Source organism: Hippopotamus amphibius, chromosome 4 (genome assembly GCF_030028045.1).
Source record: "Hippopotamus amphibius kiboko isolate mHipAmp2 chromosome 4, mHipAmp2.hap2, whole genome shotgun sequence".
In the NCBI taxonomy this organism is placed as follows: domain Eukaryota; kingdom Metazoa; phylum Chordata; class Mammalia; order Artiodactyla; family Hippopotamidae; genus Hippopotamus; species Hippopotamus amphibius.
Genome location: NC_080189.1, coordinates 162047069 through 162119157, shown reverse-complemented (window position 1 = coordinate 162119157; position 72089 = coordinate 162047069).

Genomic DNA, 72089 nt, shown 5'->3' with positions numbered 1-72089 from the left:
TACAGTTTTCTTAGCCTTGAATTCTCTAACTGTGGTGATAAGGATACTTTCTATCCTCCTGGCGTAGGGAGGATACTTTCTATCCTCCTGGCGTAGGGAGGATACTTTCACAGGGGAGATTTATTTCCAACTTTCAGGGGGAAAGATGGGATGTCACAGTGTTTTTTATATCATTTTTCCCAATGGCTCTCTCTTAAGTAACTTTAATTCAAAATAAGCAGTGTGGCATACCTTGGGGCAGCCTGCTCTGAGTCCCAGCAAGTCCAGTGTCTGGGCCGATGGTATGCAGGGCAATAGCAACGTGAATGGAACGGCCAGATGATTCCAAAAGTCAAATAATGCAGCTGAAGCAGCTCGGAGCTGGGAGTGACCACAAGAACCTGGGATGGAACAACATTATCCAAATCTTGGGTGGCTCAGTTTGGCAAATAAACGTAGACCATTGTAGGGAGGCATAATTTTATCTCTATACTTTTAGGGTCTCTGCTGGTCCTGAGAATTAAATTGACATAAGACAGACTAACAGGAGAAAAGCATACAGATTTTTGCATGTACTTGGGAGCCCCCAGAGGAAAAGGAAGACCCCAAAAAGCTCATAGGCCCAAGTGCTCATATGCTAGGTTGAATAAAAAGTAGTGATTGTGGAAAAGTTACTAAAATATATGGGGAGACTAAAGGGAGATAAGATTAATCTTAACAGGTCTGTTTGTCTCTCTGGCTCCACTTCCCATCTCTGGTGATAATGTTTCTTTCTTCCCTGTATAGGGAGTCTTACCGAGTCCAATCTTATACTGCTCACTGCATGACAGCCCAATAAATTGAGAGACGAGTTGTTGGGGCAAAGGGTAGTGACTTTATTCAGAAAGCCAGCAGACTGAGAAGATGGTGGACTAGTGTCCCAAAGAACTTGTCTTACTCGAGTTAGAATTCAGGCTTCTTTTATACAAAAGGGGGAGGGGGTGTGGTTGGTTGTTGCAAACGTCTTGGTTCCAGAATCCTTTGTTCTTGCAGCTGTCCACATAGGTCTGGTCACAGTGTTCCTATAAACCTCCAATAAGACAAACGTTATTTTCTCTTCTGCAACTTTTTATCTCTATGTGAATGGAAAAGTGTTATACTTTTAAGGGTCAGAGCCTTGAGAATGGGCTGTCCTATACATTTCAGGCTAAGGTAACATTCTTTTACAAAAGGTGCAGAGCCAGCATGACTAAGCACAGGCAACAGAGCACAAAGGTTAGAGCTAAAGGAATAAATCCAATACGGAGGCAGGTTTATTCTTCTCTGTTACCGAAGGCATCTTTTACATGGGAGTATTAACTCCTGCCTTCAAGGAGAAAAGGGGAGGTCAGAAGGACATTCTTGCATCTGCTATTCTTTAGCTTAAAATAGCCAGGACTTCCCTGGTGGCACAGTGGTTAAGAATCCACCTGCCAATGCAGGGGACATGGATTCGATCCCTGGGCCGGGAAGATCCCACATACCTCAGAGCAGCTAAGCCCGTGTGCCACAACCACAGAGCCTTCATGCCACAACTACTGAAGCTCCCAAGCCTAGAGCCCATGCTGCTTAACAAGAGACGCCACCACAATGAGAGCCTGCGCATGGCAATGAAGAGTATCACCTGCTCTCTGCAACTAGACAAAGCCTATGCACATCAATGAAGACCCAACACAGCCAATAAATAAATAAATAAATAAATAAAGTAAATTTATTTGAAAAAAATATAGCCTGTATGCCAAGGTGGCATTTTTCTTTCAGTTTCATTTAGTTTTAATTTTTATTTATTTTGTCTTTTTTTGACAGACAACAAACTGCATATATTTGAAGTGTACAATTTGATTTTTTTTCTTATTAGTAATGTATATATGGCAATCCCAATATCCCAGTTCTTCCCACCCCAACCCCCCCACTTTCCCCCCTTGGTGTCCATATGTTTGTTCTCTACATCTGTGTCTCTATTTCTGCCTTGCAAACCAGTCAATCTATACCATTTTTCTATATTCTGCATATATGCGTTAGCATACAGTATTTGTTTTTCTCTTTCTGATTTACTTCACTCTGTATGACAGTTTCTAGGTCCATCTATGCCTCTACAAATGTCCCAATTTTGTTTCCTTTTTATGGCTGAGTAATATTCCATTGTGTATATGTACCACATCTTCTTTATCCATTCATCTGTCGACGGACATTTAGGTTGCTTCCATGACCTGGCTATTGTAAATAGTGTTGCAATGAACATTGGGGTGCATGTGTCTTTTTGAATTATGGTTTCCTCTGGGTATATGCCCAGTAGTGGGATTGCTGGGTCATATGGTAATTCTATTTTTAGTTTTTCAAGGAACCTCCATACTGTTCTCCATAGTGGCTGTATCAATTAACATTCCTACCAACAGTGCAAGAGGGTTCCCTTTTCTCCACACCCTCTCCAGCATTTATTGTTTGTAGATTTTCTGATGATGCCCATTCTGACCAGTGTGATACCTCATTGTAGTTTTGATTTGCATTTGTCTAATAATTAGTGATGTTGAGTAGCTTTTCATGTGCCTCTTGGCCATCTGTATGTCTTCTTTGGAGAAATGCCCATTTAGGTCTTCTGCCCATGTTTTTGATTGGGTTGTTTGTTTTTTGTTTTTTGTTATTGAGCTGCATGAACTGTTTATATATTTTGGAGATTAACAAAGTGGCATATTTTGAGGTGACACATTCTTCGCCATCTTTTCCTGTACTCAAATGTTAAATGCAATTACAATTTTTTAACACTGTTCTAGTCTAAGAAATGACGGAATGATGCATATTTTGCTAGAATATACTGGGAAACAGAAAAAGGATCAAACTCAGGAATTAAGCTGTGCCGCTGACAGCATCAGAGTCACACCAAGTTACTATAAGCCTATCAGAATATCACAGAGTTTATTTTTACTTTTTAAAATTTTCCTGTTTTTATTTTTATGTTCCTTTTCTGCTTTTATTTTGTGTTTATTTTATTTATTTTCTTTATTTTTTTGGCTGCATTGGGTCTTAGTTGCTGCATATGGGATCTTCGTTGAGGCATGCAGGATCTCTCATTGTGGTGTATGGGCTTCAGGGCACGTGGGCTCTGTAGTTTTATGGCACACAGCCTCTCTTGTTGAGGTGCTCAAGCTCAGTAGTTGTGGCCTGCAGGCTTAGTTGCCCCATGGCATGTGGAATCTTAGTTCCCAGACCAGGGATGGAACTTGCGTCCCCTGCATTGGAAGGTGGATTCTTTACCGTCGGACCACCAGGGAAGTCCCCAGAATATCACAGAGTTTAAACTGATAACACTATTTATGATTTGAAAGTATTTTAGAAATTGAGAGAGCCTTTGATGCATTTGGGCCTCTAAGAAATACAAATGGTTTTGGTGTGAATTAGGTTTCTGTATTATATACAGAGTGTTAAATCAGACTTTTCAAATAATTGCTAGGCAAAACTTAAAGGGCCTGAAACCATTTCCTAGAAGTTATTCACACTGCCTGAACTACATACTCTGTCTATACCATGTATAATACAAAAAGTTTTGTTTAGAGCTATTTTCCATAATGCCAAATACTTACAGTTCAATGTTTTGTTTCAATATACATCCTATCATTGGGGTGGGTGAGATATATGACAAATATTCTACAGCTTATAGAACTGGACAGAACCATTTCAGAACCTGTCTGTGAAACCATATACAATCCCATGTCCCTGTCTTTTGAAGTAAAATGCTTTAGTCTCCCAGGCCTCCTGTGAGTCTCAAAAGGGTGGCTCAAGTGTTAATAATTAGGAAATGTGAAGGTGTAGAAACAAAGAATAGCTCTTGGGCTGGGAAACTGGTAGCAATTTAGACCATAAATCTGCCACATAACAGAATCACCAGAACTCCCAGTTCCCTGAATGATATAGATAAAGGCCTGACACACATTCCTAAGTTGGTTTTCAGGAAGCAGACCCCCACCACATGAAAACTGCTGACCGCAAGCACAAAGACCCTAGACCAGTTGAAACCAGTAGGTGAATGATACTTGAAACCACACTGATGCCAACCAATTGGAAAATTGTTCACAAGCTGATCACGCCCCCCTGCAGTCCATCCCTCACACTGCCTTTAAAATCCCTTCCCTGAAAGCTATTGGGGAGTTCAGGTCTTTTGAGCATGAGCTGCCCATTCTCCTTATTTGGAGCCCTGCAATAAATGCAATAAATGCTCTACTTTTCTTCACCACCACCTGGTGTCAGTAAATTGGCTTTACTGCATGTAGGTGAGCAGACCCAAGATTGGGTCTTTAGTGCCCCCAAGTAGGGAGCTGGTTCTTTAAAGCCATAGACTGTGTCTGTTACTGTGGATTTTCTTTGGTATTCTCAACCTCCCTCCTCATATACCATATTGTTCTGAATATTGTTGGTAGATTTGGTAAAGCTGTCCACTGTGTTCTATTAGCATGTATAGACTTACTATATATATAATCAGTCTCATTTCTAAAAATTCTTAGTGGAGTTATTATAAAATAAATACATGTTTATTGCAACAAATGCTAAAAGTACAGAAAGGCATAAAGAAAATAAAAATCAATCATAATTGCACCATATAATAATAAACACTGTTAACAGCTTCACATTTAACCTAGACTCAGTTTTTCTGTACAAGAGTGGATTTACTTAATGTACTGTTTTTTTTACCCAGTTATTGTCTAGAGAATTCCTGTAATTAGGTATAGATCAACATCATCATCTTTAACGGTATTTTGTATGGGCTATAATTTCAACCCCTTTGTTGAACATTTAGGGTACGTCCACATTTTCTCTATTATATGTTAAAGTTCAGTGGGTATCTTTGAATATACTTTTGGGGGAAAAATTCCTGGGAGTGGAATTGCTGTGACTTCAGTTTAAAATTTGACTATATTCTGGACTTCCTAGGTGGTGCAGTGGTTGAGAATCTGCCTGCCAATGCAGCGGACACGGGTTCGATCCCTGCGCTAGGAAGATACCACATACCACAGAGCACCTAAGCCCGTGTGCCACAACTATTGAGCCTGCACTCTAGAGACCATGAGCCATTACTATTGAGCCCCTGTGCCACAACTACTGAAGCCCATGAGCCTAGAGCCCATGCTCCACAACAGGAGAAGCCACCACAATGAGGAGCCTGCACACCACAATGAAGAGTAGCCCCCACTCGCCGCAACTAGAGAAAGCCCGTGTGTAGCAACAAAGACCCAATGCAGCCAATAAATAAATAAATAAATAAATAAATAAAAAACTTGATTATATTCTAAATTGTTTAATTTTTTAGGATATTGAACACATGTATGCATGTCTAGTTTCCCCACCTTGACCATAAACTTCTAGAATAAAAGGAAGAGACTGAGGCTTGGATGTGTCCTTTACAAATCCTAGCACAGCCCTGGTGGTTGGCAATGCTTTTGGCTGCAAGTTACAGAACAGCAGCATTAAGAGTAGCTTAAATCAAAAAGTTGCTTAGTTATCTCACATAATTAGAAGTCTGGGTGTAGACAGCTAGGGGTTGGTGCAAAAGCTCAGCCATGTCACCAAGGACCCAGGCTCCTTTTCTCCTACATCTTCATCACATTCCAAGGACACTACATCCTTGGGCTTGCATCTCGTGATGGGGGATGCTTGTCTCAGCACCAGGCGTGTTATCATCCCACCCCTTCATCCAGAGAGGAAAATATTTCCTAAAACCCACTCAGGAGAGTTTCCCTTCCCCCCTTTTGCCCAGAACTGGGATACAAGGCTCTTTCTAGCTGCCAGGGAGGCTGGGAACGTGAGTCTTTGGTGTTTTCGGCTCCTCCCACAAGAGGAGGGAGTCAGGGAAAGGCTGTTGGGTGGGTCACCAACAAATGGGGCACAGTGCCAGGCTCAAACCTTCCCTGAGTTAGTATTCAGATCATCTCCTTTCTCCCCTCCTCTTAGTCTCTTATGAAGAACTAATTCGTGCGGTCACAATAGCTGTGGGACCCTCTGGGATAAAGTAGCTGTGACTGACAAAGACTCTCTCTCTGACCAAGCTTGAGTCAGATTCCTCTGAGCCCACTTCACGACTATTCCTTGACCTCGGCCGGTCCTTGCTGGGCCCAGTTGCAGTAGCAAGAATCCTGCTAAGTTGGTTTAGAAAGAATCCCCCACCCCTGATGTCTCCTCAGTAATTCTCCATCCACTGATACCCCCTCCCCCTCCTGGCTGCCTTGGCTATAAATCCCCACTTGTTCTTGTATTCAGAGTTGAGCCCGATCTCTCTTCCCTATTGCAATGGTCTTGACATCTACTGTGATTGTCCTAAATAAAATCTTCCTTGCCGTTTTAACAAGTGTCAGGATAATTTTTTCTTTAACAGTTATGGTGCCCTGACTGCTTCCTTCCCGAGCACTTGGTGGTGCTTTCCTTGTTCTTGTGGGCATCCTTCAGGGGAAACTCAGGCCCCGTAGAGGCTTGGGGCTGTGGGAGGTGGCACCAAAGCCTCTCAAGGATTGAAGGAGATTTGGATCACTTCCGGTTTTAAAGGGTCCCTATAAATTTAAAAACGAAGAAGAGAACCCTAACAGCATTATAAAATTTGTGATTTATTTTAAATGTTTTCCTTCAACAGGTTAGTCCATTAAATACAAAGAAAACATTGCAGTGAAAGGGGACAGGATTATCATTGAATTGGTGAGTAATACTGACGCAGGGCGTGCTGCATCTGGGGTGGCCAGGATGAAGACAAGCTTCAAGTTGAAGGTTGAGCATCATCTTCTTAAAATGCAGGTTTGTGCTTCTCAGTATTTCATTTAGAGGTCTTTGCAAATCTATATTTGAGCTACTACATGAATGAGAGACCCCAGAAACAGGCCTCCTGAGCCCCTTGTGGTAGGAACCTGGGCAAGAGTTGACCAAAAGGGCCTGAGGCCTCAGGTGCCACAATTTCGCAATTAGTTACTCATTTTGTTTCCTCCCGTCTGATTTTCCCTTCCCTACCAGTCTCCACCTCCCCCAGCTCCTAAATCCTCCATTCTCTTATGATCCCGTCTTCCCCTCCCCTTCTTTCCTTCCTTCCTTCCCCCCTTTGAAAGTTTGGTCCTCTTGGGCATTGGAAAGGACTGGAATCTGGGATCTGGCCGGAGGCTGGCAGGGGAGAGGGGAGCATCTGTGGGGTCACACCAGGGTCGCATCCGCTGCTGCCTGGGAAGAGAGGAAGTGAGGCTGTTTGTGCTTCCCTGCCCCCCCCCCCCATCCCTTCTGGTCCCAATTCCTGGCTGTGGTAACACTCAGCAAACGCTGACATGATAAAAGCATCAAGTGTCCACCATCCCAGCATCGTTTTGCCCAGGATTGCTCCTTGTCAAGAAGTTCCTTACAACCTCAGTGCAGGAAGCATTTTTTGATTTCTCCTATGACCAGAGCATGTTGGAGGGTGGGTGTCCCCCATTTCTGGAGTGGTCACCCCCAGTGCTGGTCCGGAGTTTGATTAGTCTGGGCCGAGAGTGAGGGGGCACTGTCCTCTTGACCTCCATTTGGGGAGAAATCCTGGAGCCTCCTGGGCTCTGAGTGTCCGTCCCTCTGTCTAAAGCACCAACTCCCCCTCCCCCCATTTTTTGTTTTTAATTTTGGAGTCAATGCAACCAAGACCCTAATGCGGCCAGGGCATCCGGTCCTGGTTATTGGTCCCCCAGGTCACTCCTGAGCTGTCCCTCAGTCTTGTCCACATGGCTCTGGGAAGGGTGGGGCTCTCCACTGCTTTGTGTTCCAGAGACTCGGAGACCCCTGGGGCCCTGTCCACACAGACACTCCCTCCCAGGGCTCTGCTGTGGGCATCCCAGGGGCTTTGCCCCCGACCAGGGCACAGCCGCCCCTTTCCTCTCCCCTCCGACACCAACCCTGGGAAAGCCTTTCCTGGACTTTTCCGTCATTACCTGTAGGTGTCTCTGTTCCTGCCAACTGTTCAGACTTCGGGGATTGGAAGCTGAAGTTCTCACAGGCAGTTTTCAGCTTCCTCCCCTGTCACTACTTTCTTGAGAAAAGGAACATGGAGTCCCAGATTTGCCTAGAAGGGGCAGAGGGCAAAGGGGCAAATATCTCAAAAATGTGACCCCACTTCTGAGCACTCATCAGATGGCACAGTGCCCAGCCTGTAGGAAATGGTTGTTGAAAAACGAATGAGTGAGAGAATGAATGAATGCAGCGCACCTGGCCTGGAGTTGCAGGGTGGAATTCACATCCCAGCCCCTGGCTGACCTATTTCTGTGGGTCCCAGTGACCTCATCCATAAAGGAAGGAAGGGATTAGATCATCCCCTGGGTTCCTCCCAGCCCCCTAAACTCTAGATTTTGTATCCACATAGGAAAAAAAATGCCATCATCCCACTGAACTTGACCAGGGCAGAAACCGTCCTGAGTAACTCAGGCTCACATACACAATTGCCTCCAAATATTTTTCCCTTCTCTCAAATGCCATCTCCCCCAAATCACTGAAACAAGCTGTTGGGGGACAAGGTGATGGGGAGAACCACATCTATAGTGGGAGGACCAAGTCATGGGATTTACTGAGACTTTGAGACTGACTTTAGGTGGCTCTTTCAATGTGGCGGTCACATGTTTGATCAGGAGTGGTAAGAACTGTGATATAACATTAGTAAATTTTCAAAATATGATAATTTTCAAATAAAGCTAAAAATCATGACACGCATACAAATATAAATGAACACGTTAAAGTCTTCACTTAGCTCATTATTAACGAGAGCTGGTGAGATGTTACAACCCGTTCAAGTGAGAAGTCAAAGAAGTATAAAGGTATGTGGAGTAAAGGAGTATTGAAATACACATACAAATAGATGGAAACTGGCTTTTCCCTTGGGGGATTGGGAGGGAAGTCAATTGAATTTCCATAGGACAGAATTTATTTGTATGTCTATAAACAAGAATTATTTGCATTGCTATCAGTTATCTACAATTTACAGAGTTGTAAAATAGCTCAAAGACAGTGAAAGGGTCCCTATAGCATCACAATCAGGTAACCTGGAAGAACATGCTTTAAATGATGCATTCCTACACAATGTTTATAAAGCACTTAATATTTGCAAGGAGTGACTGAATACATTGAAACTGATAGTCTACTTGGGGATTTAAGGCACAAAGACCTGAGCAATTTCCCTTCAACGTTCTGATCTGTGACATATTGACTATAGTTCCTCTGAGTGACATCGGGTATTTACACATTGGGTTCCATCATAAAGTTTTCCTCAGGGGAAAAACAAAAGGTTCTACTGCTTTAAAAACGTTTGAAAACACAGACCCTTTTCTGACTGCTGCATTTTTTTTAAATTTATTTTTTTGGCTGCATTGGGTCTTCGTTGCTGTGTGTGGGCTTTCTCTAGTGCTGAGCCAGGGCTACTCTTTGTTGTGGAGCACAGGTTCTAGGCGCGTGGGCTTCAATAGTTGTGGCGCGTGGGCTCAGTAGTTGTGGTGCACGGGCTTTAGGGTACTCGGGCTTCAGTCGTTGTGGCTCACAGGCCTAGTTGCTCTGAGACATGTGAGAACTTCCGCGACCAGGGATCGAACCTGTGTCCCCTGCAGTGGCAGCGGGATTCTTAACCACGGCACCACCAGGGAAGTCCCCCCACAGCCACATTTTTGTAGAAGAGAAAATTAAGGCTCGAAGGGGGGAAGTGACCTGCTCTAGGGCACACAACTTGTTAACGGACCTCTAGTTGGAAGATGGGGTTTGAGGGCCAATAAACGTTTCTTTTGGCGTTATTAGGTGACACAAAGAACTCTCCTAGAAGGAAGGACTTAGGAAGCAGGCTGTGACATATGGTTTTCATCTTCTGTGCTCTGGGAAATCTGCTACCATCCCGCTAATTGGATGTAGGGAGTGTTAAGCAAACTTGCAGTCTATGTTAGATCATTGTTTAGAATCCCTAATTATACCTTGGAATTTGGCTGAAGTGCAGCTTAGAGGATGTTCATTAATAGTGTTGACAGGGACGCTCAGCATTTATAAAATTCCGTACAGTAATCTAAGTCCCAGCATTGTTCGGGCACGTTACGGAAGCATGTTTGCTCCCAGCTGAAAGATGACTGAGATTCAGAGGATGGAGACTGGCTGACTGTGAGCTGTTTTTTTCCCTAACGTCCCAGTTTGAATTCAAAGCTTTACAATCCTTGCTTTCATCAGCCCAAGGAAACTCCTAGCTGAATTACATCCAGGGCTTAATTCACCACAGTTGGAGGGATCTGCCCTTGGCATTTCATAACCAATCTCCGTTTCCTATCTCTTGGCCATCGTGTTGTCAAAAACCTCATATTCTTGTTTGCACGACCAGTTTATAGAGAACCTTTGTCTCCACAGACAGACCGTGGTTCCATCTGGCCCTGCCACCAAGAGCCTTGTGATTCCAGATGGAAAATTCCCCATCCCTCCCCCTATTTCCAAAGCAGCCCCCACCGTGATTGTTTTATCTACAGCCAGCAGCACAAATCCTCCACAAACAGTCTCTGTAGGGGTGGAAAGAGCCATTAATGAGGGAAACAGCTCATCCCATCTTCCACCCTTAAACCCAGTGCTGTGTGAATGGAAAAATTCGTATATCTGGCTGGATTGGTTGAAATGAGGGGCTTTAAGACAAAGAAGCTGGGGAGGGCTTGCCTTTATCAAAGAAGATATTAGGAAAAGAGCTATTTGTAAGAATAGCAGTAATGCCAAGGAAAGTTATAACTTTCCATCCTGACTGTAGCTATTCAAACATGTAAACTTTTTTTTTTCTCTTCAAAAGACATCCTTAAGGAACCCTAAGAATTTAGCTGGAATCTTCTGCTGGTGGCCAGTTTTTCTCCATGTGTATGTGTTTGGGAGAATAAAAGGAAATGAACTGGTTTTCTTTCAACACTGTCCTCACTCACCTGCCAACTGAGAAAGAAAGAGGGGGAGAGGAATAGGAGGGGAGAAGGAGAAGCTTTCTGAATTTCAGGAGCAAAATTTCAGCTGCCTGGAGAATGCCTGGGGGTGTCTGCTCCTCCTGCCCTTCCTTCTCTCCCCTCCCCACCTCCCCTGAAGGCATCTGGGACCTCACTCTCACCACTTATTTCCTCCCCTCTCTGCTACAAGGGAGTCCAGATTTTTGGTAATCTGTTGACCATGCTGAAGTTTATCTGAGCCCTGTGCTCCCAAAGAGCCGGGGAGCTCGACAGTAGAGAAACTTCAAAGGACAACATTGCCTTCACATACTCAGCTTATTCCCACCCAACCCTTTAGATGAGACCCATCCTGTCCTTCAGATCAGACCTGTTGTCCACTCTCCTCCCTACTCTCTTGCCTCTATAAAACCCCAGGCCCTCCTGCCTTTTCTCTGAGATGTTCTTCTGCATTAACGAATGACCGCCCTATTGCAAGAGCCTGAATAAGATCATCTCCTTAGTTATCTGGTGCATTTCTTTCACACTGGCTGCCCGTCCTGGGAGTCTGAAATAGAACGATAAGCACACGTGGAGTGAAGAAGGGGAATGACCCCAGCTGGTCTTGGGAAAGAGGTGAACAGCGTCCAGTTAATGGACTGGAGGTAAGGGTTCCTTGAAGCATGCGTTCTCCTTCTGGCTGTGTTTTTTCACTTTAAAACCTCAGAAGCAGTTGGCTTAAGAGGGAGTTTATAAATATGCTTCTGAAGTGAAACATAAATTCATACTGTGAGTGTGGGGGGCGGGGTGGCAGTGCAGGAGAGGAGGGGTGCCGGAGACCCTCTTGGTGAGAGGCACATGCAGTTTTGTTCCCTTCACAATGACCCCTGGTTCGTCACTGACCCGCTGAGCGCCGGACCACTTCCCATTCAGTACTGGTTCTCTTCAGTGTTGCTACGGCCGGGGCGGTTGTGTGTTTGTACAGATTTGCCATTCCTCAGAGGTTGTTCCTAGAGGCCTGTGAGACAGGCCTGTGAGACTTTTATTGGGGTCTGCTGGAGGAAGTTGGCTTTTCAAAATCAGGAAACTTTTTGCCTTGTTAAATGGAAGAAGGCAATGGCCTCTTTGGCCCTAAAAAATATGCTGTGAAATGCTAATAGCTGAGAGTTTAATTAAAGAAAAACAGCACCCATAGTCTCAATATCCAAACATAATATAATAAGTGTTTAGTGTTTTCATTTTGTATATTAGATTCCAATCTCATATTTTTATACTTAGTGGCAGTACCAATTTAGGTCTTTACACTCTTATTATGTCATATAATCATTTTATTATCATGTAATACTATATGATAGGACTTCCCTGGTAGCGCAGTGGTTAAGAATCTGCCTGCCAATGCAGGGGACACAGGTTCGAGCCCTGGTCTGGGAAGATTCCACATGTGGCGGAGCAGCTGAGCCTGTGTGCCACAACTACTGAGCCTGCGCTCTAGAGCCTATGAGCCACAACTGCTGAAACCCCCATGCCTAGAGCCCGTGCTCTGCAACAAGAGAAGCCACCACAATGAGAAGCCAGCACACCACAATGAAGAGTAGCCTACATTCACTGCAACTAGAGAAAGTCCACGCTCAGCAACAAAGCCCCAATGCAGCCAATAAATAAATAAATAGAAAAAAATACTATATGATATAATTTCATTGGGTTAATGGAGCATATTTTATCATCATTAAACCTTTCCCCTCATATTAGACATTCAGCTTGCCGTTTTTTTTTTTTTTTCTTTTTCTTTGCTAGGGTTGATAATGCTGAAATTAACATTGTTGGATATAAACCTTTCTGCTTCTGAAGAATGAAAGATAAATAACAGGGAGGTAATAAAGGGATTATTAAGCTCCTTCAACAGGAGTTCTCAAACCTTCTGGTCTCAGGACTCCTTTATACTCTTAAAAGCAATTGAGAATCCCAAACAGCATTTGTTTATATATTTTGATATTTTCCATACTATATTATAAATTGTGACTGAGAAAAATCTAAATATTTATTAATGTATTTAAAAATAACAATAAAACTCCATTGCATGTTAATATAAATTACATATTTTTTATGAACAATAACTATATTTTTCCAAAGTAAAGAAATTTATGGAAATGGCATTGTTTTACATTTTTGCAAATGTCTTTAATGTTTAGTTTATACATTCTCATATCCGCTTCTGCATTGAATCTCTTGTGATATATTTTTTTTTCTTTATTTGGTTGTGCTGGGTCTTAGTTGTGGCAGGCATACTCTTTAGTTGCAGCTTGCTGGCTCCTTAGTTGTGGCATGTGAACTCTTAGTTGCAGCATGCACGTGGGATCTTGTTCCCTGATCAGGGATTGAACCTGGGCCCCCTGCATTGGGACTGTGGAGTCTTACCCACTGCACCACCAGGGAAGTCCCTTGTGATATATTGTTTTGATGGAAGTATATGAAAAAAACCATCCTCCCACTGATATGGGGTTGGAAAAGGGAAGGGAAACCCTTAGTGGTCCTTGGACCACACTTTGGGAGACACTGTCCTACAACATTTGTGGCACTCTACTAGGTATTTCTTTGATACATTTTGCACTCAGAGATTAGATGATAGTGTAATTCAACATTGACTTTTTTGAAATTGAGGTCCTGAGGAGCAAGTCCCTTGGCTAAAGTCACCCAGCTGCTTGCAGTCACTTTAATTTATTCCAAGCAACTCGAATGCCTCATCTGTCCTTTTGTCAGTTGTTGCATAAGGCTTGTGAGAGCACAGAGCTGCAGAAAGAATCCCAGACTTCAAGTTGCTCACCAGCCAGGGGCTAGCCAAGCTCACAAATAAGCAAGACCAAATCTAGGCAAACATCCCACTCCATTTGTGGAAGAGTTATTCTCTCTCTTTCTGTGAGTATTACATACTCACAAAAAAGTGCACAAATCGTAACATGGCTCTACAGATTTTTCAGAAACTGAGCATACCTGTATCACAGATCTTTTTAAGTCAATTTTTGGATGGCTTTTGTCAAGAGGCAGGGTGGAATAATACAAAAGTGAGCTGGCCTGGGAGAATTTGTAAACCTGGGATCTATTGATCTCTTGGGCTGTCTCTTTCTTCTTCTGTAAATGTAAGGTTCGGCCAAAAAAAAGCCTCACCAAATTCTTGTCCACCCTTAATATTCTGTGAGTCTACACGTGGATACTTTGGAGGACTGGTTTGTGGGAGGGCTGGTTGGGGATCATTCCTCTATTTAAAATTGGACTAGCTCGGGAATAAAGCAGGAAGCCTGCCATCTAGTGCTGAATATATATATTGCGCTTTGGCTCAACTCCAGGGCTGAGCTTTCAGAACCAGAGTCCTTTTTTCCTTCTCACCCCCACCTTCCTTAATTACATGAGTTTTAATTGTGCTGCAGTCACAATACTTAATTGTCTTAGCTACATTCTAATGAGCAAAGGAAATACACTTGTGGTTCGGCTGACCACATGAGAGGGGAGGCCTCTTGCGTTCATAGTTAATTGCTCCAAAACTCCGCCTGCAGGCTCTGCCGTGCTCTCCACGTGCACTTTGGGCAGAACAACAGGAAGGCTGAAATTTTAAGGATCCATGAGAGCCCGTCTCTGTCTCAAGATTTCAGTGCCCAGGGAGGGATGCCTACTGGAGTTCTTTCCTAGAGCATCTCCTTAAAAGGAGGATTGTTGGAGCTCTCCCACAGCCCGCTGACTCTGGGGTGTTTACTCAGGAGATGGGCTGTAGTAAAGAATAAAACTCTGGGCAGAGGCCCCAGGCACAGAAGAGGTCTGAGTCGTGGCGCAGCCCTGAGGGCTGGGCTTCAGCTGAAGACGGGGCCAGCTGCTGGGGGTGAGTGTGTGCCGTGACTGGGGAACCAGCATTCTGTGGTTCTTGAGAGTTATAGCTTCTCATGTGTCCCCACTCAGAGCCTTGTGGTGGTGAATCAGGGAGGGATGAAATCTCAGATAATCCATTCCTGGCTGGTAAAGAAACTGCATGGCACGACCAAGGTTTCACAGGGGAAACTTGAGTTGTGGCGCTCAGTCTTGAGACCAGAAAGATCTATATAATACCATGTGCCTGGCCAAAACCTTTTTTTTTTTTTTTAAATTTAAATTTTCTGGCTGCACTGCATGGCTTGCAGGATGTTAATTCCCAGACCAGGTATTGAACCTGGGGTACAGTAGTGAAAGCACTGAGTCCTAGCCACTGGACCACCAGGGAATTCCCAAAAACTATTTTTTAAAATAAGGATAAAAGATACTTTTATGTCTACCTACCTCTTAAGGGGGATGAAACAGGAATTGGTGGGTTATAAAATATAAAAGGTTGATAACCACTGGTCTAATAACTATTAATTTGAAATAATTATTGGACATTTCCTAGCGGCCTGTACTGGGTGCTGGGGTTAAGGGTGGCAGAAATGCAGTCCCTACCCTGGTGGAATTTATAGTCTAGGTATGAAGACATTGCATGAATAATTGTATAGTATACACCTGGGAAGTTGATGACACTCGTGATACGTGTGAGTTTGGGAGTGTGTGTGTGTGTGTGTGTGTGTGTGTGTGTGTTACAGGCAGTAATAAAAGCAGACGCAAGATGGTGAGACAGGAAGGGGCAGGGTGTATTCAGGGAACTGAAAGACGATGGGTTCTTCTTGAGAGGGCAGGAGAGTGGAGGAGATGAACGGGGAGGTGGGGGTGGCGTGGTGCTCACATGGGCTTGTACCACCTTTATCCTCAGAAGAATGGGATAAAGAAGAGAGGCATGATCAGATTTGCATTTTGAAAGCTCACGCTGGCTGCAGTGTGCTGGACAGACTGTACGAGGGCACAGGAGGGGACAGCAGGAGAGGAAGGAGGGCAGTTGGGAGGCCACTGTAATAACTTGGGAGCAAGGTGTTGGGGGCCTGAGCTAGGGACATAGAAGAGAAAGCAACGAAGAGAGGACTGGGGTTGCCGGCCCTCCCCAGGGACTGCAGCTCCGGACTATTGTAGTGGAGGGAGGACTGGCGTGAAGGGCTGCGATGGCCAGTGTTGCCCAGTCCGCGCCCGTATTGCTCGCCGCGTGATGGGCCAATGAACCGAGAGAAGAGTTGTTGGGGCAAGAAATAGTGGCTTTACTGGATGGCCAGCAGACTGAGAAGATGGTGGACTAGTGTCCCAAAGAACCATCTTACCCCAGTTAAGAATTCAGGCTTCTTTTATACTCAAGGGGTTGGGGATGGGGTGGGGGTGGGGAGAGTGGTTGGTTGTTGCAAACCTCTTGGTGCCAGAATCCTTTGTTCTTGCAGCTGTCCACATAGGTCTGGTCACAATGTTCCTATAAACCTCCAACAAGACAAATCTTGTTCTCTGTTATGCAACTTTTTATCTCTATGTGAATGGAAAAGTGTTATACCTTTAAAGGTCAGAGTTTTGAGAAGGGGCCATCCTGTACATTTCAGGCTATAGGCAATATTCGTAACTTGTAGCAAAAGCAATAGAATAAAGGTTAAAGTAAAGGAAACAGATCCAATATGGAGTCAGATTTGCTCTTCCCTATTACATCAGGACCTTGGTAACCACCTGGGTAGGGACCGGCAGGACACAGGCCCCTTTTGATTCTGAGCGGTGCCTGAGAGAGTCGTCCATGTAATATCAATAATAGGGCAAGGTTGTCTGTTATCACTGCTAATGATGAACAATTTCAGAGATTTTTCACTAATGAAATAAAAGAAGAAATGAAATAGTCCATATGAACATTACTAAAAAAGGGGAAATTATCTTTTTGTCCCACCAGATTGCGAACGCAGTCTCATAGCAAATAATTAAAATTAATAACTATTAAAATTACTAGCAGAATTTTGAAAGGAGCTGTATACAAGGTAAATATACAAAAATCAATAGCTTTTCTCTATACTAACAAATGGAGAGACTCACTCCATACTCATGGATGAAATAACAGTATAAAAATACAACTTCTAAAATTAATATATATTTAATGCCTTTCTAATCAGAATCCCAGTACGTATGTGTTTGTGTGCATGTGTGTGCTTAAGTCAGGATTAAATGATTTTAAAGTCCTACCTTGTTGATTAGGTTGTTTAGATTTCTGTGTCTTTGCTCAATTTTTGTCCATTTAGTCTGTCTTGTACTGAGAATGGTGTGTTAAATTCTCCCTATGTTGTATTTCTCTCCATTTTTCTTTGCTCTTCTGCTTTATATGGGGGGAACATTCACTCTGCCCACCCAAGGATAGCCACTATCTTTACTTCTGACACCAGAGATTAATAATTTTGCTTGTTCTGTCCTTAAATAAATGGACTTATATAGCATGTGAGACTTTTGGTTCTGTTTTTTAAATTTGGAATTGGGTTTGTAAGATTCATCTATGTTTCTGCACGTAGTTATAGATTACTCATTCTCATTGGGGCATTTTATCCCATCGTGTTTATATGCCACAACTTATTTATCCTTTCTATTATTGGTGGACTTCTGGGTAGTTTCAAATTTGGGGCTTTGGCAAACAGAGTCGGTATGGACATTCTTATACATATCTTTTGGTGCATGTTTGTGTACAGGTCTGTGGAATGAAATTTCTAGGTTGTAGGATACTAACTGACTTTTTATGCCTTCCTCCTAAATAGGTAAAGACAGCCAAGGTCACCAAATATTTGAGGAAAGCCTCTTGTATAAGGAAGATACAAGCAAACACACATGCAGCAAACCAACCAATAAATACAAATGTGTCTAGTTTTCCTGTCTCCAGCCCCAAGGGTCTTATCCTCTGGCATGGCCTGACCCTCCTGCTGTATTCCTCATACACAAAAAAAATCAACACAGTAATGGGTCCAGTAGCCATCATTGCCCATGTAGAGTTTTGCGGGCAGTTGGGCCATGGTGCAGATTGGTCACATTTCATCCCTTCTTTTGTAACTGGAGGTGATGTACTTTTCCTTTTGGGTTTTGGTGTCATACATATAGAATATTTCTTCAGTTTCGGTGGACACCATCTTAGTTATAGACAGCATACCACATGCCGTGAAGGTACTGCTGGCTGCAGGTTGTTTTCCCAGAACAGGAATGGTTGGAAGGTGGTCTCATTGATTTTGACCAGGATAGTGTTACCTCTGGCTTTGTCAGTTGCATGTGTGACCCAGAGTCTTGAGTCATCGACGGAGATGTCCAATTCTTGATAGCAGGAAAAATCGTAGGCAAAGCGATTGTTATAAAACTGCATTTGGCAGTAGGCTAGCTTGGACCTTGTTAGAAGTGACATTCTCCTGGAACGTACAGTTATAGTGAAGCTGGTTCTTGTCATGACCATTCCAAAGGTATGTCCTTGAATTAACAGGCCTGTGGAAATGACAGTACGGAGCTGTTTTAATTTGATGTCGTCTTTGTATAGAGCATGACTAAGGATGACAGGCAAGGAAAGAACGTATGCTGCTCTGATACAGTGTTTTCTGGCCTGGTTCCCAGTAGGGGTCCTCTCCCAATCTCCATTTTTTGATGGAATGGCATGGAGAACAAAAGGTTGGCTAAAGCTGGTGATGCCTCCATTGGCACAGAAACTTGGGGAGTGTGATAGGAATGGCCTTAGGATTTGTAGACATGGTACAGACACGGGGCTGGCCCATAGCAAGTGTTCTAACAATGTTGGGAGGGAATGATGGAAGGAAGGAAGGCAACCAATGACCACTTTATCTTGGATGAAGAAAACCTTGAGAGGGGAAATGTCACAACTTAATTTTGGGGGTCCTATTCTTTGGGGTTCCCAAACCTTGGGCTCTTATTGAGCCATTGTATTAATTTGTTTGGGCTGCTTAATTGGCTTATAACAAAATACCACAGACTGGGTGGCTTAAACAACAGGAATTTATTGTCTCACAGTCCTGGAGGCTCGAAGTCCAAGGTGAATGTTTCAGCAGCTTTGATTTCTCTGAGGTCTCTCTCCTTGGCTTGCAGATGGCCACCTTCTGGCTGTGTCCTCACGTGGCTTTTCCCCTGCGCATGTGTATCCCTGATGAGTCTTACTCTTCTTAGAAGGACACCAGTCATGTTAGACGAGAGCCCACCTATATAAACTCATTTAACATTAGTTACGGCTTTAAAGGCCCTGTCTCCAAATATAGTCATATTCTAAGGTATTCGAGATTAGGGGTTCAACAAATGAATTTTGGGGGGATACAATTCAGCCAAAAGAGTCACCTGATGAGATGATTTGACTAGGTGATTTGACCACTGGAGAGAAAAAGCACAGCCATAGCTCAGCCTCCCCAGGGACCCAGATTTCTAGGTCACTTGGGTTAGTATGTTCATGGCCTTGAGCCATGGTCCTGGGGTTCATGAACAAACCTACTGATAATATGTGTTGAGCAGGATCTAAGAGGGGTGGGGAGGTGCAGGGAACAACCCTCGGAGTTGAGTCCCTGCCCCAACTGAGCTATCAACAGATCTTGCTGTATGTTCTCTAGAATTAGGACTTGGACTTATGGGACACCCAGAACATGTCCCCAGTAGGTGAACTGTGGTAAACATGACAATGAACAGGCATCTAGCTGCCCTGTGTCATAGATTTCCCAGGTCTGTGGGCTATTGTCTTCTAGGAGTTTAATCTTTGCTCACCTCACCCACAAACCAAGGGGGGTGTGTGTATGTATATATGTACATATATATGTGTATATATGTATGTTGGATTTAATTCTGCTCTGTTAGACTGTAAGCTCCTTGAGAACAAGAAGTGTATCTGTAGCTTCTTATAAACATTGCTTTTCTATCACCTAATGTAAAACTTAACCCCTAGCGATTAAGCAGTAAGTATTGTGGATTGAAATACTGGAGGGTTACATATTAGGAAAAAAAGATGTAGGAAGTGAATGCCTGGAAAAAAAGGTCAGCCTCATTATGCTGTATTTAAAGGTAAGTGAGTTAGAATAGGTGTCCCTACATGCTTATGACATTTGCAAATATAAAGTAGTAAAAATCTAGTGCTGGTGAAGCTGTGAGGAAATAGGTTTACTCACAATACTTACAAATTACTGTTATATCATATATGTACTGACTATATATATTGTAACTGTTCATATTGTAAATTAGTATTATCCTTGAGAAGAACAATTTAACAGCATTTAGCGCTATAAGACCGTTAATAAACTGTGATCTGTATTTTTATTTTTTTTAAATTTGTGAGTTCCTTTGGAGGAACAAACAAGCAAAAACAAAAATACAGTTTGTTGACTGTCTTTCTTACCAACACTGGGTCTCTCAGCCCTGGGGGTTAGGTGCGGGGGAGGGGGACGTTTTCCAGTTTCTGCTGCAGTTTAGTTCCTTCATTTTGGAGCTCCAGGACATGCTTGCCATCAGAGGGTTCTGGTGCTTCTTGCCTCTGCATGAAGGACAGCTCTGGGGTAATCTCAGGGCCTGGGCAGAAGAAAGCGGAACCCTCTCCGTGCCCTGCTTCATCACCTTCCTGCTGGGCCTGCCTGGACCTGAGCTAAGTCTTCAGAAAAGTGACACTGGGCTCTTCAAACTGAACAGTTGCCAAAAGATCTTGAGTCAGTCTTGGGACCTCTCTGGGCCTTTCTCATCTCAAAAAGCAGGGCCTATGGTCAGAGCAGAGGAACTTCAGTTGTTTCTAGTCCAGCTGCCTTGACAACCAACACGGAAATAGCAGCAGCTAGCATGCCCTTACTGAATGCCAGGTGTTGTCCTATAAGGACTTTGTATATGTTGATTTATTGATTGAATGATTTAATTCTCTGAACGACCTTATGAAGTTAGTAACATTAGCTTCCTGATTTTATAGATGTTGAAACCGAGGCTAAGAGAGGTGAAATAAGTTGCCCCCAAATCACACAGCTAGTAAGAGGCTGAGCCCAATTCAAACTTAGGCCGTCTGACTCCATACCTTGCAGACTCAGACACTAGGCCAGGGGCTTTCAGACTTTTTTGAGCATGGTGCACAATGAGAAATCAGATTAACATGATCACCCTCTATGCATACAAGTTGCACCAAACATGTGATGCACTTCAATTTTTTTAAATTATTATAGTTGATGTACAATAGTAGCATGTTGTTAAGTCTCCATGTAATTTGTTTTTTTCTTGTTTCTCTTTCTGTGGTTAATTTCTAGTTTCTTGCCTTTGTGGTCAGAAAAGATGCTGGAAATAATTTCTTTTAAAAAAATTATTTATTTATTTATTTTTGGCTGCATCGGGTCTTAGTCGCGGCATGCAGTGTCTTTCATTGTGGGGTGCAGGCTCTTCGCTGAGGTGCATGGGCTTCTCTCTAGTTGTGGCATGTGAACTCCAGAGCATGTGGGCTCTGTAGCAGCATGCAGGTCTCTAGTTGTGGTGCATGAGCTCAGTAGTTGTGGAGCATGGGCTTAGTTGTCCTGCAGCACGTGGGATCTTAGTTCCCTGACCAGAGATTGAATCCATGTTCCCTGCATTGGAAGGCAGATTCTTAACCACTTGACAACCAGGGAAGTCCTGCTTGAAATAATTTCTATCCTCTTAAATTTGTTGAGGCTTGTTTTCTATGTGGTCAGTCCCAGAGAATATGGAGAACATATCTCAACATAATAAAAGCTATTTGATGAACCCATGGCCAACATAATACCCAGTGGTAAAGAGCTGAAAGCCTTCTCACTAAAATCTGGAACAAGACAAAAATGCCACTATCACCACTTCTATTCAACACAGGGTTGGAAGTCCTAGCCACAGCAATCAGACAAGAAAAAGAAATAAAAGCTATCCAAATTGGAAGAGAAGAGATAAAATTGTCATTATATGCAGATGACGATACTATATTTAGAAAACGCTAAAGATTCCACACGAAACCCACTAGAACTGATGAGTGAATTCAGCAAGGTAGCAGGATACAAGATTAACATACAGAAATTGGTTGCATTTCTTTACACTAACAATGAAGTATCAGAAAGGGGAAATTAAAAAAACAATCCCTTTTAAAATCACATCAAAACAAACAAAGAAACAAAAAGAACCATGTAGGAATATATCTGACCAAAGAGGTGAAAGACTTCTATGCTGAGAACTGTAAAACATTGATAAAGGAAATTGTAGATGATTCAAGAAAATGGAAAAAATCCCATGCTCTTGAATCGGAAGAATTATTATTGTTAAAATGGCCATACTACCCAAAGCAATCTACAGATTTAATGTGATCCCTACCACATCACCCATGACAATTTTCACAGAAATAGAACAAATAACTCCTAAAATTTATATGGAACCATAAAAGACCCAGAATTGCCAAACCAGTCCTGAGGAAAAAGAACAAAGCTAGAGGTGTAACCCTCCCAGACTTCAGACAACAGTACAAAGCTACAGTAATCAAAACAGCATGGTATTGGCACAAAACCAGACAATGGATCAATGGAATGGAATAGAGAGCCCAGAAATAAAGCCATACAGTTATGCTCAATTAATCTTCAACAAAGGTGGCAAGAATATACAATGGAGAAAAGATAGTCTCTTCATCAAGTGGTGCTGGGAAAGCTGGACAGCCATGTGTAAATCAATGAAGTTGGAACACACACTCACACCATACACAAGAATAAACTAAAAATGGCTTAAAGACATATATAAGACATGACACCATAAAACTCCTGGAATTAAACATAGGCAAAACATTCTCCAACATAAATCATAGAAATGTTTTCTTAGGTCAGTCTCCTAAGGCAATAGAAATACAAGCAAAAATAAACATATGGGACCTAATCAAACTTATAAGCTTTTGCACAGCAAAGGGAACCATAAACAAAATGAAAAGACAACCTATAGACTGAGAGAAAATAATTGCATTGACATAGCTGACAAGGGCTTAGTTTCCAAAATATACAAACAGCTCATATAACTCAATAACAAAAAAACAAACAACCCAATCAAAAAATGGACAGAAGGGGCTTCCCTGGTGGCGCAGTGGTTAAGAATCCACCTGCCAATGCAGGGGACATGGGTTCGAGCCCTGCTCCAGGAAGATCCCACATGCCACGGAGCAACTAAGCCCATGTGCCACAACTATTGAGCCTGTGCTTTAGAGCCCATGAGACACAACTATTGAACCCATGTGCTGCAACTATTGAAGCCCACGTGCCTAGAGCCCGTGCTCTGCAACAAGAGAAGCCACAGCAATGAGGAGCCTGCGCACCACAACGAAGAGCAGCCCCTGCTCACCACAACTAAAATAAAGCCCGCACACAGCAAGAAAGACCCAACACAGCCAATAAAATAAATAAATAAATTTATATATAAAAACAAATGGACAGAAGACCTAAATAGACATTTCTTCAAAGAAGACATACAGATGGACAATAGGTACATTTATTTTATTTTTAGATTCCATCTATAAGTGATAGCATATAGTACTCGTCTTTGTCTGACTTATTTCACTGAGCATAATAGCCTCCAAGTTCATCCATGTTGCTGCAAATGGCAAAATTACATTTTTTTTAAAGCGAGCAGTATTCCATTGTATATATACATCACATCTTCTTTATCCATTCATCTGCTGATGGACGCTGAGGCTGCTTCCATATTTTCACAAACATAAATAATCTGCTATGAACATTGGAGTGCATGTATCTTTTTTTTAAAGAACTTTTATTGAGATGCAGTTAACATACAATAACTGCATATATTTAGAGTGTACAATTTGGTATTTTTTTTCTTATTAGTAATGTATATATGGCAATCCCAATCTCCCAATTCATTCCCCCCCAACCCTCCCCACTTTCCCCACTTGGTGTCCACATGTTTGTTCTCTACATCTGTGTCTCCATTTCTGCCTTGCAAACCGGTTGATTTGTACCATTTTTCTATATTCCGCATGTATGTGTTAATATACGATATTTGTTTTTCTCTTTCTGACTCACTTCACTCTGTATGACAGTCTCTAGGTCCATCCATGTCTCTACAAATGTCCCAGTTTTATTCATTTTTACAGCTGAGTAATATTCCATTGTATACAGGTACCACATCTTTTTTATCCATTCATCTGTTGATGGACATTTAGGTTGCTTCCATGTCCTGGCTATTGTAAATAGTGCTGCAGTGAACATTGGAGTGCATGTGTCTTTTTGAATCAGTGTTTCTGTTTTTTGTGTGTTTTTTTTTTTTTGATATATACCCAGGAGTGGAATTGCTGGGTCATATGGTAGTTCTATTTTTAGTTTTTTTGAGAACCCCCCCCATACTGTTTTCCACAGTGGTTTTGCCAATTTGCGTTCCCACCAACAGTGTAGGAGGGTTCCCTTTTCTCCACATCCTCTCCAGCATTCGTTATTATGTTCTTTCTGATGGCAGCCATTCTGACAGGTGTGAAGTGATATTGTGAATTTGATGTTTATTTTCCTGATGATTAACGACGTTGAGCATCTTTTCATGTGCCCATTGGCCATCTGCATGTCCTCTCTGGGCATGTTGAGTTTTTGATGCTATTCTATTTCATACCATTCCAAGAAGTCCTGGTTTTCATGCACTAAATTGATCTCAGCTGATAAGAGAGCCCGGCAGGACTTGAGGAAGGCACTGTCCTGTCCTGTACTACTATTCAGAGACCACGAGTCTTGTCATGAATTGTTCAGAGTTGCATACCTGGAAATGGCAGAGCTGGGTCTAGAACTCTGGTCACCAGGATCAAGGGCTAGGGTGCTTTCCCTGCATCATTTAGGAGGCCTAAGGGTGCATCTTGTGGGTGTGAGATAACCTCTTCTTGGGAAGTCACTGGGTCAGAGTGCATAGGGCAGAGATCAAGGGTCTGCAGAAACAAGCAGTGTACGAAGGGCCCCCATTAACTCACCGCAGGCCTCGTAGGGGCACCTGCTCCCTGCTCGGCAGTGCTTTGCTCAGGGTCAGGCTCAGGTGCTGCAGTACCAACAGCTTTGCTCTGCAGCCTGGAGTTCACAGCAGGGAGGGCACCTGGCTTCATTGCAGGCTCATCCACACGCTGAGTTAGGCTAGTGATCTTTCGCACACATTGAACAATTACTTTCTCATCACTTTCCAGCTGTTAGAGAAATGTGCATCAGACTCATCGGTTGGCTAAGGTGCCTGGAGTCAGCCGAGCCCAATCCCAGGTCTTTGCCTGGGGGCTGTGGACCTCATGAATCCATGCGCCGTCATGGTTGCCATCCTTCTCCCCTCCTCCATCCTTTAAAGTCCAGCCGAAGCCCCACTTCTGCCATAATTTCTTCCCTGCCCATGTGGGCCTCGCAAACCCTTCCCTTCTTTGGAGAATGTACTGTCCCCACTATGCAAGTGGCATGGTTCAGAAACTATCTTGTTTCATTTTACATTTTACTCTTGAGGTGGAGACCAGGGCTTGTATCCACGATCCACCACCTACTGTGTATCTTAACAAGTCGGTTAACCTCTCTTTCCGCATCATAAATTGCCACCTTTTAGGGCTTTTATGAGGACTACGGGAGCTAATGTCTGTAAATGTCCAACATGCTACATGATCCTTATTATTCACCTAACAAACATTTATCAAGTCCTTACTATGTGCAGATATTGTGCTTCCTAATTGAAAAATTGTGGTGTTAGGGTTGTGTTAGGGACTGTGGGAACACAGTAAAAGAGATCCTGGTCTCTGTTCCCCTGGGGTTTGTAATCGAGTTGGCAGGTCAGTTCAACTTACATGACACGTGTGGTGTATGATTACATGCAGAAAGGCGCCCTGTCTGTAACAGATGTTAGGGGAGGTCAGAGGAAGATGAAATGCCAAGAGAAGTGGGATTTTGCTTCATTCCATGCTGTCCCCAGTGCCTGGAGCCATGCCTGGCACCCGTGGGTGCTCAATAAGTAAAAGTGAATAAGAGAATGACTTGGAGAGACCTTCAATATGTCTGGGCCATGCTCCTCATCTTACAGGTCAGGTAACACAGTCCTGAGGGGAGGGATGGGGACCGACCCCCTACAAGGTCCCAGGCAATCGGGACCGCTGGGGTGGGAGCCTGCTGGCCATATATTCAGGGTACTCTCCCCTCTGCCTCAGGCTGAAGTGGACGGGTCAAGAAGATGTGCCGTCATGGTACCTGGGTTCCATGAGTTTGTGATAACTTAAGTAAGGGTTAAGCTGCTTTTCCTTTTACACTATCAAAGGAGTCCCCCCAAGGCATGGAGTATGAACAGGATTATATGAAAAATGTTTAGTCCATTTGAAAGTAGTTTAAGAATTTTAGAGACACTCTTTTCAAAACAATCAACTTGTTAATATAAATTATTCTTATCTATTTTATCACCATTAATTAATTGGCAACTGCAATAGCTCAGTGAGTTCTACATGGCTTTCTCTATAAACACATTGATCACTCACCTTCAAGACTTTAAAGATATTCTATGTTCACATTGGTACTTTCCCGAACTGGGAATTTGAGAAAGACACCATCTGTTCAGTCCTCTCCACCTCATCACACACAGAAAATTTGGAAAATGTAAAAAACATAAAAATAGCCCAATTCCGACATCCCTACATTCTCCATAATCACACTTTCCTGTGACTGCTGTTGTTAACCTTTTGGCCTAATTCCTTCTAGTCTTTCCTTTTTCCTATGCTTTCCCCCACTAGTTTGGTTGAGTTCACCCTGCATATTTAATTTTGTCACCTGTTAATTTTGTCTTTAACTAACATTAAAACATAAGTTTTTCTCCCTTCATGCAACCTCTTTGTAAGTCTCATGCTAAATAGTGACGCAATACATCGCATGCAGCCAATGCAGGGATTTTAAAGCCATGGGAAGACGTTCTCCTCTTTGCTGGAGAGATGGCTTCTCTTACCCTTGTGGGTGGGGGCCTAGAAGAGCTTTGAGGATGCTTCCCTTGGTCTGTGAAAGAAGCTGGTCCTGGGAGGGCAGTTTTGCACAAGGAGTGTCTCTGGCCTTCCAGCAACCTCTTCACGGGGCTGGCAGGTCCTTCATCTCCCATAACCTGAAAGGACAATGCAGCGATTAGGATGAAACCAACAGGACCAACTTGGGAACAGAGAGGAGCCTGTCAAGCAGGATATAAAACAAGCCCTCAAAATATACTCGAATGAACAGGAAACCGCTGCCCATTAGAATCCTAATACTCAGAAAGCACAAGACACCAGCACTTTCTGTTTCTACAACAACTTGAATGGACTTGGGGAAATCACCTCATGCTGTCTTCCTGGGCTTTTGTCCTCTCATCTGCCAAGTGATTGCTGTTTCTCAAACTGGGGTGCCTGGTGGCATGCCAGGGGATCCGTAAGGCCACACAGCACATATGTGGCCAACCTCTTGGAGCATTCATTTTATTTGATTATTCAGAATATCATTTAAAACATAAAAACAAATATGGTTATCTCAGGGACTAGAATGCAAAATCTGCTTTTGTTTTAAAGCTAAAACACAAGTCTTCAAAAAACAAAATTTGGTCAAAACTTCTAGAAGCTCTGGGGATATGCTGTTACTCTCCTTTGTCAGAGAGAGTGCCTGAGTTTGAGACACACTGGACCAGAGGGTGGCTGAAGACCCTGTCACCTGTAGGCATCGGTGATAAAGATCTTTCAGAATCACTGTTGACAAGTTCAGCCACTGTGGATGCATGCAAAGTGTACTTTATCGTTTTCTAGTACTTTTGATTTTGTCCCCTCTCTTCCCCACTCACCATGCTGCAGCTGGCCCTCTTTCAGTTCTCTCTGTCCTGCCTCAGGATCTTGGCCCCGGCTGTGCCCCTGCCTGAAATGTGTTGCCTCTCTGTCTTCACAAGGTGGGCGGGTCCTTCTTATCACTCAGGTCTCAACAGAAGTGCCCCCTCCTTTCCTGACTGCCTACTAACACACTGCCTGGCATAGCATCCCTTTTGCTTTCTCAGTAGCATTTATCAATATCTGGCATTTTCTTTTGCATTTTGGGTCTGTTTGTTCTCTGGTGGGGTGAATTGGGGTGGGATGAATTGGGCAATTAGGATTGTCATATATACATTACTAATAAGGAAAAAATATCAAATTGTACACTTTAAATATTTGTTTGTTCTCTGTCTCTTTCTACTGAAAAGTAAGTTCCATGAGGACAGACAACTCTCTCTCTCTCTTTCACTGCTGTCTCCCAGAACCTGGAACAGTGCCCGGAGTCAGGCATGCAGCAGGCATCTCATCACTGTTGAGTGGATAAGTGAACGAGGCACCTTCAGTAATGCTGGCTGCTCTAGGCATAAGGGACTTCAGTATATCAGGACACTGCATTCCCCAAGCATTCTAAAGTATCGAGATGCTTGCATTGGCCTTGTTAGGTGGGATATGGCAGCTGCAAAGGATGCTGGGCAGATTCTAGTTTCTGAAGGCTCAAGAAACAGAGAGCACCCTCTTTCCCATTCAGCTCCCACTTTTCTTCAGTTTCCATCATTCTGTCCCTTGTGGTCTAAGAAATACTCACATCTGGGAGGGGGGTTGATGGGAGAAGACCCAATATCAGGCACAGGAGCAGCAGTTTCCCTTCCTGTCTAATCCCTTCTTTGTGTTTTCCCATAGATCAAACCCCTTTATCCTGTGAACCCAGCGACTGCGCCAGAGCCCTCTGGCAGGAAGACTCCCAATCATAACAAATGGGAAGGGGAGACAGAGGTCACACTTGGGTGCGTCTTTCTCTTTGGTGACCTCTGCCAAGGTCATGGGGCCTTAGGAATAGAAGGGCCCGCAAGTCAGTGAGCCCACCAACTCCCCTGTTTCTACATTTAGGAGATCCAAGGGCCTTCACTTCGCTACTCAGTTTGATTCACAAACATTTATGCAAAGCACTAGGCTGCTGGCTGTGGGCTGGTGAGAGCCACAAAGATGCACAGACTATAGTTACAAAATGAGTATGAAGAAAGCCAAGCTCACAAATGACTATAATTCAAGACAGAATACAGTAAAAACAAGTTGTGAAAACAAGTTATTCTTTTCGGGCCTCCCAAAGAGACTGGTTAAAGAAGAGATCTTTACTTGGGGGTAATGACAGTGTGGTGAGCTCTGAATGGGACACCCTAATCCCAGCAGACCTCAGACCCACCCTGTGACTTTCAAAGAGTTATTTCTCCTGCCTGAGTCTAATTTGGGGGAAAAATGTTGGATCCCAAATAGTCTTCACACTCAAAATATTTGATAAAAGTTCTAGAAGAAATTAAGTAGTGGGGGAGCCATTCTTTGTAGGGCATAAAACCCCAACACCATAAAGGAAAGCAATTAATAGTACATGATTACATAAAAATTAAAAAAAATCACTATGGGAGAAAATACTGTAAACATATCTCAGAGACCAGGGGCAAACTGAGAAAGTACACTTGCAAAGATATGGTGCCAAAGAGCCAGTTTCCTTCTTTCACAAAGAGCACACGCAAATCCCCTAGAATAGGACTCCGTTTCCTCATCTGTAATACAGGGGATTGGACTGATGTTCGCCAAGGCACCTGCTTTCACTCTCTGAGTCTTTTGGGAAGCTCTGTGTTGCTCAGGCGTGGCTGGGAAGAGCAGGGGTCCCTTTGGGGTCTCCTGGGGATTGTCTTCCAGTTGACCCCTGCCACCTGGTTATCCCTAACCCAGAGTGCTTTCTCAGGGGACGGTCAGGTGGGGCAGTGTGGAGGGAATGAGATGAGGGCTGTACCCGGGTGACTGTCTCTGACCTGCCCCCACCCAGGGTCCCTGAAGACTATTTTCCAGCTGAGCCTGAAGCTAAAGAAAATTACTCAGGCTTGTTGGTAAGTTCTAGACACATGACACATTTCTTTCCATTTATCAAGCACCTACTCTGAGCCGACACTGCCAAAGTGATACAGGGTGAGTAACACGCAGTTCACAGCCACAGGGAGCCCACCGTCCTTGATAGGTGATTGACGGGTACACCCGACCTTCCTAGTGGGGGGCCAACTTGTCCCAGTTTGCCCAGGACTTCCCCACATCCTGGGAAGCCTCAGGATTAGTGCCAGACGAAGCAGGAGGGTTGGTCACCCTGTTCGCAAGCCTGGCTGAGCACCTGTACCGCCTGGACAGCTTTTCAAAATGACAGCCTCCTGGGCCCTACCCCCAGGACATTTTGATTCAGTAGCCTAGGAGTAAGTTATCCTGAGGATAGCCAGGGCTGGGGGCTCCTGGTGGAGACACACAATTAAAATACAACGTGGGAAGTGCCTTGAGATACATAATGTGATAGTTGAGAGGCCGGGGGTGGGGGTGGGGGGTGTAAAATGTCAAATCTGCTACTCACTCGCTGTATACCCTTGGGCAAGGCATGTAACCTCTCTGGGCCTCAGTGTCTTCATGCATAAATGAGCCAACAGCAGGGCTGAGCTCACAGGGTTGTAGGGTCAGTGAGTTAATACAATGAGGTACTTAGCAGAAGTCCTGGTGTGTAACAGGTACTCAGAGAATTAACTTGTTTTTAGAAGAATCCATGTAGGTTTGATGTGCTTTGAGAGCCCAGAGAAGGGGGTGCATAAATCTGTCAGAGAAACCCCGGAGTCCGGATGGCGTTTCAGGTGGGGAAGGGCAGGTGTCAGAGCGCGGAGGTTGGAGTGCGCATGCGTGGTGAAGCAGTGGCTCTCCGCGCACGGAAGAAGGGACGAGGATGGGAACTTGGATGGGGCCATGTCTCCAGCCTTTGCATGCACAGGAGAGGGCGGGCAAGTGGGAGCCATCAAAGGTCATAATCAAGGAGAAATGAATCAGACTTGTGACTTAGAGAGAACACACTGGTGGCTGAGGGCAGGACGGGTGAGAGGCTGCTGGGAATTTCCAAGTGAGAAGTGATGAAGGCATGAGTTTACTCTGGTCAGTGTAGCTGAAAGAGGCACAAAGACTCATCCTGGCATCCAGCCTTGTGTGGGGCTGGTGAGCCAGAATGCTGCCTTCGTCTTGGCCACATCACGGGGAGTGACCATCCCTCTGCCAGCAAGTGCCCCAGGCCTCTGTGATCTGGACTTGGCAGGCCTCCTCCCTCCACCTCAGTGCTCAGCTAGCATCCAACTTGAGGCTGTTGTCACCATTTCATTTTTCATCTGATGGCTCCATTCCAAGTGCACCTGTGGGCCATGTATATTTCCCTTCAGGAGATGAAGAAGAAGGCTTGCATCACATTCATCGCGATCAAACTCATGAACTTTCCTTTAAACATCTCTATTCCTTCCTCAGTTTCTCTCCAGGTGCCAGGCACCTGTTTCCTCTCTTTCTCTCTTTCTGCTTTTATGGCCTCTAAAATCATTCTTCGTACCCTGAGCGATTGAACTCTGACTCTCAACTTAGGTACCCAACTTGTTAAATCAGAAGCCTGACTGCTAGCTGGCTCTGCTATTTTACAGTGCAGTTAGGGACTGTGTTTGTACACTCAGACATGTGTCATATTAAATGATTTCCAAAACATGAAAAAAGGAGATAACAATAGTGACTACAAAACCCTCATGTTCTTTCAGGGGTGGGGATGGAGAGTAGCGACATACTACTAAGAGGAGGGCAGGGGGAGATTTGATGTAGGCTGAAGAGGGAGCAGTGTGAACACAAAGGCTGAGATTGGAGTGATGTTACCACCAGCCAATGAATGCGGGCAGCCCCCAGAAGCTAGAAGCAGCAAGGAACAGATTCTCCCCTGGAGCCTCTGGTGGGAGTACTGCCCTGTTGACAGCCTGATTTTTGTCCAGTGATACTGATTTCAGGCTTCTGGACTCCTGAATTGTGAGAGAATAAATTTCTGCTGTTTTAAGTCACCAAGTTTGTGGTACTTTGTTATAGCAGCCATAGGAAGCTGATACACCCAACTGTGTAGAATGTGGGGGTTCCCATGCTAAGAAGCCTTCCTTGAGTGGAGCTGACTCTGAGGTCCCACAGTGCCTGTTCTCCCTTCCTCCCACTATCTCCTGTCTCTGCTTCTCTTCTACCCTAGATAAGCCTCCTCAGTGAGGTGGAAAAGTGAGGAAATATCTATATGGAAGGGTGGTGGTGGTGGGGATTAGGTGATGAGAGAATATTTGCAGGTTTATTTCAGTCCTACACCCCCAGGAGTGAGTTCACTTTTCCCCCCTGTATCTACACATAAACATTCAGGAAAGATTCTGATTGGTCTTCTTGAGTCATGTGCCTAACCTTTGGGCCAATTACTTAGGCCAGGGGTCGGGTCAGTACTGTGATTGGCAGCCCCTTCAGAATCCCATGGCATGTGGGAAGGATAGTGCATCAAAGGAAAGATAGGGAGGTGGGAGCAGGGTGCTAAACTCAGAATGCAAGGGGAGTTGGGTAATGCAGTGGAAATCCAGAGAAATATGTATGTGCTCTGTAAATGGAAAACTATAGCCTTTCTCAGGCTTTGCGAGCTTGCCTAGAATCCCTCTATGAATTTTTGAATCCTAGCCAGGATCATAGACTTTGAATATGAAGCAATGGCAAAGATCATCTGGACCCCTCTCCTCATTTCACTAGGAAACTGAGGCCGAGAGCAGGAGATTAACTTTCCTGAGGTCACACAGCTAGTAGGCTGCAGAGTTGGGGCAGGACCTAGAGCTGATTCCCAGTACTCTTTTAGCTTCTCTGTCTCTGCCAGCAGTTAGCACAGTACCCATCTCCAGTACCTGCTACCCTGAATCTGGCCCAGGGTCTAGGCTGGTTCTTCTGGGGTCTTTGTCTTTCTCCTCAGCTCCCTACCTAGGAAGGTAGCTGTGGGAAAGATGCACTAGGACCACGCCACTCCTATCACCTGACTTTTGGATCCAGTTTCCTTACCTGCAGAATAAGGGATAAGAATTCTTACTGGAAAACACTGTTGTAAGTGGAATATGTCTGCAGTCACCAGTGCTGCAAACAGAGTAATAAAAATCCATACACGTTTGTATGTTGCAGTTGCCGGCAATGACTTCACTTAGTTCCCTAAGATTCACATCTACAGGACCTCAGCTCATTCAAATGAACTTTCTTAGCTTCTGACCTAGTTTCAAGCTGTCTGCAACTTTGTCCTTCCTTTCTCCAAGTCCCTGTGTTAACTAGACTTTTCTGCACCTTATCATTTTTTTGATATGAATCAAGCTCAAACCAGATCAAAATGTTATTTCGTATTTTTTCCTATCATCTGCTACCCATTCCTCTTTGTCCCCATCTAATAAAGAAGCAACATTTTCCTTTATTCTCCTCTTTTCTGCAGTATCTTTGAAGACTGTTTTTCTGTGCCTTTTATGTACTCAAGTTCATAAATCAAATGTAATTTTTTGCTTTGGTTTTCTGGATTTTATCTTCCTAAGCTGTCACCCATGTACCTTTTTCTTCTTCTGAAAAAGAAGGTTATACTAAAAAAAATCATTTCTAGGGTAATGCATTGCCTACAACAATGTGCAGTTCATGGAAAACAACTGTTAATTGGTGATGACTGTTAATTTCGGGGGTTTTGTTCTCATGAATTCACTTAGCCCTGAATTCACATCAAAGTTTTGTTGGTCTGATTTAGGGGAGAAATATAGTCTCATCTGAGATTTTAGTTGCAAGCTACAGAAAGTGGCTCTTTTGGAAGGGGTGTTGGGAAGCCTCTGGCTGTCTGGGAAGTCTGGGTGGTCAGTCTGGGCAGATATGGAGACTGGGCACCCGGAAGTGCTGAGATGGCACCATGGACCAGCCCAATGACAACAGAGCTGTTACCACCACTGTTAAACACGGGGCGCCCCATTTGCCTGGCCTCACTGCCAGACACGGGCACAGGGCTGCAGGCAAGGCCCTCACCTGCTGGCCCTGGAAACTGGATGTTGCTGCCAAGGCAGGATCTCTGTGGTTCCCACTTCTCTGTATCTTCATGGGTCCTGAGATTAGGTCACATGTCCTTGTTCCAGCTTCCATGGTGAGAGGTGAGCCCTGCTTCCCCCAGGAATAACTATCAGATACCCAAGACAGAAGCTCCGTTATTCAGTGGTGAGTGGTGTATGACGTGTTACATCTGTGTGTTGGGTTGGGGAGCAGTGGGTGTGTAAATTGGTCATCTTTCAGAAGTGCCAGTTACAACGTTCCACTCAGTTACTAAGAGGGTGGCTCAATGGGAACATTATCACGAGTGTGACCTACTAGAAACACTTCTTCCAAAAAATTTTTTAGTTTTTGAAATTGGAGAGCTGACCTCTAAAATTTGCTAGCAGTCTTCGGTTGCTGGAAGGCAGCTGTCAGTTCACCCTGGGATGGAGTCTGGTTGTTCTGGAAAAATCTCTCAGGATACATAAATGCAAAGCAGGTAAATACCTTATTGCTCTGTGAGAGTAGGAGAGCCAAACAATTTTACTGAACCAGGGCATGAGGTCCAGCTGTGCGGGGTGTGGGGCTCTATTGCCACTCTCATGTGTGCATTGGTGGGTAGAGCTTAGCAGTTGCTGCATGAGGCGTGGCGCAGTTGGAAAGGACGGGATCAAGACCCAGCCCTCTTTACTTGGAGATTTTGACACAGGTTGGAATAGCCTGGGGCAGCCATGATCACCATGGTGGCAAGAAAGGGAAATGGGAAAAGGTTATAAAAGGTTATAAAAGGTTATGATAACAATTCACTGTATAATTATCTATTGATGCTTAACAAGTTGCATCCAAAACATATTGAAGACAGCAAATATTTATTAACTTAGTTTCTGTGGGTGAAGAATTTGGGAGTGGCTTACCTGGGTGGTTTGGGCTTATGGTCTCTCGTGAGGTTGGGGCCAAGATGTCAAGTAGTGTGTCATCGGAAGGCCTCAGTGGGGAGGGAGGAGATGCTTCCAAGATGGTTCACTCAGGGCTGTTGACAGGCAGTCTCTGTTCCTTGCTGGCTGTTGATGAGATACTTCAGTTCCTGGCCATGTGGGCCTCTCCTTACTGCAACCTGATGTATCTTTGCAACATGGTAGCTGGTTTCTCTCAGAGTGAATGATCAGAGAGAGAAAACAAGGAGGAAATCCCAATGCCTTAATGACTCCACTTTCAGAATCACACCGCTCGCTGGTGTTTGGCTCAGTTACCATTACACCTTGTTCCTCCCTGCAATAATTCTAGTCATAACAGTGTACTTTAAAATTTTTTGAAGTTTCATGAGTGTATCTGGCTTTCATTTGAGTCTCTCTTTGAGCCTCAGTGGCCTCATCTGTAAAACAAGGATTTTATTTTATTTATAGCAAAGAGAAATCTTTATTCTTCTTACTGTTGCTTTTAATTGTAATTTCTTTTTTTAAAAAATTTATTTAATTTAATTAATTTATTTATTTTTGGCTGCGTTGGATCTTTGTTGCCGTGCGTGGGCTTTCTCTAGCTGTGGTGAGCGGGGGATACTCTTTGTTGCGGTTCTTGGGTTTCTCATTGCGGTGGCTTCTCTTGTTGCAGAGCATGGGCTCTAGGCACGTGGGCTTCAGTAGTTGCAGCATGTGGGCTCAGTAGTTGTGGCTCGAGGGCTCTAGAGTGCAGGCTCAGTAGTTGTGGCTCACGGACTTAGTTGCTCTGCGGCATGCGGGATCTTCCCGGACCAGGGCTCTAACCTGTGTCCCCTGCATTGGCAGGCGGATTCTTAACCACTGAGCCACCAGGGAAGTCCCAACAGGGATTTTAGAAGGAAGATCTTTTAAGGGGTGGTGAATGTGTGCCTCACCCCACATATCCTAATATTATAGCTAACATTTGTATAAGCCATTAATATTTCTAACTATTTTCCGGAACTGATCTTGGGCCTGTGAATTCTGTGATCTATTACTCTGCTCTTTACACTGGGAGCCGATCCCTGCTATGTTCCCCAGGCTGCCCCAGACGTCAATGGAGGCAGAGTGAGGAATATGAACTTCCACTCCCACCTGGCAGTAATGAAGTAGTGCCCCTTTTCTCCACTGAAGCAGTGTCAGAGGTCTCCAAAAACAGATTTAATAAGATTCAGAGTCTCTTAACGTTAAAAAATGATGCTGGAGCAATTGGACACCCATAGGCCAAAAAATGAAGCTCACCTTGTTTCATACCTTACAAAATTAATTCAAAATGGATCACATATTTAAATATAAAGTTACAAAACTTTTAAAAGATAACACAGGAGGAAAATCTTTGGGACCTAGGGCTTGGTCAGGGGTTCTTAGATATGACACCAAAAGCATAATCCATGAAATAGTCAGTAGGTTAGACTTCATGAGAATAAAAAAATCTTCTCTGCAAAAAATCTTGTTGAGAAGATGAAAAAACAAGCTACAGACTGGGGGAAAATAGTTGCAAACTGCATATGTGACAAAAGACTATATGTTTCATATATGTACATATACATATCTTTTTACTCAACAGTAAAAAGAAAGTCAACAAGTCAATTAGAAACTGGGCAAAAGATACAAAGAGACATTTCACTGAAAATTATATACAGATGGGAATAAGTACATAAAAAGATATTCAATAGCACTAAATGCAAGGAACTAAATTAAAACCACAGTGACAAACTACTGCACATGTATTAGAACAGCTAAAATACAAGTTAGTGACAATATCAAATGCTAGTGAGGATGCAGAGAAACTGAATGATTTCCAGTTTGATAAGATGATTTCCAGGCAGAATGTGGAAAGTCTCAATTAGTTTCTTTTGGCCACCTATGATAAGGTATGGGAAGAGAGAGATGAGTTAAAGAAAGAATTACTCAGTTTGCAAGAAGAATTTAGAGTGACTATAGAGAAGCCAGGACTTAATGGGCTGGAAACCAAAACTGAATCTTATTCCAGTCCTTCAAGCCAGTACATTATTTTCAAAGTAATGGTCTCAGGGTAAAGATTGAGTCAAGAGTGTGGCTATAGGACCTTTAGATAAGACTAATGAAGTTTATGGTGATTTTATGAGACCTGCTCAGCTAGACAAAATGGTTTTACTTTTCCAAAAGTAGGGAGAGCCTTATCTAAAAAAGAATTGTGAATGTCACTCTATGGCATGAAGCAAGTCAGAATCAGATAAACTGGAAACCCACAATGTCTTTATGAGAGTTGTATTGGCAAAAGCACTGCCAACTAGGACTAAAAGGCACTAAATTCAAAATACTCTACATTAATAAAAACAAATTAACTGTAGCTACATACATTAACATAGATAATGACTATTGGGTTTTTCCCATGAATGCAAGGTTGATTTAATGTTAGAAAACTGAATAAAGTAATTCACCATATTAATAGATTCAAGGTGAAAAAAAATTATACAAATTTTTTTTAAGCAGAGGAACTTTTGGCAAAATTAAAAATTCAGTTATCATAAAAAAGTCAGCAAATTATGAATAGAAGGAATCTTTTTTAACCAAATAAAGGAATCTTAATAATTTTTTTTAAAACCTACAAAAGTGGGACTTTCCTGGTGGCACAGTGGTTAAGAATCCACCTGCCAATACAGGGAACAGGGATTTGATCCCTGGGCCAGGAAGATCTCACATGTTGCAGCACGGCTAAGCCTGTGCGCCACAACAACTGAGCCTGTGCTCTAGAGTTTTCGAGCCACAACTACTGAGCCCACATGCCACAACTACTGAAGTCCACTCACCTAGAGCCCAATGCTCCACAACAAGAGAAGCCACCACAATGAGAAGCCCGTGCACCACAACAAAGAGTAGCCCCTGCTCACTGCAACTAGAGAAAGCCTGTGTGCAGCAACAAAGACCCAAAACAGCCAATAAATAAATAAATAAATAAAACCTACAAGAGCATAATTAATTGTAAAATGTTAAAAGCATTCTCTTTCAGATCAGGAGCTAGACATAGATGTCAGCTGTTATTACTTCCATGCAACATCATATTGGAGGTCTTAACAAGTGTAGTAAGATAAGAAAAAAATATAAGGCTTTCAAAGGAAGAAACAAACATCATTTTCACATGATGTGGTTGTCTATAAAAAAATACCAAACAGATTACAGGTAAAATTTTTGAATTAATGAGAGCATTTAGCAAAGTTACTGGATACAAAATCAATGTTTAAGCTAAGTGCATTCCTATATGCCAGTGACAACCCAATAGTTCCTCTTGTAGGGGACATATGTACCAGGGGACTTAGAGAAGAATGTTTAGTGTCCCTGTTTATAAGAGCAAAACCCTGGAAATAACCAAATAGTTATCAATTGTGAAATGGATCAATAAATTAAGGTATGTTCATATAGCAGACTACTATACATCAATAAACACTAATTAACATAGCTACATACATGAATATAGATAATTCTCAAAAAACCCACAAAAGGTTGAGTAAAAAAACCTCACACCTCAGAATAATAATACGGCATTATTTTATTTACATAAAATTCAAAACCAAGCAAACAGAAAAGTATATAGTTTAGTGAGATGTATATATGGTAAAGTTATAAGTAAAAACGGGGAACTGATTAGTAAAACATAAGGAGGATAACAGAAAGGGACACTCAGAGGAACTTCAAAGCTATGAAAGCTGTTCTGTTTTTTAGGCTGGGTAGTGGGTTCACAGATGTGCATTTGTTATTTTAAATCGTACATGTGCATCATTTGCACTCTTTTCTCCATGATGCACTGCACAATAAAAAACAGTTTTAGGAACTATTTCTTTTATGGGACACTCTCATGATAAGGCCTTCCCCAAACCAACTTCCCCAGTGGAACAGGTGATACCCCTCTCATTATGTCCCCATAGATTTACCTCTGTTAAAACATGTGACAATTTTTCTGTTATGGTGTGCTTGTTGGCGTTGCCACCTAACTGATGAGCTCCCTGTAGACAAGGATTATTATTCTTATTTGCCTTAGTATCTTTGGCACTTAGCACAAGGTCTGTTCATAGTATGGGCTAATAGAGATTTGTTTTTTTTTAAATATTTCTTTTAAAAAATTTGTTTATTTCTTGGCTGCGTTGGGTCTTCATTGCTGTGCGCAGGCTTTCTCTAGTTGTGGTGAGCAGGGGCTGCTCTTCATTGTGGCTTCTCATTGTGGTGGCTTTGCTTGTTGCCTAGCACGGGTTCTAGGTGCGCGGGCATCAGTAGTTGTGGCTCGCCCCCTGTAGAGTGCAGGCTCAGTACCTGTGGCTTGTGGGCTTAATTGTTCTGCAGCCTGTGGGATCTTCCCGGACCAGGGATCAATACCCACGTCTCCTGCATTGGCAGGTGGATTCTTAACCACTGTGCCATCAGGGAAGTCCCTGCTAATAGAGATTTATTTTTGGAGAATGAGAGGATTAGTTGTTGCTGGAAGTTGTAAGCAATACACATCACATGCACACACATACACATGTTTTTCCTCTCAAATTTTTCCTATATTAGAATCTAGTGGTTTTTCAAATCTTATTTACACCCAACATTTTCTTTCTTTCTTTTTTTTTTAAATTCAGCACTGTAGAAGCTTTGAGGAGTGTGTGTATGTGTGTGTGTGTGTGTGTGTGTGTGTGTGTGTGTTTTGGGGAGAGGAGATTGGACAGGGTTGGGAAGTGAGAAGAGGTAGGGAGGAAAAGGAGAAGGTTATAGATATTCAAAAGCAAATAACCCCCTCTTTGAGACTAAGGGCCAGTCTCAGCAAAGCTGGGGTGTGGATAATATTAAATAGACTCTCAGGATCCCCCACTTTGTCTTTCAGTCCTTTCCTCCTCCTTCCCCACTCTATCCCTGCACCCCACTTCCGCTCCTGGCTTTGATTTCACTCTCAAAAGGCTGACTTGTAGATCTCTTTTTAGGTGTTAGTTGAGATGAAATGCATTCATGAACATTTGTTTTGCAATAGGGGACCACTTAAGGCAGAAATCCTGCAAGAACCCCAAAAATGTACCTCCAAAGTGCTATTTTAGGCACTATCACAGACAGATGCAAGATTAAAACATAGAAAGATTTCACCTAAGGGTATCTACCTTTCTGATCTACCCACCTTCCTACAAGGCTCCTACTGCAGAGCACAAAAAAGCAGCCGCTCCTCTAGACAGGTGGCTCGCCTGAGGTCTTCTTCGACCCTGAGCATGTTTTGTCTGCTGGAGCTGCTGAGGCCCCGTGCTACAGCATCCATACAATGTAGAAGAGAGGAGAAAGTTCTTCTAAGAAAACGCATCCAGAGAGCTCTAAGCCCTGCAACAAATGCTTATTGTCTTTTTTTAGGGGACTTTGGTTTTGTTTGTCTGTTTGTTTCTGATCTTCAGTAACTCAATAATTTCTGTAGACTGTGTTGAAAGGGATGGTAACATACTGCTTGTTGGTGAGATAATGAGGACGGGGATGATTGTGAGGATGAGGATGAGAGCTCCATCCAGTGCCCTGCTCTGGGGTGGGCGCTTTAAATGCTTTATCTCTAGTCACTAGGACAACCTACAAAGTAGGTGGAATATTACCATTTTACAGATGAGAAAACTGAGGATCCAGGAGGTTAAGTACTTGCCAAGAGTCCCACACTTGGGCGGTCTCCAGACGTTTATGGTTATATCCCCTCTCAGTAAGAATGGTTTTGAACTTGCATGCATCTCCACTGATGTCTATTTATTTATCCATAAAGCATAAATTAGTCCCATTTATGGGTCTAATTAGTTAATATCTCAAGGCACAGAATATGCCCAGGGCAAAGTTTACTGTGAATAATAGTGGATGTAAATCCACATTTCAAATAGTCTTCTTGATAATTTTTCATACTTTTTTTTTTGGCCAACTGCTTGTCAGATGTGATTAGAGCAACATTATTTTTACCTCCTAATATGGTTGACAAAGAGCTTGTACCAAGACCGGGAGAAGTTTCAGCTCTGTCATTTTTCATGTCATCTTGCAGTTTAAGCTACAGTTTCTAATTGTGTTTTTTTGTGAGAGTAATTCAGTTAAACCTGGATAACATTACCCGTAAATTCACTGAACGAGGCACAGGTAAACTGAGCAGGGCTACACGCAGGAAGCCACGTGAACACCGCGGCTTCCTGGGCTCCCTCACCCCTTACTCACGCATTGGAGGCACAGACCAAGGCAGAGTGAAAGCATGCAAACTTTCATCACACATTAGCAAAGCTTAATTTCCTATTTTTTACTTAGATTTTAGAAATGTGTAATTAATTCTAAAAGTTTTCAACATTCCAAAGCTTCATCTTATAACTTCTCCTTTGAAACCCATGGCAAAAGCTGGCTAAGCAGGGGTGCTAAGAGCCAAACGTGGTTCTCTGTCTCTCTCTCTCTCCCTCTCTCCCTCCCTCTCTCCCTTTCTCTCTCTCCCTCCCTCCCTCTCCCTCTCTCTCTTTCACCCGTGCCCTTCCTTGGGAGGCCACCTGGGTGTCAGTTTGATTTTTCATTTGATTTTAGAGCAAAACTCTTTGGAACCAGGAGTCAAGGCCCATCTGAAATATTTGTCTTTCTTTCTCTTCCCTCCCATATTTTGTTTCCTGCCCAGACAAAAACGATGGACTGGAACTTGTGAGTAAAGCCCTTTAGTGGGATGGAGAATGCAAAGCATTTAATTCTTTTCTCCTAGAAAGTATCTGTGTCTTGCTCGACTTCATCTCAAATATTTCCCTGATTCTGAGGGGCTCAAAAACTGTTTGTTGAATAAATGAAGAGAGGAAGGAAGAAATGAATGAGTGTTTAGGGGACGCCTGTGATGGAGGAAAGAGGCAAATTGAGAAATGACGGGGTGGCAGGACCTGGGGGCCTCAGAAGTCCTCAGGCACCTACCTTTGAGAATTAAATGACATCTAACCTTGGTCAGCATTTGGAAGGACACTTTTTGTTCAAAAAAGAAAAACGTTACAGTACACTGTGATAAGACCATTTCCTTTCTCACAGCGTCTCCTTTAATGTCAGGTCTGAAATATGAAGTCATTAGGGGATATTAAAACAGTGCTGACAAACTAATTAACAAAAGACATTACGCCGGATGGGCTCAATTTATCCTTTTTAATGGTTCTTATAAATGGGTGCCGCCAATTAAAATTAATAAAGATTTACCAGCGATTGCCCGGTGTACATTGCTAAGAAGCGCTGCTGAAGGTCGGCTTAAAGTCAGCTTTGTCGGAGCTGCAAGTTCGGCTCTAGAGCAGCAAGCCCTGTGGAGTCCTCCTGCTTTTTTGTCCGCCCCCCCTCCCCCCCCGCCCCTGCCGGCTATTCCTACTCCAGCTCCTTTCTCTGGCCTTTCTACCTTCTGCTCTGAGCTGTTAGTCCATCTCCCCCTTCCCCTGCTCAGCTCCAGCCCATCCATCGCAGACTGAGAGGCCCCAAAATTAAATACATAAAGGGAAGAGGAATACACTATGCCTAGCCTTACACCCGCTGGTCCGATTTTTCACAGTTTTCATTGTGGCATTTCTGTCATCACTTCTGGAAAGCACCTTCTGGGTTTGTTTAGCAGAGCTCACGTCTTGAAATCCACCCAGCCTGGTTTGCCCTGAAACCTTTTCGGTGTCTTTGTATTCCTGGGAGCCCAGCAGTGTGGGTGCCCTGATGCCATAGGTGTGGGCCTGGAGACAAGGCCAAGAGAACTGACACCAATCTTGAGTGTGCTTTCACTGGAAGCAGGTCTGGAAAGAGTGGGGGTGGTCGCTACTCAGAGAACCCTATGGTCACTCTTTCTCCTTTTTTTTCCCTTTATTAAGTGCAGTTTCTTTTTATTATGCGTAAGACAGCCCCTAATTGATCTCTCTGAAAGCAAGGGATACCTGTGAAACATCCAGGGGGACTGTGCCTCTGTTCTGAAGCCCTGTCCCCTCCTTCCGACCACTTCTCCCACCTGGGGCTGAGCAGCTGCTCTGCTGGAACGCTTTTTACCCCCAGATCCAAGCCTCTTTTATCCCCCAAGAGTGCTGGCCTTGGCTTCTCAGGGATGGGCCCCTTTACAACCCAGCATTCAAGGATTGGGGCCAGATGAGCTCCTGAAAGAGACCTTCCTTGGCTGGGAGGGTGGGAGATGGGCAGGGCTGAGCCTACACCCCTCTCCCCCAGGGCTGGATGTGGTTGGGAGTAGCAAGGGCTGGGAATGAGATAGAAGGGGTGTCCAAAGAAGAGGAAGAATCTTAGAGGTGATTGGCCCAGCACCCTGTGTAGCTGTTGCTGTCTGTCAGAGAAGGTAGAAACCCCAGCACTCTGTTCAGACCTCGGAGGAGCCTGTGTCAGAGGCCACGAGGCAGTAAGGGAATTCCTTAGGGCAGAAGCCAGCAGGTGGGAGTCAGAGGAGCCCAAAGTGGGGTTCCCTGAGCTGCTGGCATGTGATGTAAAGGGCGCCAAGCAGCCTCTTCTCCCTGTGGGCTGGTCTCCATCCCCCTTGGCTTGAAGTTGCCAGGCTAGGAGTCAGTGAGGGTGCATGCCAGGTGCTAATCTCAGATCCAGAAGGCCCCGCTTAATGCTGCTTCCCTGGCTCTCTGCTGACCTCCAGGAACTCAGGTGAGTTTATCAGATGGACCATGTGGTATCTGGTATCCTGAGGATTAGGACAGACCTGTCAACAGGGTGCACATGAGGCAGAAGGCAGCATGAGACAACCAGGCTTGAGAGAGCAAAGGAACTAAACACCAACTTTCTACTTCACAATTTACCCAGTGCCTGCTTTTTCCTTATGTGCCCGTGATGTGGGATTCTGTGTATGGGCTCCTCCATGAGTGAGGTCAAGGACATCTGGTCAAGGACACCTGGACATCCAAGGAAGCTTGGATGCAGCTTTTTGAGTAAGATCTAGTTTCCCAATTACAGTCCCCAGCAGAGCTGTGTCACACGGTCCTATTGCCAATGGTGCTGTTGGACTTTCTCTTACCGGATGGGTCTCCTGAGAGAAGGTCACATTTAGGACCTTCTAAAGGGCAGGTACAGTGGGAAGAAAACTGCCTTAGAGTCAGCGGGACTAGGGCTCCACCACATCTGGCTGGGTGAGGTTGGAGATAGCCATACAAATGCCCAGCATGTGATTATATGCGATGCATGTTGGTTCCTTCCTTGTAGCTTTTTCCTGGGTCCCTGGCACCCCTATCTGTTGACAATGAGGGGTAACATTGCCCTAATACCTGGGACTGTGTGGTTGGGGGAAGCGACATTCTTGTCAAGTCAATTGTGTTTGTTAAAGAATCCAGGAAGACCCTCATCCTTTACTCTCTCCAAAAAGGAAAGGACCAGGAAGACTTGGACTTACTTAAAAAATCAGAGCATTAATAGCACAGTGGGATCGATTTGTTCTAGGTCATTTGAGTCATAAAAGCCAGAGCTGCACAGGCTCTTTGAAGCAAGGGTTGAACTCAAGGATGAGGAGAGACAGCCCCATGGAAAGGGTGAGGCAGGTCCATTCTCACCTTGGAGGGTCACTGGGTGGAGTGGGTCCTGCTACCTCCTCTAGTTCCCCCTCCCCACGTTCCACCTAACCCCCAACTCCACATGGAAAAGAGGAAAAAGGGCAAGATAGACACCCCACAGCAGAGCCCCTCTGAAGGCCTTGGGGAGACAGTGCACGGACAATGAATTCATGGGGAAATGTGACCTCCAGAGAGCCCGACGCCCCGGGAGGCTTCAGCCACGCTCTTAATCGTGCATTTTATTGTTTCTAGCATCGCACAGCAAGTCACTTGTGTGACAGTACATTAGAGGCGGCAGAGCAAGTTAGAATAAATAGACTCTGCCCCCTCACAGAGCCTCCTCTATCAGAAACCAGGACGCAGATGCCTTCCGAAGGCCAGAGGGGCAAACAGTCCATGAAACAGACTTGAAGAGAGGATTTCAAGAGAGTTCCCAGGAATGCCTTCAGCCTAACCAGTCTTAAACAGCAAGATGTAGAAACGCAGGAGTTGAAAATTCAAATGCTTCCAATTATAATTTAGTATCAGATGTAAGGGACTGACTTAATTTTAGCTGTGACCCCTTCTCTACAACCAAGTTACCTCAAAGGCGATTTTCATGTGATAGTGCCCTCTCTGGAGGAGGCAGTGGGGAGTAGTTAAAAGGCCACTGGACTTAGAACCTAAAGATGCCCTTGAGATCTGTAGCTCTCCAACTGTTGCCAGGGTGACCTCAGATACGTGACTTGCCTTCTCTGCATTCTGATTGCCTCAACTATCCGGCAATTGGGAATTATAACCCCCGACCACCTCACGAGAGACACACGCTGTTGCAGGACTGAAATAGGGCCTGAAAGTGGTGTGTACATAAATGTGAGAGGTAATTAGATCCCCCTTAAGGATTTCAGATCAGGCCGGGAAAGGAAGTGGGACTGGCGGTTGTGTCTTTATGTGGAGAAATTAGCTAGCATTTATTATACTTTAGTAGTTAACACTCTTATGGGTTGGGCACTTTTATCCTCTTTTTATAAGTGAGAAAATCAAGTTTCAGTAAAGGTGTGAATTCCATGTGGTCATACCACCAGGGAGTACCAGTGCTTAGACTTGAACACATGTATTCTAACTCCAGAGCTCACACTCTTTCTATCATACAGGTTGGTTTCGAGCAGTGTCCCAGAATTGTCTGGCCAGTGCTTCAGGGCTCAGTGGTTCTTCCCAAGAACAGTTCTAAGGAGACAGTAGAGACAAACAAGGTTAGGGCCCCAGTTTCTGTTATCCAACCACAGCCTTGTGGACCTATCATTCACGTTGTCCATTTGTATATCTATCCATCCATCCATCCATCCATCCATCCATCCATCCATCCATGTGTCTATCCATCCTTCCAGAGGACCTTAGGGTGATAGAAAAAGAACAGAATTTAGTGTCAGAAGAAGTGGGTTTCAGTCCCTAAGGCAGAATTTCTTTCACCTGCATCAGAAGCATCTGTTAAATGGATAGATTCCAAGCCCTACTGAATTAGATTCTCTGGGGCAACAGCTCACTAATTTGTATATTTAACAAGCTCTCTGGGTGACACTGATGCACATGTAAGTTTGAGAATGACTGCTCTACAGCATTATCTTTACTTCCAGTATGTTCCAAGCTGCTCAAAGAATAGAAGATCAAACATTACTCTAGTTTAGGGCGGGGACTACCCTATGAGCTCTGTCCTGGAGGTCAGATTATCTCTGACTCCCTGTGAAGTGGGACTCTCTGCTGGGCCTTCCTCTTTCATCCCTGTTGCCCCCAGGCATATCTTTTCCCCTCAGCAAAGAAACAGTCCTCCCTGACTGATGACACTCAGAATTGCTCCTGCTCTGGGGTACTCTCTTCTCCCTCCTTACACTGAAAGCTGACACGTTCTAGAATCCTAGAGCAGGGAGGAGTCTTGGAGATACAAACCTGGCTCTTCTGACAGCAGAGTCTATGCTCTTTCTGCCACACAAACTTCCTTGCATACAGCCAGAGTTTAATAAGTGGTTGAATATTGAGTCAGTTACTGAATATTTCTCCTAAGCTATTCTTGGCCCAAAAGATTTGCCTAGGACAAGCTCCTCATGATCATTGGGAAACCAGACCTCTATAACAGGCGTTATAATAATTCTTATTGGTTGAAACAGTAACTACTGCTACCAGCAGCATTTATTGACCACCTATGTGCCAGGTGCTATATTAGATGCTTTACATACATTTTCTCAAAAACAGTCTGAGAAAGTCTGTGTTATTATTTTCACTGTACAAATGAAGAAACTGAGGCTCAGAAAGTGAGCTGACTTGTTCAAAGTCACAGCTAGCAAGTGGCAGAATCAGGGTTTAAAACCTGGCAAGGAAGATCCTGCATGCCACAACTAAGACCCGTGCAGCCAAATACATAAACATTTTAAAAATAAATAAGTAACAAAAAACACACCTGCATACAATTCCCAACCAGCTACTTTATTTTCTTTGTATCTGTCTTGTGATCTGGAGAATCCAACAGTATTTGATAAGCAGTGGGATGGGGTCTCTGGAGGTGAGTGTCCTTAGGGTTTACAGAGACCCTAAAATCCCTGTGGAGGAGGGAGGGCTGATTGGAACTAATGATCACTCTCAGGTCCAATCTCTCCTATCAAATCCTGTTTGGCTTCTTATGTTTTTCTCCTGTATCCTTCCCCTGTGGTCACCAACAGGGGAACAAATTCCCTATTTTCCAGAGAGGTGAGGGATGTCAGTAGGGGTGGCAAAATGGGCACTGGCCTGTGCAGCAGGAAGTCTGCATTCCTTCCCCAGAGCAACTGTTTGCTCACTCACGATGCATGTATTTACTGAGCCAGGCTCTCTCTCAGACCCTTTCCCCTCAAACAAAGATATCAGCTTTAGGACTTCCTAGGCGCAGTGGTAAAGAATCTGCCTGCCAATGCAGGGAACACGGGTTTGAGCCCTGCTCTGGGAAGATTCCACATGCTACAGAGCAACTGAGCCCGTGCGCCACAACTATTGAGTCCATGTGCTGCAACTATTGAAGCCCACGCGCCTAGGGCCCGTGCTCCACAACAAGAGAAGCCACTAAATGAGGAGCCTGCGCACCACAATGAAGAGTAGCCCCCGCTCTCAGCAACTAGAGAAAAGCAGGGTGTGCAGCAACGAAGACCCAATGCAGCCAGTAAATAATTTTTTAAAAAAAAGATATCAGCTTTTGAATCACATGAGATGATTTGAAAATAAAGTGACTTCTGAGTGGCCTTGACCCTTTCCTTAGTGCTTAAGTCTGATTTATTCCTGGAGCAAGTCCAGTCAGAGGGTTTACCCTCCATACCAGGGATTCTCAGCCTGGTGACTGTGGATGGGCTTTATAGCATGCCAGCTACATACACACCTGTGAGAATTTTTCTACGGAGAGCATCCTAAGATTTAATCAAGTTGTCAAAGAGGTCCATGACCCTCTGTAAGTTTCAAACCACTGGCCCACATTCTCCAAACTGAAGATTAGAGTTGAGAATATGGGTCTCCCTCTGGTCTTGCAGTGTTTCATGAAATTGGAACCCTCAGGCATGGAGAGGCAGGCAGAGAAGCCATCTGCCCATCACCGGTGTGCTCAGAGAAACCATAATGGTTTCTGTGTCCTCAGAACCCAGGCTGGACTCAAGTGAATGGCCTGAAGAGTCATCTCCAAACCCCCAGTGCAGTGTCCTGGGCCACTGGCCTTGGGTGACAGCTAACTCTGATGTAGTTCTAATCTAGGGTTGTGTGTCTCCACTGTCTTAAGCTGTGGAGCATCCTTGGGGAGACATCCTAGTTGGGGGAGACAGGCACACACAAATAGAATGAATGCCCACCTCTGATGATGGTGCTCAGGTGGGCAGTCTGGGCAGCAGCAGTTCTCCCTTTGACCTTTACTTCTGACTCCACAAGCTTCGTCCACTCATGGTCAGTGGTCTCTTTACATGGCTCTGTTTCTCAGCACACTGCTTGCCCCACCAGGGCTCTGAAGGCATCCTCCTGCACAGAAACACCACAGTCCTCCCTCCCCTCCCTTCTCCTCTCCTCTCCTCTTTTCCCTTCCCTCTCTCTTTCTTACCCCTGCCTCATGAGACTTGTTGTTTATACACTTGTTTCTAGAACCTCTGATGAAGTGAGGGGAAACAAAAGCAAAGAAAACATAGTCTAACCTTTTAAAGGATCTGTCATAAGTGAAGGACAGAAACAAGAAGATTTTTATTTTATTAAAAAAAATTTTTTTTTAGTAACACCACTTTACTCTTTTTTTTTTTTTTTTTCCCCACTGCACCAGCAGTGTGTGGGATCTTCGTTCCCTGACCAGGAATCAAACCTGCACTTTGGAAGTGAGGAGTCTTAACCACTGCACTGGAAGTCCCCAAGAAGATTTTTAGGTTTAAAGTATTTCTTTCCCAATGGGCATTTCAGAGATTGTGATAGGTTTAGTACATTTGAAGCTATCAGAAAAGGCATCCAGAAAGAGGGGCTTTAGTTTTGTGTTTCTAGAAACTGATCGGAAAAATGTGAAGGGATGCTGTATGGGAGAGGATGCTCAGTGTTAGAACTGAGACCAAGACGGTAGAGTCCAGTTCATTGAAAAGGAAACTTCTGGTTGTCAGAGCAGTCCAATAGTGAGGCGGGCTTCCTGGGCAGGGGAAGAAGACATGCTCCCCAACACTGGGACAGTTCAGACATGGCTGAATGGCCACTTGGAGGAATGTTAGAAAGGGCAGGCCAGTTTCTGAAGGAGGAATGAAGTAAATGACCTTTAAGGTCTCTTCCAACCCTGAGAATCTATGACTTCTAGGCATCCTAGAGAATAGGAATAGACTTCTTAAACTGAATGCAATATATTTGAAACTTTATGTGCCAAATAATATAGCATTAAAATATAGTAAAAAATTGACAGACACAGTATCAGTAGGAAACTTTACCACATCTTTCCTTCTGTAAATGTAAATAAGAGAAAAGCCATAATTGAGAAAATTTCTATAAATTCCTAAAGGCAGAAATAAGACAGAATACATTTTCTGTTTACAATGTAATAAACCCAGAAATAAATAAGAAAATAAACAGTAGCGAGCACCCTTTTGTGTGTCCAATCTGGTCACAACTACTCTTCCCCCATCCCCCAAAACTATGTCTCCCAGCTTTGGGCTTCCAACAACAATTGATGACAATTTAACCCTACCTCACAGGTCTTGATTGATTGATTGATTTTTGGACACCTGAGCCAGATGGGCCAGAATTCCTGGAATTTGATATTGAGGTATGGAGAAAGGAATATCATCTCTCAGGTAGCTGGACCTCTAATAAACAAATTTGAGAATTTGAGTGATCATGAGTTACCATGTGAATTTAAGACAGAAGAAATAGGTTGGCAAAAAGAGAATGAAATAGATGCACAAGAGGGCATAGAGATGAGTCATGGAGAGAGGCTTCTGATGAATTTCCAGTCACTGGTTTTTGTCTGTTAAAACATTTCACCTGCAGTTTTGCCCTTGGAGTACACAGCCTTATATCCTTAGAAATAATTCTCCTCCTTTACTAAGTCAGCTGGAAGTTTTTCCTTGCAATCAGAGACTTCTAACTCATAAGAACAAACAAAAAGAAAAAAACTTAAACCACTTGAAAAACTTAAATCTCTTTTCTAAACAACTCTTAGGTTAACAATAAAGTCAAAACTGAAGTTTTATAACATTTAGAAAATTATTACAATGAAAAATGTACAAACTGAGGTGAGGAATATAGGAGAAAACTCATAGCCTTAAAAACTTAGAGTATGGGCCTATAGAGCCAGATGGCTTTTTTGTTTGTTTGTTTTAAATAAATTTATTTATTTATTTATTTTATTGGCTGTGTTGGGTCTTTTTTGCTGTGCGCGGGCTTTCATTTAGTTGTGGTGAGTGGGGGCTACTCTTCGTTGTGGTTCGCAGGCTCCTCATTGCCGTGGCTTCTCTTGTTGTGGCTCTAGGCGCATGGGCTTCAATAGTTGCAGCACATGGGCTCAATAGTTGTGGCGCACGGGCTTAGTTGCTCCGCGGCATGTGGAATCTTCCTGGAGCAGGGCTCGAAACCGTGTTGCCTGCATTGGCAGGCAGATTCTTAACCACTGCACCACCTAGGAAGCCCCCAGATGGCTTGTTGAAAATCCCTTTTCTACCACTCAGTAGGTGCATAATCTTGTGCAAATTAATCATTTTGTGCCTCAATTTCCACACCTGAAAATGGATGAAATAATACTACTTATCTCATAGGGCCTTGTGAAAATTAAATTAACACAAGTAATATACTTAAAAGAGTGCCCAGGATACAATATTATTAATGCTAGCCATTGATTAAAATAATAATAATAATAATATGTAATAAAGCATGAATAGTGAAGCAATCTTTAAGCAGAACTGGGCAGCCTCAAACTCATTTTAGGGTACTCAGGTCATCCTGTAGAGTAAAAGAGTACAACCTGGCCAGCATGTTCTCTCTTCACATACAGAGATGTTCCTGGCTTGGGCCAAGGGCAGGAAAAAAACTGGGCTGCCACTGAGCATCTCAGTGAGAGTATAAGAAAGGAAAACATGATGCTACCTTGGTGTGGTGACTTCCTCCTCAGTTGACTGAGGGGTTCATGAGATGGGAGAAGGATTTTTGTGGCTCCCAGTGATTCGTGATGTACAGGTCACAGAAAGGGACCGCTGGGCCTGAAGATACCCCCCTGCCCACGCTTAGTGCTGAGGTCCCAAAATCCATGATCAGAGGCAGATTGTTCTTCTCTGCTGACTCCTGGGTTAACCAGGCTCTTTACTTAAAGGTGCCAGTTACCTTATCTTTGCAGATGGAAGATGGAGTGACTGTCAGTGACATACATTTCTAAGGGCAGCCATGTTGTCTGATGGGTTGGGGGGCCCTAGCGCATGGTGGGGTCCTAGGCACTGGCCATCTCATCATGGACAGAATCTGTTATCTGGTAAAAATAGTACCTTAATCCAGCTGGGCTGCTTGAAGTTCTGCCTGAGTTCCTGTGCTTTGGCCCATCAACCTGGCATCAGAGAAGATGTGGCCCTGCTTTGTGGAGGGGCCTCCTCCCTCAGGAGCCAGATGTGCTGTGCTCTGCAGAGTGTTTGAATCTAGGTACACTCAGGACAGCGCTGCCGTACTCCTGGGTCTCATGGCAGCCACCTGGTTGCCTGCCACCCTATGCTTGGTGCTATATTTTGGTTCTAAAAACTACTAATCAATATCTACAGACAAAATCATTATCTATTGATCATCTACTGAGTGCCAGATGCTGGGGATACAGAGGCGAGCAAGGCAAAGTCCCTGACCCCACGGAATTCACATTTCTGTGTGGGAGGCAGATAAAAACAACAGGACAAGCATGATATTTCAGAGAGTAATCAGTGAGTGCTCTGAAAAACAGAAATCAGGGTAGGAGGCATAAGAAGTGATAGGAAAGAAGGAGCACATCTACGTAAGATGGGACAGTTGAGCAGAGACCTGAGTGATCTGAGGAGCTATGCAAAGAGCTGGGAAGAGTATTTGGTCTGAGGGCACAGCCAGTGTCAAGTCCCCAGGGCAGGAACTGACTTTGCACAATAGTAAGAAAAGTGAGCCCCCAAAATGAGGCAGGAGGTGGGATCTGATCCTGATGGGCAGATCCAACAGAACTCAGCTTTCACTAAGATGGGGAATGGAATGTAACTGCTTCATTCAGTTATGCAGTCCTTAAGCCCATGGGTCAATTTAACCAAATTGTATCCTGGGGTGAGCACTGGACTGAGAATGCAGAGACTGAGAGTCAGTCTGGCTCATCTCAGCTACTTGCTCGCTGTATGACCTTAGGCAAGTCCCTTAACTTCTCCGTGCCTTAATACCTCGTCTATAATATTGGAGAATGGGGTCCCATTCAGTTCCAAGTCCTTGGAGTTTATAATCAGGCACTATTTTTCAGATGCAGGAAATTAAGCTGTTATTTGGGAAAGAAGTAGAGGGAAATGAGGAAGAGGCAGAGTCCCGTCCAGATTCTAAATTCCTTGCCTCTAGAGACACCCAGCAGAATGGAAGCATGTGAGAAGAGTTGTCAGTGCACCAAAGGAGAGATTGCACAGGAAAGAGATGAGGGCGTGCTTTCTATTCCTGATCACGGGGCCACTTAGCAGTGCCAACAAGTCATTTTGGAATGTGAATGGGGTCTGAAATTCCAGTCATCATGAGAGCATCCAGAATAAATGAGGGAAACAATAACAGAGCCAACCAGGAGAAACAAACATGCTCATGGAGGACTGTCTTGGAACTACGTGTCCTTGAGAGCTTGGGATATTTTTGTCAAACGATGAAAAAGTGGAGAAAAGCAAATGTGAAGGTGGGCAAAGTTTCTGAGAATGAGAGGGAAGCTACAGGCACTGCGCAGCCAGTGGGCGGAGCCAACAGACACAGCGGGTTAGCAAGGCTTTCCTTGGGAAGCCAGTCAGCACGTCTGGGTCAGGGTTCCCTGTGGAGAGAATCCTAATGGTCCTCTTTTCTCTCTTCTCATGAGACTGAAAATCCATTTTTCTGCTAGTGATGGGGGTGCACAGAAACTTTCCCCCGAGGGGTACAGCATATGTAAGAGCCATTCTTTGCAGTCAAAAACACCCGTGTCTGAATCCTAGCTCATCTAGATGTGTGACCTTGGGCACGTGACTTAACCCCTCTATTAAAAAAAAAAAAAAAAAAAAGATAATGTTACCTGCATCTACATCTTGGGGTTGGTGCAAGGATTGTGTTAAGGTTGACTAGAGAGCCTCCATCTGAGTCTGAACCAACTCCTGATAATAATTATATTAATTATTAATATTATATATATTTTATATAATATATATTTAAATAATATAATTATTTATATATAATTAATAATAATAATAACTCCTAATAATAAAACAAGAGTCCTCATAGGGAGGCCCCAAATCACCTTTATGACTGATAAAGGCCAGGTAATATGTAGCTTGTATTTACCAGGCCAGAGGACTTCCTGACACTGAGCCCCAGAACTGACATTTATCTGGCCACCAGCATCCATGGACCTGTTCAGCCCCAGTTAAACTCAAAGGATGGGAGAGCGAGGGAGCGGCTATAGGCTCTTCAGCGCATGCCCAGTTTCTCCTTCCAACTGGCCAATCAGATGAGACACGCCCTAAAGGAGGGAAGGGTTGGAGAGAGCCTGAGTGTTTCAGTGCGGGGAGCTCGCTCCACCGGGAAGAAAACCTCGGAAACAGGGAATAATCTAAACAGAAAAAATTAGGAAATCTGTATGACATGCTCAGCACAGGAACTGGTATCGGATATGTGCTCAGTAAACAACAGCTTTAAACAGTATCTTCAGCCTGGCTTTTAAAAAAAATTTATTTTAATTAATTTTTGGCTGCATTGGGTCTTGGTTGCTGCATGCGGGCTTTCTCCAGTTGTGGCGAGCAAGGGTGCTCGGGCTTCTCATTGTGGTGGCTTCTCTTGTTGCAGAGCACGGGCTCTACACGTGTGAGCTTCAGTAGTTGTGGTGCGTGGGCTCAGTAATTACAGCTGGCGGGCTCTAGAGCACAAGCATAGTAGTTGTGGTGCATGGGTTTAGTTGCTCCAAGGCATGTGGGATCTTCCCGGACGAGGGATCAAACCTGTGTCCTGTGCGTTGGCAGGCAGATTCTTAACCACTGCACCACCAGGGAAGTCCCGGCCTGGCTTGGTTTACTGGTTATTTGATGCATTTTATTGAGCATGTGCTATGTGGAGAGCTTGTGCAGCTGCTAGGGAAGATGCAAGACAGTGCTGGAGCCCAAGGTTTTCACCACTCCCACTGTTCTCCTGCTATAACTACTGTTTCCAACTCCTAGCTAATAGTTATCAATTGGATACTGCCACAGCAGGAACTCATGTCAGCTCCTTAGGTGCATGAGCTCATTTAATCCTCAAATCTCGGCTCTGAAGCGGTTATTGTTATAACCATTTTGCAGTTGTGGAACCTGAGACAAACAGCCCGAGTGCCTTACTCATGGACACACAGAGGGAAAGCTCAGGGCAAGATTAAAGCCCCCAGTGGTTAAATAGCAAAGTATGTCAATGCAGGATGCCAGCTTTTCCCTCAGCACTCACCCTCCGTGGCCCATCACACAGGCAACAGGGACTGAGAGGTCCTGGGAGGTGGCGTTGGAGTGATGAGGCCTTGCCATCAGCATGAGAGAAATGCAGGTGAAGTGGCAGATATGTGTTTCCGCAGGACATTTTTCAGACTATTTTGATGTGACTTCACTTCCCCGCAAGGGACATCAACTCTGAAGAAATAGGATGGTCCTGGGAGGGAATGAAAGCAGAGCAGGCGTCAATTCAAGGGGCGAAAGAGCAGCTTCAAAACCAGCCCTTCTTTACTATAGCTTGTGCTGCGCGTTTGGAACTCACTGAGAACTGGTGGGTTTGGGATTGCATTGTCACTTGGTGGCTGGAGTTTGTCTCCCTTCTCGAGGGCAGGGTCGCTCACCTTCCTCCCGTGTGTCCCCTCGGCCAGCCTCTAGCACTGCGGTGTTCAGGAGGACCGTCCGGCCAGTGCAGTCTGTCGTGGACGCGGGGGCAGCGGGCACCTCCCCAGGCACAGCCCTCACAGCTGCCCGGCCCCTGCACGGGGTCTCACTGTTGTCCCACAAGGGCCCGCTCTTGTCTCTGGCTGGGGGGGTTCTCAGTCCCAAAGCAGAAATCAGGCCCGAAGTAGTGCTCACGTTGTCTGGGAAAGAATTATGTTCAGTGTGCGGGGTTTAATGGGCCACCCTCCCCCCAAACCCGATTTTTAATAATGTTGCTAACAAGCCAGAGAGAGGAGCTAACATCATTCACAGGACACAGTTATTAGAGTGAGCGGGACCCACGCAAGAAGACACGCGCCCTCTCACGATGGGAGCTCTAGGCTGAAAAAACATGCAAACCAACAAGGGCACAGAGGAAAGGGACTAACGTTTAACTCTTTGGTGTGTGTCTTAGATTGCGTTTCCCTGAGGAGCAATGAGAGACGGGGATTGGGGAGCAAATGGTTTAGCTGGGAGCTAATCTCGGGGAGACTGGGGGTGGGGTGGGGGGGTGGAGTGAGACAGGAGGAAAGGATGCCATCACCACTGCAGGGAACTGGAGAACTCTGGAAACAGTGTAGAGCTCGAGCCTCCGATTTCTCCCTCTGAGGGGTGAGGTTGCCGGGGTATTTAAACACAAGCTCCAGCCAGTTGTTGGTTGAGGGCGTGGTGTGCCTCAAGCTTGCCTTGTTAAGGGAGGATAGAGTGTGCTTTCACTGCCAGAGAAGTTCTTCTAAAAAGAGATGCAGATGCTGGCAGGGAGGTGAAGCCAGCTAGCTCAGAAGCGGTACATAGCCCGAGGGGGTGTGGCTGGGGCTCTGACAGTGTCTGCTGCACTGTGGGAGCTGGTGCCTTCCAGATGTCACCGTCATTTAATCCTCCTGGTAACCTGATAACGCAGGTGATATTGTCTACACTATAGAGGTGGGGGAGCTGAGGGTCAAAAAGTTCCAGTGATTTTCAGCCAAAGTGTTGTTCTTTACAATGTAGAGTGTTTAGCATTTTTAGCTTTGCCCACTAAATTCCAGAGGCATTCCCTGCCCTGAGTCATCAAAGTGGAAGAAAAAAATGTCACTAGTGCCTGGTGGGGAAGATTTCCTCTAAGGCAGGGCTTCCTTTGAAGCCACTTTACATTCTACCCCCAAGGTCATATTTATTGATTAGACTGGGATTGTGCTGATCTGAGGCAAAGTGATTCTTGGAGCACACTTCACTAGACTTCTGTAAAATGGGCATCCTTAAACTGAACTCACAGGAGCATTGGAGGATTGAATAACTAACATGCACACAGGGCCTGGTATAAGATAAGTGCTCAGGAAATGTTAGCTATTATTATGCATTTGAGGGCTCTATTCTTTCTCAGCAGCAATCCTATTACCTAATTCTTATTTTATTTTTCTCTTATTTTATTCCTACCTATTCCTTATTTCTTCCTCCCCCTCTCTTTTTCCTGTTCAAACCCTTACACCCTGCTTGGCCCCCTTCCATCCTTCCTGAGATCTTAAGGGCAGAGGAAAGAATTGATGCTTGACTCTCTGTCCTCAGGTGAGGTTGGTCGGGCCAGAGTCACCTGTAAACTGCAGTGGAGTGGGCAGAGAAAGAGTGGCTGGAATCTGGACCCCGAGTGTTAGAGGGGGTTATGTGGGTGTGTTCAGGGAAGCAGGAAAGTCCGTGTCTGTAGCATGCACGCCAGGCCATTCACCTGCGCACTCACTAACAGCAATGTGTAAGTAAGTGCAGGCTGCCCAAGAATTTACACAGATTTCTTTTTTTTTTCTTCTTTTTTTGCCACGGAGACGGACCTTTTATGTTTGGCAACTTCTATAGTATTTGTCATACCTCTTCCAGAAGCTGTTCTACTGGGCAGAACTTCGAGATGGGGAACTCAGTCTGGCTAACTTTTGCCTGGGTCAGGCCTGGGTCAAGGTTATGAGCTGGTTATGAGCTGACTGTATGGAGAGGAGCCTCAGCTTGCTTTCACTCTGGTGGCAAGTCCGGGGTCATTCAGGCTCCGCACCGCTTTCCTCGTCCTCAGTGCAGATGGAGGGAGGAGCCAGACCAGAGTGAGCGTGATTGCTCTGTGTGTAGGATGGTGGGGGCTCAGAGGGAGTGAAACTGACCTTTTCAGAGTGACACAGATCAAGCTCTGTCAGCAGGATTCAGCCTCAGTAATTCACCCAAGAGAGGAGCCTTTGCTTTGCCTGAGAGTAAGTACTAATCATGTCGGTAGGATTCCACACAGGTCTGCCGTGTGCCGGGGGCTGTGAACACGCGGTTCTGTTCCTCGTCACAACCCTCAGTTGGTATTTATGTTCCCATTTTACAGATAAGCAAGCGAACTCAGAGAGATCAAGGATTTAACTGATAAGGTCACAGAGCTAGTGAGAAATGCAGCTGGGATCAGAATCACCGTTTGGACTCCTAGCAGAGGGTTTTTCAGCCTCCACACTGTTGACATTTGGGGACAGGTAACTCTTCGCTGTGGGGCTGTCCCATGCATTGCACCATGGTTAGCAGCATCCTGGACCTCCACCCACTGGATGCCAGTAACACTTTCCCCACTCCCACCAGTTTCAAAAACCAAAAATGTCTCCCCGAGGACTTGCCCCACTTGAAGACCACTAACCTCATCCTTTCCAGGGGAAAACCTCCATGTTATACTTCGAAAAAGAACAAGAGTTGGGGTGGCCTTTAGCCTCTGACTTGGGGCAACATCTGAGCCAGGCTTTGGTTTCCCTTTCAACCTCTCCCTCAAACAGCTCCTTTGTTCATCAGTCCTGTGGCAATTATTTTATTCATTTATTCATCACTCATTTATTCAATGACTATTGAAAGCCTACTCCACACCAGGAGACAGAAATAAATGAAAATTCCTGCCCTCATGGAGGTTATATTCCAGGGAACAGAAAGCACTGAATAGATGGTATAACCCTTGTACCTGCACGAACTCTTTGCATTCTCACAGCAGCCACTGTTATTTTCATTCAGAGGTGCCCAGTCTGAGACACTGAGAGGCTAAATAGCCTGCTGCGATGGCAGCTAGGAAGTCGTGCATTTGAAAGTTAAACCTGGGACGTTGGCTCCAGACCTGTTTGCCTGACCCCTGCGTTCTCCTGCCCTTCCAAATCTGTATCTTCATTCCACATCTCTTTCCAACCGCCTTGGATATTGCCACATAGTGTCCTGGTGTATTTTCAGACTCATACATAGGTAAACCTAAAATTGTCATCTTCTCCCCCAAATAGCTTGTCTGCTTTTCTCCCCCCTGGTGGCATCGCTGCTCTCCTTGGGAACCAGGCTCAGCATCATGGGGCCATCGTGGAATCATGACCACCTCCATTTCTACATCTTCATTCTCAAGTCCTATGGGCTTTTCAACAAATCTCTCGTCTTCATCCCAGTGACCCAGAAAGGCAAGCCCATTTTTATCCTCTTTTTATAGGTGAGGACAATAAGGATCCAAGAGGTCAAGTACCTTGCTCAAGGGCACACAGCTAACAGAGGTTAAAACGTAGCCCTATCTTCTGATCGCAGACTTTGCACTGTGAACAAATTGTTTCAGGTAGAAAGTTACGTCTCTGCATCTGCTCAAGAGCTCTTAGAAGGCAAGGACCACAGCTTACGCCATGTCTGGATCTTTTACACAGAGTCTAGCACTCATGTGGACTCAAAGAACTTGAGCTATGAAGCCCAAATTGCAAGGATGTAACCCAGACTTAGTGCCTAAAAATGAATGTTCTGAATTCCACCAGATGGCAGTGTTTTCCCCATGGAAGAGGACATTCCAAAGGCAAAGTGGAATGTGACTCAGAGGCTAGGTTGAAGTGACCAAAGAATTTGAATTGGAAGTGGTTTCCAACCACACACACACACACACACACACACACACACACTCACACACACACACACACACTGTATAGAATCTTGCTGAGCACTCAAATGCTGATGAAATCTTGAGGACTGTTACTAGGCAGCGGTGGAGCATAAACATGATTTGTGCTCTAGTCTGACCTTTGGCATTTCCTGCCTATATGACCCTGAGGAAGTCTCTTAATGTCTCTCAGCCTTTATTTTTCTCATCTGCAAAATGGGTATAAGAATATCTGCTTGGTCTCACTCACAGACAGGGCTATCATGAGGCTGATATTGGACACGTGAAACTATAGATGGTTTAATGGATATATGCTATTATAATTAAGGATGTCATGAAATTAATTTAACTGTTAGTTCAGTAGTTAACTTTGTAGAAACGCTATACCTAAAACCTTGCTACTCAAAGTGTGGTCCACAGATCAGCAGAACTGGCCTCACCTGAGAGTTGGTTAGAACTATGTCACTCATCCTAGATGCCTGAATTTTAATACCATATTTTAACAAGTTCTTGAGGTGACTCATGTGCATAGTAAAGTTTGGCACCGGCTAGAAAATTCCTAGTTTTAGTGAATTAAGAAAATAGCAAGAAAAACAAGTTCTGGAGTTTGTTCAGCAGTTGACACTGAATTAGTTCCGTTGTGCCCCCCACAATATGGGACGTGTTCGCTGTGATGAGCCTCAGGCATGTGAAGCAAATTGTGCGCAAAGCTCAAAAAAAGTATGTGTATCCAAGTTGTGCCTTAGGGAGAGTGACTTGAAGTTGAAATTAAACATTCCTGTGTTGAAATCAGTCAGGACAGGCTAGGCTATGCTGCGATGACAAACAACCTGACATCTCAGTGGCTTTAAAACCGGAGAGGTATGTTGGCATTACCCGTGGGCAGGGGGCTCTGTTCAGGCACTCGGGTCTGGCTGATGGAGCTGCCACCATCCTAAATACTGCAGGAAAAGGGTCCAGAGGGTCTTGCACGGGCAGTGCAATGTTTAGCCCGGAAGTGACTCATGGGGGTGGGGTTGGGGGTGAGGGGCAGGAACTGCAGGGCTATCTTGTGTTTGGAAGGTAAAGAGCTAGAAACATTCAGTGAACAGCGCTAATGTTGACCACAAAGGTTATCCCTGAGTTGTTCAGAGGAGTGACTCCCAGAACAGGTTGTGCAGGAGACTGACCAGGGATTACTCGTGAAATGTGCAGATTCCAGAGCCCCCACCCCAGGGATCTAACCAGAAGCAGGAATCTGTTTTAATGGGAGCCCCAGGTGATTCTCACGCACTCCCTCCGAAGACCAGCGTTTGGAAACCACCGGCTTTGAGTCCTCCTAGAGCTCAACCCCATCTGGAACATAAAAGGCACTGTATTCATTTCCCAGGGCTGCTGTAACACATTACTCCAAACTTGGTAGCTTCAAACAACAGAGATCTATTCTCTCACAGTTCTGGGAGCCAGAAGTCTGAAATGAAGGTCGGTTCTTTCTGGAGGCTCTGAGGGAGACCCTGTTCCCTGCCTCTCTCCCAGCTTCTGGTGGCTGTTGGCAGTCCTTGGCTTTCCTTGGCTTGTAGCCTTATAATCCAATTTCCACCTCCATCTTCACGTGGCCATCTCTGTGTGTCTGTCTTCTCCTGTCTCTTAGAGGGGCACTTGTCATTGGATTTAAGGTGCAATCCAGGTAATCCAAGATGATCTCATCTTAAAATCCCTAATCCATCTGAAAAGACCCTTTTTCCAAATACGGTCACACTGGGGGAATGTGTCTTTGGGGTGTCCAGTATTCACTCCATTACAGACCCACATTCACGCGGAACCCAGTCTTCTGCCTGTCCTCTCTGGACAGCCGAGAGCGGGCTTTGAGAGCCACACACCACAAGGGGTCAGGCAAACCTTATTTTTCTGCTGCTGTTTCCTGTGGCACCCGGGGTTTCCTTTTCATGTTGGGAAACATTCCACACTCCTCTGTGAGGGTCAGCCGGGGCAAGCTGCCGGGCTGGGATCCTGGACCCAGCAGCCAATTTTCTCCTCTTCGTACCATGCAAAACAGAGGGATTGCACGCAGTGAGTCCCTGTGACCAGCAGCTCTCGGTGCACAGCTCGCTCTGCCAACCCCCTGGAGAAGGTACCTAACGTTTCGGTCGCCTCGGACCATTCTAGGACCCAGATGTCGACTCCTCAGCCAAAGGGCTACGCTCTTGAAAATTCCCAAGGTTGGAGAATTCCAGGTGGATGGTCGTGAGAGATTATGAAGGAAATAGGTGTGGGCCTCCAGGTCATCAGATGAACGCTCATTTTTATACTCTCTAAAACATGAGAGTAATGACGGAACATTAAGTCGAACACCTCAATGTCATTTGACACATCTTGAATTAGTAATAATGGCCCCTCAACAATTATTTTCTATTTAAGTAATTCCTCTGCTCTCCAGAAGCATTCGAGCACATTCAGGGAGGTATTAGACCTTCATCTTGCTGAGTTTTTGAAATCATGCCTGGGAAGGAGCACATTCCTTTCTGTGTGTGGCTTTCCATCCAGGACAAATGGTTTGGGAATGTGGCAACACCAAGCCCTCACGCCACTCTCCCTAAGTCACGATCTGGAGAGATACTTGTGGTTTCTCACTTGGGTGATTGCTGAAGGGGCCTGTGGAAAGGTGTCAAGGGCACTAGAATTTGTCTCAAGTGGATTCACAGCAGAAGGGCAGGATTACTAGGAGCTTGGAAGGTCTGACCCTGGCCTTCCCATCAAACCGGCCCCAGTGCCTCAAGCTGTCAGCTCTGTGGTCACCTCTTCAGAGCTCTGCCCAGTAGTCAATCTCTGCCCGCCCTCCTTCTTATTGCATTTCTTGCGATTTCAATCTGTGGTCAAGGATGATTTTATTGTCTAATTGATTTTGTTCTTGGTATCCTCCCTCCTAGAATGTAAGCTCCCTGAAGGCAGGGGCCTTGCTTATCTCTTCCTCCGTGGTGTCTTGAAGACTGGCACTGAGTCTTTGATAAATGTTCTTTGGAAGAATGAATGTCTACTTGGTTAGACATGGAGCTGACCTTCAGGGGACCTGCTTTCAGGCCTGTGGACTAGTCTTGTGCAGAAATGTTTCCCTCTGCTTGCTGTTAACCGTTTCTTTGCTATCTGGGGAATTTTCAGAGCCTTCAATATGCAGATGTGAATTTTAATCTCCAAGAAGGGAATTTAGTGTGAAATATTCTCCAAAATATTGACCTTCTGTCTCGATGGCCTGGAGCTGTTGCTCTGGAAGGGGCCTGAGGCAGGCCCGGGTTTCATCCCCCCATCTGGTTGGGCTGGGTGCCTACGGCCTCTGCTGGCTGGGGAACCCTTGTCACTGCCCTGCCGAAGAGAAGGCAAATGAATTCTGGGCAGATTCTCGGGGTCTGTGTTCCTAGCTCAGTATGGTCGTCTCCAGACTCTTCCACTGTGAGCACATCACTTCTGTTCTTTGGGCCTTGGTTTCCTCCCTTCATTTATTCATTCATTCCACAAATGTTTACTGAAAGCCTGTTCGGTGCCTGGCACACCGCTGGGCATTGGGGATAAGAGAGTGGGCACTGAAGATGTCCTGCCCTCCTAGAGCTGACACTATAGTCTAGAAGAAAGGTGCTACCAAAACCCACGGACAGGTGTAAAAATGCAACCATGACAAGCACCACGGAGGGGACGTCTTGATGGTTTATGAGATCCTATGTTGAGGGGATTTGACCCAGGGAGGGGTGGAGAGCCGTGTCAGAGGAGATTGCCCAGAGCTGGAAACTGAAGGATGAGCAGGGAGGGCTGAAGGAGGAAGGGGAGACCGTTCTGAGCATGGGAATCTTCTTCGGCTCAGGCCCTGTGCTGGGAGCCATTGGGGCAAATGGGCAGAGCTGAAGGGAGGCCAGTGGGGCTGTAGAAGGGAGAGGGAGGAGGGAAGGGAGCATAGAGGCCAGGAGCAGGCCACGCAGGGGGGACCGTGTTGGGGGGATTGGACTTCATCCCAAGAGCTGTGGCAAGCTGTTGATGTGTCTGAAGCCTGTGCGTGCAGGTGGGAGCAGCACAGAGCAGACACGCAATCAGCTTTGCATTTTGCGAAGACACCACACTGGGGGATGCATTGGAAATAGACCAGTGTAGGCGGTGGTGGGCCTGACGGGAGGCTAGTGTACTCGTTCAGATGGGAGATGGTGGTCATGGAGAAGCAGTCCGTGAATATTTTCTGAGCACCTCCCGTGTGCCAGGTACTTTTCAGTGAACAAAACAGGAAAAGATCCCTATCCTCATAGAGCTGACACCTTAGTGAGGGAGAGACAGACAGAAAATATAATTATACACAGGCTAGTATGTAGGGGAGCATTATGTGCAATGGGAAAAGAAAAACAAATCGAGGGAGATTGGCAGTGCCATATATACTTTACTAATAAGAAAAAAATTATCAAATTGTACACTAAATATATGCAGTTTATTGTATGTCAATTATATCTCAACTAAAAAAAAAAGAAAAACAAATCAAACAGAGTTGGTGAGATTGGGGCTGGGGGTAGCTGATGGCAGAGATTCTTGGGAAGTAAAAATGGTGGCATTCTGTGATGGAGGGTCAGATTGGGGCGATTAAGGGAGAGAGAGCTGTCAAGGTCAACTCCTAGGTTTCTGGTTCGCGCAACTGAAGAGTGGCTTAAAAATAGTGTTTAGGCCAAACAGTACTCAAGTCTTTCTGATGCTGTAGCCCTGTGGGCTCTAGGACAGGGTCCCTGTGCCCTGTAATCTGGTCTCTACATCCCCAGAGGTCATCCTGCTGTGGGAAGCCCCTGTCCTGGATTTGCCACATAAGGGTGGGCCACGTTGTTCTCTGTGCCATACCATGGGCACCTGGGGCTCCTGCGGCATCTCCATCAAACCCTCTCCCTGGAGCTGGTGGCATCTGCCCCGGTGCCTGCTCATTAACGAGGGCTCAACAAAAGTGCAGTGCTGTCCACTGCTGCCTGGACGGGCCTGCTGCCAGCATCCGCTGTGTGTCCCTTGCCACTTCCTCCACCTGCTGTGTCCTCTGTCTCCTGAAACAACTGCCGTAACCCTCCGGGGAACGGGATATTTGTGGGATGGATTTCTTTTTTTTTAATTGAAGTATAGTTGATTTACAATGTTGTGTTAGTTTCTGCTGTACAGCAAAGTGATTCAGTTATACATACATACATACATACACATTATATATATATATATATGTATATATATACATTCTTTTTTTCCATGATGGTTTATCCCAGGATATTGACGATAGTTCCCTGTGCTACAGTAGGACCTTGTTGTTTACCCATTCTATATAGAATAGTTTGCACCTACTAACCCCGAACTCCCAATCCATCCCTTCCCCCTCCCCCCTCCCCTTTCCCGCCTGGCAACCACAAGTCTGTCCTTTACGTCTGTGAGTCTGTTTCTGTTTCGTAGATAGGTTCATTTGTGGCATATGTTAGATTCTGCATATAAGTAATATCATATACTCTTTGTCTTTCTCTTTCTGACTGACTTCACTCAGCATGATCACCTCTAGTCGCATCCATTGGGGTGGATTTCACGGGCAGGCCTGGGAGCTGGGACCCTGAGCTTTAGCAGTTCCAGGGTCTGCCTCTTCCTAGGGTACCGGGTCGCTTGACGGGGCTTCTCTGGTTGGTGGTTTCCTGTGGGATTCCAGTGACAACCCTGAGACTCGTCTCAGCAGTCCCTGCTGTTCCCTCCCTAGTGAAAGGCCAAGGCTTCCTGTCCCCTTGGGCACTTGCCTATTGTGGACAAAGGAAGATGACGGAAAAACAACCATAGTTAACAGGTATCGAATGCTTCCAATGTGCTGAAGGGCTTTCCGAGGGTTATTTCATTTAAGCCTCAGAGCAACTCTATGAGGTAAGTGCTATTAGTGTCATCTTTCTCATTTTAGCGATGATGTAACGAGGCTTGGAGAGCTTGTACAAATTGCCCAAGGTCGCAGAGCTAGCAACGTATGGAGCTGAATTCACACCCAGGCCAGCCCTGCTCTGAACCACTCTGTTCTCACAACTGATGGATGGGTGGGAAGATCACCCTGCCGAGGGTCCCTGCGAGGACTCCAGTCCTGACTTTGCAATGCGTCATGTGACAATTTGGAGCAAGTCCATCTGTTCATTCATTAACTCATCGAATATTGATCAAGTGCCTTCTCTGCCACGGCCGGGGGCACAGTGAAGCGGTGCCTTCCACGAAGAGCTCACGTGCGGTTACTGAAACAGACATGCACGCACATCATCTGGGTAGAGAGGGACAGGTGCTTCATGGAGCAGGACAGAGGAGGGAGTGACAATGCTTGCCTGGTAGAGGGATGGGGGGTCTGGAAGATGTGGCCTTCATGCAGAGCCTTGAGAGAGAAAGCATTTCCAAGGCTCTCCAGGCAGACAGAACTGTGAGAGCAGAGGCACGGTGATGTCTGGAGCGTCTCAGGAACTTCAGGTTTGCCCATAGTTAGAGCAGAGTTTCATAAGGCATGGACCTTGATCTACAATTAGAACCTACATGAGAACGCCTGGGCTGTGTGCAGTGGATGTTTGTTAGACTGGAGATTCCAACCTCCACCTCCGACCCACTGAACCAGAATGTTTAGCTGGGGGTGGGGGGTGGGGTGTCCAGAATTCTGCATAACCATTGTATAACCATTAAAATTCCAAGAGTAGGTGGTGGGTGGGCCTGGCCCACCTTGGTCTGACCGCATCTGCTGGCTGCTGTTTTAGAGAGTGACCAGCCGCCCTGGGGAGCAGAACCAGGGAGGGTAGAAGTGGAGAGTGGGAAGCTGAGGCCACGTCCAGGGGAGCGATGAGAAGGTCTGGGTGTGGACCGCGGGACTCCCAGAGGGGCTGGGAGTGTTAGGAGGTGCTTCAGAGGAAGAACGGTTGGGACTGGACAGGAAGAGCAAGGAGTCAAGGATAATGGAAATGTTTGGCACGTGCTCTTGGGTGGATGGGGACGCCATCAGCTTACAATATATAATCACATGTGTAAAGGTGGTCGGGTGCTGAGCAGATGTCCTGAGGATTGAGGACTGAAAGGGGGTCTTTGCTTTTGGCCATTTGAGGGTAACTGACGACCTTTGTGGGAGTAGCTCTAGGAGAGTAATGGGAGTCACATGTCAATGGGTTCAAAGGGAATAGGAGGACAGGAAATGGAACAGGTCAACCCACGGTGTCCCCTGAGTTCTGGCCGGCATGTCCAGTGAGTGCTGGTCTCAGGGGCTGAGCTCGGGGAACACACAGTCTCTTCTCAACTCAGAGTCCCAACTTCATGGGCTACTGCCCAGTGCTCAAACAACTCCTGGGGCTCCTGGGTGGGGAATTTGTTCTCACCATGTAGGTTCTCAGTGCCTTCAAGATTTCGTGATTGTTCATGCGTGTTTGTGGAAGTGGGTGGGGGCTGTCCTTTCCTAGGAAGTGTGTCCTTCCAGTACCTTGGAGAAAGTAAACCACCATACCCCACCTTTAGAGGAAGATGCCCTCGTAGATAGATTATAGCATGCTTTCTGCAGAGTTTTGTCCTCTGACAGGTACCAGTGATATAGTGGAAAATGTACTGCTTGGGAGGATGAAGACTGGAGTTAGAATCCTGCCTCTGTGACAGGCAGTCTCATGGTTCTGTGAAATCATTTAACCTGAAACAGAATTTCTTTCTCAGCAGTGTCAGGGGTCGGGCAGCATGACCTCACAGGTACATTCTAGGATTGCAATCCTATTTCTCTAGGATGCCTGGGCAGATGCCTTGTGTGGATACAAGCATCTGACATCTCCAGTATCTTGTTTGGGGGCCTCCCCTGGTTCTATCCTGAGTGCTGGCCCAGGTGTGTACCGGGGAGCTCTCCATGGCAGGCATGCCCACCTATGCCTTCCCCCCAAAGCTGTGCTCAGTACTCCTGAGTTCCTTTCCCTGTAGTCTACCATAGGCGCTCCCTAAACGCATCTTACCCCACTTCATGTCAAATTTTTCTTTGATGGCTGGGGAAATGCGGAAATAAGAACAAAGTGATGGTTTCTTTTAAAGCTAACTTTTTTAATTGTAAAGAATTGTTCTTTTTTAAAAAAAGGAATTGTTCTTTATTCAGAAGCTATTTCCTCTTAGCCTTCTTTTAATTGTTAAAATGTCATTCTTTTATGAAATAAGGGTGACGGTAGATGGAAGTTTGGCCTACTGACCTTACCTAGGCAAATAGATGTTTGCAACATCTGTATGGGTTCCCTCCCTGATTTGGGGGATATGTTATTGATTCATGAAATCCCAAAGTCTCTAAGCCTGAGTTTCATCACCAAACAGGGACAGTAACAGTATGTACTTGGACAGGATTGTTATGTAGATTAATTGAGATACTGCAGGCAGCCACAAAGTCTGGGATATGCTAATTACCCTTATTGGACACTAGCTCCACCCTGACCCCCACCTCCCCACTTCCTTCAGACAGCTGGTGGACCTACTCTTGAGAGTTCAGAGGCGGGCAGGCAGCCAGAATTTCACAAACCTCCTCTCCCCAGGGTCAGCTGAGTCCCTCACCCTCTCTCCCACTTCCTGTCTGGAATCCCTTTCAGTTAATTGTTAAAAAGAACAGGGAAATAAACACTACCTTTCCTGCAGTCTTTCATCCCTTCTTTCCTTTGTTTGTTAATAAAGGCAGATACAAGATTAAGATGAGATAGATTACAGAACCCTGAATATTACTGCAAATGGGCATTACCTTTAATCCTGAGCTTCCCAGCCACCATGGTAAAAAGGAAAACATGTTGTTCCTATTGTCTAATATGGTATCTCCCAAACTTCTTTCATTCTTGAACAGCCATCACTTTTTTTCCTGTAGATCTGCCCAAATTGTTACTTACTTGACATTTTAAAAATCAATACAATTATTTCATTTAATTAAGTAAAAAGAAAATTTGATATTTTCATAAATAGAAAATCACCATCACTAACCACAAATAGAGGGTAAACACATGCATAAATGCACAATCATGAAAATAAAGAATTGTCTGGGAATATCACTTAAAATGATCTACAATTTTTGTGTCTACCACTTACAATATGCCAGCTACACTGGGATAATAAAATGACGTATATCAGGCCAGTTGAAGACAAACTTCTTCCCTGGCATAAAATTCAAAAAAATATTTATTGCAAAAGACGCAGAAATTCCATTCAAATGGACGTTTCTTATGGACTCTATAAAAGCTAAGGACATAACATTAAATCTCAACACACTGAATACTTTTCTGTGGGGAGCTGAGCGAGTAGGAAGACAAGCAGGTTGTTTTTGAAGATCTAACTCAGGAGTCCTGTTCTTTTTCTATGAAAAGGACAGGTAGAAAAGAGGTTTTGCAGGCTGTGTGGTCAGACTTGCAATTATTCTATTCTGACTTTGTATCTTCAAGCAGCCAAACTTAGTTACCGGACAATGAAATTCGAATTTCATATTGCTTTCACATGTTACAAAATATTATTCTTTTTTTACTTGTTTTCCAGCCATTTAAAATGTAAACATGGGCTGTACAAAAAGAGGTAGTGGGCTGGATTTGGCCTGAGGGCTGTTGTTTGCTGACTCCTAATCTAATTGAATCTTCGACCAGAGCTTGGAGAACTTATGGGAGTGAACTGATAGGTCCTGTCCATTGCTCCTCCCTCTCTAGCCGGTGTGGAAGACCTTCTCAGACCAGCAGCAAGGTCTTGGAGGCGGCTGGCAGCAGTTAGGACTAGAACCCACATTTTTCGGTTTCCAACTCTGGGCCCTTCCCCTTTCTAGACGCTGCCTCCCTGGGTGGAGGAAGCATTTACTCTGTAGCAGGCCTGCTGTACAATAGATCCTTGTAGCTTATTTATTTTATACATAATAGTTTGTACCTCTTAATCCCTTCCCCCTCCCTCTTCCCTCTCCCCACTGGTAACCACTAGTTTGTTCTCTATATCTGTGAGTCTGTTTCTGTTTTTAGATTCCACATATAAGTGATAATAAGTCAGACAGTGAAAGACAAATAAAAATAATTTTATTGAGGTGTAATAAAAGAAGGGCAGATGCTTAAAGTGTGCAATTTTCTGTTTCGACGTATTTATATACACATGAAACCATCACCACAATCAAGATAATGAGCATGTCTACTGTCTCCTCTACCAGACTTTCCTTATGCCCTTTTGTAATCACCCCTCCTGCCCCTCTCCTCCTCGCCCCATCTTCAGGCAACCACAGATCTGCTTTTTGTCACTATAGATTAGTTTGTATTTTCCAGAATTCTACATAAATGGAAACATGTAACACATATTCTTTTTTGTCTTACTCTTTCACTCAGCATAGTTATTTTGTGATTCTTGATATATGCATGAAAAGTCCATTCCTTTTCTTGCTGGGGAGGATTCCGTTGCATGGGTATACCAGAAGTTGTTTGTCCATTCACAGGTTGATGACATTGGGTCATTTCCATTTTTTGTTTATTATAAATAAAGCTTCTATGAACCTTCGTGTAAAGCTTTATATGAACACATGTTTTCATCTCGCTTGTGTAAGTATCTAGGAGTAGAATGACTGGATCGAATATTATCAATAGGTATATGGTTTTTTGTTTGCTTACTTTTGATTTTAGAGAATGCCAAACTGTTTTCCAAACGGGTTGAGAGTTCCATTCGCTCCACATTCTTGCCAACATTTCATATGCTCACTCCTTTACATTTAAATTTAGATACTCTAATAGGTGTGTAGTTTTAACTTGAATTTTCCAAATGACTAATGGTAAGTTAAGCTTCATTAATTATCATTCGTGACTAATGGTAGTTTAGTTTTCAACTAAAGATAGTGGAACATCTTTTCATGTGCTTTTTTGCCATCTGTACATCTTCTGTGCTAAAGTGTCTGTTCAAATCTTTTGCTAATTTTTTTTTATTGTGTTCTTTGTTTTCTTATTATTGAGTTTTGAAAGGTCCTTATTCTGGACACATTTCCTTTATCAGATATGTGATTACAAATATTTTCCCCTAGTTTGTGGCTTGCTTTTTCTTTCTCTTAACAGTGTCTTTCAAAAACCGGAAGTCTTTTATTTTGACAATGTCCAACTTTTTTTTTTTTTTAATGGTATCTTATCTAATAAAATCTTTGCCAACTCAAGATCAGAAAGGTTTGTCTTTTATTTTTTTTCTTTTAGAAGTTTTATAGATTTAGGTTTTACATTTAGGTCTATGATCTATTTTGAGTTAATTTTTGGATATGATGTGTGGTATAGACTGAGTTTTTTTTCCATGTGAATATTCAACTGTTTCAGCACCATTTGTTGAAAAGACTATATTCTCTTCACTGAATTATATTTATACCGTTTTCAAAAATCAGTTATTCAGGGCTTCCCTGGTGGCACAGTGGTTAAGAATCTGCCTGCCAATGCAGGGGACATGGGTTCAAGTTCTGGTCCAGGAAGATCCCACATGCCATGGAACAAATAAGCCCGTGCGCCACAACTACTGAGCCTGTGCTCTAGAGCCTGCAAGCCACAACTGTTGAGCCCATGTACCACAACTGCTGAAGCCCGAGCAATTAGAGCCCAAGCTTCGCAACAAGAGAGACCAAGAACCTCAAAGAAGAGTAGCCCTCGCTCGCTACAGCTAAAGAAAGCCTGCGCACAGCAACAAAGACCCAACACAGCCAATAAATAAATAAATAAATTTATTTATTTATTTAAAAAAATCAGTTGTTCATGTGTGTGGATCTATTTATGAACTCTATTCTGTTTCATTGATCTATTTTTTACATTGATGCCAATATCACACTGTCCTGGTTATTGTAGCTTTGTGATGAGTCTTGAAATCGGATGGCGTTAGTCCTCTAACTTTGTCCTTCTGAAAGACTTTCCTTCCCTCTCATCAGAAAACAAAGCTAGAGTGGGTGTGGAGAGTTCTGGTTCCAGTTCTTTGCCTGGTAAGTGACTTGAGAGAATCTCTAAAAGCAATTATCCTCCATCCTTGGCCATCTCTGCTTAGTTCCAGTGGCTTTCCTGGAGACACCTGAAACCCCAGGTCTCAATCAGTCTGAATCAAATAGCCGTGTCTTGTGCCCTGAGAGCAGGAATCAGTGCACAAGGAAAAGGTGGTCCTTAGGATAAGCGATCAAAGGGGAGGCCTGTGAGTAGCCTGGCATATGACTGCCCCTGGATGCTCTATGTTGGATTGTGATAAACTGACCCAATCAGAATCTCTCTTGGAGAGTAAGGATATGAAATGTGGACAGAGCTGGGGTTTGGGAGCAATGGATGGCCACTTGTGAGAGGAAGCTGGGCCACCTGGTTCAGCATAATTTCCACAGGGATCTTTTGAGAATGCAGATCTGAGCAGGTCACACCTCTGCCTCAAACCCTTCATTGGTCCCCCCGCCTGGACTACACACCCCTCCCCCAGCCCCCTCACCATTCCTCACTCTCCAGTCTCAACTTAATGTCAGCAAGGCTTCCTCTAGACGTGTTGGAGCCCCTGCTTGTACTCTTCCTTTCTAAACACCCACAGTTTGGGTAAATAGTTCATCAGTGTTGTCTTACTTTCCAGATGAAGAAGGGACCCTGTCTTTCTTGTTCAACTTTCTAACTTCTGGAGCTGAAAACTTGGCACATAGAAGATATTTAGTGAATGTATGAATGAATGAAATAATGATGTAAGGTATCTAGCATAGCAAATTACACCTAGGAGATGTTCAAGGTATGGCTGATAGGAAGGAAGGAAGGAAGGAAGGAAGGAAGGAAGGAAGGAAGACTTCAGTACTCTCTAGCTTTGGAAACTCTGAGGCTAAAAATAATGACATGGCAACAGAGATGCCACCCATTGCCCTCCATAAACTCCCATCCCTAATAGCACTGAGTCTTAAACTTGGCTGTGCATCTCAGTCACTTAGACTTAAAATTCCCAGGTCCTACTTTTGGTCTACTGATAATCAGAACACCTGAGATTGGAGTTAACTTGGAAATCTGGATAAAAAACAAAAAAACAAACATCCTGGGCTGTTCTGAAGCAGCCCATCCTCAAAGGGCTTTTGAGAACTTCACATTTACAGTAACCAACGTGTACATATTCCATGTGAAGCAATAGCCGTATGTGGCTAGAGGCTTCCATATAGGACAGTGGGGAATTCCAGCCTTCACTCTCCTACAGTTGTGCTGTCCAATACAGTAGACACTTGGTACATGTTGCGATTTAAATTTAAATCTAAATTAATTAAAATTAAAGTTAAAAATTCAGTTTTTTATTTACACTAGCCACATTATAAATGCTTACTAGCCACATGTGCTTATTGGCTCCCATGCGGGGCAACAGGAAGGACTTTTTTCATCACCACTGAACCTTCTGTTGGGCAGTGTTGTGCTAGAGGGCGTTACTCCTCTCTCATTCACAGTCCACATGCTTTGGTGGGATTGATTCTGTCCAGAGCGCCATGGATGAACGTGTGACCTGCAACTGACCAATCATGGTATTATATGTGACTCAAGTCATAATCAGAACAAGTGTTGGGACTTTTGCTGAAATGACCATCAAAAGACATTCTTTCTTCTACTGTATATAAAGCTGGGTATGGAACAGTTTAAGCTGGAAC